This window comes from Colias eurytheme, chromosome 15, assembly GCF_061535395.1.
Source record: "Colias eurytheme isolate Ceu_HAF_F1 chromosome 15, ilColEury1 Martin Lab GWU primary, whole genome shotgun sequence".
Lineage (NCBI taxonomy): Eukaryota > Metazoa > Arthropoda > Insecta > Lepidoptera > Pieridae > Colias > Colias eurytheme.
Genome location: NC_142994.1, coordinates 5538073 through 5592925, shown reverse-complemented (window position 1 = coordinate 5592925; position 54853 = coordinate 5538073). Strand labels below are relative to the sequence as shown.

Here is a 54853-nt window from a genome sequence, read left to right as displayed (position 1 = left end):
TTTGCGGTAATTCGTTTTCGTCTTTGCACCAATATGCCTATGTATTTTTAGTGTATGACTCTTATAAAACAATAAACGTTTATATTTTCTGTATAAAGCTTACAGTTTCAAGTAGACAAACAATCAAGTCGGTTTGTAGTAATTTAAGATTATCGGTAGAGTTAATGGCGGCAGTTAGAGTGACTATCTGGCACAGGTTGGACAGGACATTTGTCCACGCGACAGCTCCAATTACCGGGAAATACCGGTCTCATTCGTTCAAATACCTAAGCGATTTACCTTCATAGCTACTCTGCCCTTATACGATAATACTTTTGTATTAGCGTAATAACCTTGTGTAATAAGCACTGCCATGAAATTGTTATAGAATAGATCAGTGTTTTTCAATCTGTGGGTCGCGACCCCTAGGGGGGTCGCGAAGCCTTAATCGGGGGGTCACGAGCTGAAAGAAACAGTCGAGGTTCTTACACAACTAAAACACAATTTTAGTGAGAAGGATGTGCTTGTTTATTTTTCAAAAGTTTATCAAATTGTGGTGCTATTTTTGAAACGTTAATAATCTAATCATTTTCTAATTGCAGCCTATTTCTCTTTTTAGTTTTAATGTCTACCATTGAAGAAAATGTTAGTTGACACAAGTATGAAGTGGCGAATGGCACTAATAATTTAAGAGCTTCCTTTGGGCTTTGACAGCTCTGGATATTCGTGTTTTTTTTCATGCAAAATACGTCGACACTTTGCGAATAAAATTCTATTTTAAGCATGCCATCAGCAGCTAATTCTAGAAGACATTCTTTCATTTTTGTGGTGATATCAGCCAGGTCTATTGATTTGTCCAAAAAAGGGTTTAAAATCCATCTACGCCCATTGTCAGCTTCAGAGTGCAAGTCTGGAAAGTATGTCAAAAGTTTCTTTTATAAATTATGCAAGCTCTGTATCATGCAAGGAATGTGAGCCGATACTGCAAAACTTTGGTCTTATTATTATCTTCAATAATCTTCTGAACACATGGAAAAGACTCAAACATTTTGTTTTGTAGAGAGGTTGACCACAAACGAAGTTTTGCGTGAAATGCTTTTACTTTATCTTTAGCTGTTAAAATATTTTCTTCCCTTCCTTGAAGTTGAAGGTTCTTGTTTAAATTGTTAATGTGGCTAAAAAGATCTGCCAAAAAAGCTAATTTCAAGAGCCAAATAGGGTCAGAAAAACGATAATGCATGTTCAGATTTTGCATCTTGTAAGAACATTAACAATTCAGCTCTTAGTTCCAGAACTCTTGTTGAACCTTTCCTTTGGATAGCCACCTGACCTCTGTGTGATAAAGGAGATTTTGATGAAGCGAGCCCATATCTTCACAAACGATTCTGAATAGCCGGGTTTGCAAAGCTTTACCTTTGATAGAATTCACAATTTTTATAGCCTCCTTGAGCACGTCATTTAAATCAGAAGGTACTACCTTAGCAGCTAGAGCCTATCGATGAAGAAAACAGTGTGTCCAGGATATGTTTGGCATTATCGTTTTTAATTTTGCAATGAGTCCGCTATTTTTGCCAGTCATAGCTTTAGCGCCATCGCTACAAATAGCGATACATTTTTTCCAATCAATATCGTAGTGCTTTCTAAAAACATACCGTACAAACACTGACCAGTAGTGTTGGCAGGAAGTGCTTTGCAAAATAAGATTACGCTTACTGTCGCCGCAACGACAATGCGGTGGGGCAACATCGCCGTCGCCGACGCAGTTTGGCCCGCGAGAATAATAGATAAATGTACCAAATAGGAAAAAATCATTACCTAACTAACGTATGTAGTCTTTTAATTGAATTATTTCTTTGGCTTTCTTTGACACAAGGGGGTCGCCAGAATATTTCAACCTAAAAAGGGGTCGCGAAATCAAAAAGATTGAAAAACACTGGAATAGATTAATAGGATATTTTGTTTTTGTTGTGTTTTTAGTAAATAGTTTACGCGAATAGTTGAATGTTGAAAATTATTGCTCGTTATGAAGTGCATGTAGTTCACGAATTTGATTTATTGAATTGATTTTGTAACAGTATAGGCCTAACCAAAAGCAACGTAGGTTCTGAATTGGTTGCATATTTTATTTTAGGCTGATATTATGTAATTTAAATTGAAATTTTGAAAAGCGTCTGAGTATGTAGAGCATGACCTATTTCTTAAATAAATAAATTATATTATGTCATCTTTGCTTTATTATATATTTTATATCAAGTGCTGCGGGCAGAATTTCAATTTCAATTGTACAAAGCTACTCACAAGCAACATGAAATAATTAGAAGTGTCTCCAATTATTTTGTCGTGAAATCGACTTCGGGTCCCTTACAATTACTAAAATTTTACTAATTTGAATAATTTACCCAAATATGCATGGCAATTTATCTTTAAAGTTTAAAAGTAAATGGATGCTTACGCACAAACTCATGATTTCCCCGGGGCAACGCAGTCTCTAGTTAAATTATCCTAGCTAAACATTCATAATGAGGTATATTTTTCAATTTATACCTAAGGCAATTTTGTCGACATGTTGCGCATATTTTAAAATGTTAGTTTATCTTCTCTAAATTGTGCTATTTTTCATGTAAATCTTAATATATCTTATAAATGAATGAATAATACGTGCCTAAGTTATGTACATTTTTAAATAATAGTGAAGTTAAAACTGTTATTTAATGAAAAACTGAGAAAATAAAATCAATCTGATGAATATATGGTATGTGACCAGTAACCCCTCTGAAATATGGCCGAAACTTTATACTGCAAATGGAACACCAGGCGCCAGCTTTGAAGGATACCTACGGGATAAAGGAAAGCATTGGTAAGGGAAAAGTGGAATAAGGGAAATGACTAGAAGTGGTACAGGATAGCACATTACTGGTTCCGCTCCGTTACTATAACTCGTATTTAATAATATAATTAATATAAAGTTTAGTATTTTATTAAATTGTCTTAGATATTATCATAATCAAACTATTAATATTCCCACTGCAGAGATTCAGGCTTGTAGGGAAATTACTCGTTAATCTATGTCTCACCAAACGAATAGTACTAACTCCCACGAAATTATGCCTGAATTATTCTTGATTGGTTACAGAAATATTTGTGTTTGAAACTATTATCCATACTAATATATATAATATTATAAATGAGAAAGTAACTCTGTCTGTCTGTCTGTTACTCAATCACGCCTGAACTACTTAACAAATTTGCATGAAATTTAGTATAGAGATGTTTTTATACCCGAGAAAGGACATAGGATAGGTTTTATCCCGGAAATCCTACGGGAACGGGTTCTTCTCTGAAAACGCGGGCGAAGCCGCGGGCGGAAAGCTAGTAAACTATAATTCGAATATTCATATAACTATTATTGTTAGATTTCCATAGTCAAGTTCTTCCACCTATTAAATATTCTAATATTGTTCTTCTACCCATCTCAGTTTAAAAATCAAATGTGACAAAATTTCCGAATATATGCCATAAATCATACCCTTAACCCGCACTTGTGATCGGTCCTTTATGCATGTGTCAAAAGTGTGATTTAAGATTCATACAACTTTATTGAGGTAAAATCCTGTCTCACGATCCTTTTAAAATGGCTTTTTGTATCAGGTATATGCTTCCACTAGAAAGCTTTTTACTAAATGTATCCATATTTAATTAGGTCTATAATTCACTTACAAAGGTAAGACGTACTTCTCATGTGTAAATTACGAAAACTCCTTTATTCAGTGAAAACTGGCAATTTGCCAAAACTTAAGCAAACAAGACATGATCGTGGTTTCAGCCTTTTGAAAGCGGAGTGCACTATGAAAATGGCAAAATGTTCAATTTCATAATAAAATACATAATAGATTGCAATTATGTAATTAAACTGCAAGAGGTGCAAATTAGTGAATGAAAAGCGCAAGGGTTGCACATACAATATTATGTCGACTGGTTTATTATTTAAATAATGCCAAATCATTATCTATATTGAGGTATAGATGATTATAATCTATGAGATATGCTATTAAGAACATGTTATTCTGCAACCCATGAAATTGCAATATCACGTTTTCTTTAAAACCGCAAAAATTATATGGTCCATTCACAACTTCTGCGAATCTATGAGGAAGGTAAATTACATTAGGTACGTCATGTGCTTACTTCGCCTTCAAGGCTTGGCCGATATTCAAACACTGTAAAAAATATTGACAGTTTTCCAATAGCATAAGGGTTCTGTTGCATTTATGATTCTCTTGTTCATTCTAGGAAGGCTCAAGCATATCCGAGCTAAAGCACTTCACAATTGGCGCAACAGTTTTGTACGATAAAGAGGATTTAAGCATTTTATTTGAGATAAATAATTTTTTGTCAATAACAAATAGAATAACTTCGAAATATTTAACTTTTCCTATTTTATTTTAAATTCGCTTTTTCCTTGATCACAAATCACTAAGATATATTATGTCAAGTAGGTTTTGGAAAACTACAAGTTGATTTTAATTGGACAATTTACAAGTATCACAATTAAGGGAAAAATCTGTTTCAAAATTTAAAAACGTAATTCAGTTAGTACTTTCCAAGTACTTTCTTTTGTTTGACAATTAATTTATTTTTATGTCAACAAATACAGCCGAAGAACGGTAAAGAGATTCCTAACATATTTGAGATCCTATTCCGATCTATAAAAATTTATATGTCAGTATTTTCCTCTTGTACTCATATCAATGCCATACTTACGTAAATAAAATAAAATCAGAACAAAAGGTCGGACCACTTTCGGTAAACGTTTTACGTATTTACCAAATAGGATCTAGTGATGACAATTTATATCATTTACGCAAATAAACTGGCTTGTTAACGAGCCTTAATTTTGCGATACACATCGGATAATGCGAAAATTTACATATTTAACCTATATCCTTTTATAAAATTACTCGTTACCAAGTGATATCGTCACAGCGAAAATTGCTCGGAGTCCCAATTGAAACGTAACAATGGTTTCTGTTTGCAATGAAAATAAAAATCTTTCACATGGGAAAGATGTGGGTTACGCTCGCAATAGTAAAAATAAAAACGCTTTCGAGAAGTCATATATTCCAGTTAAATCTGATAAACATAATTGAACTATTTTCGCCTGTTAAAAATTAATATGTTCCAAACCTAACCATAATTTAACGTTAGGCAAAAGGTCTACAGAGTAGCATAATTATGATAAAATCAGTCTGTTAAAAATAGGACAATGTTTGTGTTTATTACGGGCATGATATTTCGTAATTAACAAGTAAAAGTACAAATTATACAAAGGGTTTATCAAAAAGACCTCATCTACATTTCATTGTCAGTCGCTCGTGAGATAAATGGCGGAGGATGGCGGTTTGATTACTATTCATAAAGTGTCGACTCGTGCACGTAAAAATGTTTCGACGCGAATGGTCAAATAAATACGTACTTTTTCGTTTCATTCTCATCGTACCCTACAACCCTGTCATGTTCAGGATTGATGTGGCAATATCAAATAAAACTCCGCACACATTTTGATTAGTAGCTTCGTTTATTTTTTTCCTAGATATTTTTTTTTTTGATAAATAAACAGTGTTTTTCTATTATAATAGATACTTTATGGGTTTTAGATTACTTTTTACTATCATGATAAATATTTGTTTTAACGTAAAGTAGGATTGCAATGGTAATTATTTCAAAGCGGAATTTCATGTTGCTTATTAGTTTTCCTAGAATGCACAAGAGGTATGTTTACTAAACAACTATATTTTATACTGAATCTAGATCCTAGATGACCCTCGCCCACCTAACGGGCTTCAAACAATATTTTATCGATTTACGCAATCATACTCCTCTTTTTTACCGCATATATCCTTTATTTGTATCATCTACACTATAAAAGACTGGTGCAAAATTATAACATTCCTTATCCAACTATTCTGGGTTGTGCGTTGAGATGTAATTCGAAGTTTGGTCTGTGAGTCAGTCAATCAAGACTGCCCAATCTACTTAAACTACTCAGCCCAAACTGGTTGATAAAATGTATCACTTGTCCCTCTTATATCTAGATAAAAAAATCAGTATAACAATAAACAACAAAGTATGTACTCCTATTCTCCTATTAATTTATATTGATTATCTTTGTAGGATTAAACTTGACAATACTAAAATAATAACCTTTGCTGATGATACGGTTTTGTTAGTGACAGGTAATAGTTGGGAAAATGTATATAATACAGCGGAGAAAAGCATGAATGAAATAACTAAACAACTTCAGATGAATTTACTTACACTTAATATCAACAAAACAAAATATTTACAGTTTTCAATAAGTAATAGTAGTGTACCTAATAGTAATTTTAATTTAAAAGTACATACGTGCAGCAATTACAATAAAAATTGCGAATGTTCTATTCTCTCTTCAACCGATCAAATAAAATACCTTGGCTTATTGATAGACAAAAATCTTAATTGGAAACCACATATTGACCAACTAAAAAATCGTATCCGTAAATTAATTCCGCTCTTTAAAAAAGTAAGGCTCCTTAAGGACAAAAAAACTAGTAGGCTTGTATATATATCTCTATGCCAGTCTTTATTGTGCTACGGTACTACTGCTTGGGGTGGCGCAAAAAAAACTTCGCTAATTAAGTTAGAAAGAACACAACGATGTATTCTTAAGGTACTCAATTTTAAGCCTATGCGCTATCCAACTAGTCAACTTTACTCGGAATGCTCATTACTTACCGTCCGCCAACTATACATTAAAAATATTATACTTAGACAACACAGCCAACCAAACAATAATCTAGATAAAAGAAAACTTACGTACCATGTACCGTTTTGCAAAACCATCTTTGCACAGGGATTTGCATATTATCTGGCACCCTTATTATACAATAAATTCAATAAGAAATTAAACATGAGGGACAAGACTAAGTTTGTGTGTGGAAGAATGTTGGAGGAATACCTACGCAATTTTGACTATGTTGGGACTGAAAACCTTATATTGGGTAATATTATTTAAATATTTTATGTTATTTATAAATACCTATCCTTATCTAATTGAATAATAATAAGACATATATATACTATATATTTAAATTTATATTATACCTATATACACATATTACTTCATCTTATTAACAATATATAATATACCTATATATATATATAATATATAATAATAACAATATATAATATATAACTTGTTTAATTTATTCACGTGTTATTGCTAGACCTTTATTTAAATAGGAAATTCGGATATTTTTGTTACATGGAAAATATCATACTCATAAAATAAGTTACTTTTATTTTTGTAAAGCGTTTAATCTTATTTTATTGCATATACTGTGCATTACAACGATTTGCTTTGAAAAAACTATCAGCCTAACAAGTGCAATTATGTGCTTTATTTGTGAGGCGAGAGCGTATATTCTGCCGTAACACAGTCTTAGACTAGCACGGAGTGTATAACTGCTATCGGCTACAGTAACGTACAAATAATAATTATTCTACCCACATTTACGTACACATTTTGTTTCGATCTGGTTAGTGCATGATTTGTAATAAGTTATTGTATGAAATGTTATAAGTCTTATTAAACTTGTATTAGTAAAGAATTTAATTTGGAACACAAAACGATTTAATCATAAATAAATCAATTTTTTTTTATAAGCATACTGAGATGAATTTGTTTTCAAATTGTATAGTTGTGTAGTAGTCGTCGCGAATATTTATTTTTTTATTTTTTTTTTTTGCTAGTTGTGGTTTCAAGACTCATAATAAATATTATGTAGATTACAAAAGCAATATCCACGAATGAAAATCATTAGTGTATGTTTTATTAATGTTATTAATAAAATAATTGGCTGTAACTAGTAAAAAATGTAACAATGTTTTAATATCATGTAATATAATTCAAGGTCATCAAATGTTATCTCAGTGATGTATTTGCTAGTATCATCATCATTAAAATGGATATGTCTAATATTTTCTAATTACATCTTTTGTTAATAATGTCATAGGTAGAAAATTGATAAAAAAAAAACTGTTTTAATGTAATCTCCAAAAAAGAAATTTTTCTGTATAAATCATTAAAAAAGAAGTTTTACAATATATATAACTATGTATAAGGCATTAAGAAAGACAAATTGCATTGTTATTTTGTAAGATTTTTACTGTATGTGTACAAAAAGTTTTAATAAATAAAGTTTTTTTTTTTTTTATCTCCGTGATACGATCACGAAGTACGAGGAAATTGATTTTCCTTTTACAACAGGGGCATGCGAGGCGCGCCGGGCGCGATAACGAGGTTTCCCCGTAAACAGAAACACGTGTACTAATGGAGTCTGTCCATATGACTTCCGCCGCCTTTTAATATGAAACGTTGGATGGGTCAATCGGTTTGCCGGCGCGGACTCTATGGCCGCGGCGCCCTCGTTAATATTTATCAAAACCTTTCGCCTCGGAGCACGGATCACTTCACGTAATTTTGCTCTATACTTTCATAATTTTTATAATTATTCCAGTGTGTCAAACGAGCTAATAAGTCAATGAGATTAGAGAGGGCTTAGAGAGAGGGATATTGATATTCTATACCTACTAGTGTAAAAGTCAAGTTTCTACTTAGCATGACTACAAACTAGCTCATGAATTTATCATGTTATTGAACATTCCAAAACTCAATTAAAATATCAAAATATTAATTCTTTCAAATCTAAAATTAAAATATCAAAGCAATATTTTATTTATCTAAAAATAAAAATTAAAGATCTGTTTTAAAAGTCCTGAAAATTATTCAGAATATTTAAAAAGTTTAATTATTTCACAAATATCTGTTTTTAAAAGTAGGTATCTACGCGAATAAAAAATTGTTAAAAGCTATTGAATTATGAAAAGCTTGTTGTTGTTGTTTTAAATGAAAATTACGGGATAACTTTTCTTTTAAACACTGTTAACAAAAGTATAAAACCAAGAATTACGATTACGAAATTATATACGACCTCTTCACGAATGATCTAATTCGTTGGGATCCTAATAGAATAAATAATACTTAAAATACTAGACAAATAAATCTCTTACACAAAATAATAATGATTTTATCATATCAAAACCTAAAGATATTATGCCTTTGTTTAAGACTTAATAAAATCGGATAACAAATTTCCATTATAACCAAAAAGAAATGAACCAAAGAGAATGTGAAAAGAACAAAGCTTACAGTAATGTTCTTGGAAACAAAGACTTTGATTTTATGTGAGCTAATATTATTTAGCATCGTGGATGATTAATGTGTTATGCTTTAGGTAGTTCACCTGACGGGGTACAACAGCAAGAAACCATTTATTATATGTTATTGGGTTTTCACATCACTGCAAAAGGTCAGAATATTCTTACGAGATTTTAATATGTAAGCGCTTAAACAACCCCTGTTATATTCACACATTCATTTCATAAATATTTTTTCTTTTAACACATGTTGCAATGGTATTACTGCTATCATATTTTCAGTTTGATGTCAGAATTGCCTTTGCTAGTGAAATCATTCGAATGAATATTTTAATGCAAGAGATATTTATTTCATGTCATATTTTATAAACTTCGTTTATTTAAGTTCTTTTTTATGTATCATCGAATTATGAGCTTCGAGTGCAAGTATCATAGTGACAGCTTTTATAAATAAAATTTTAATAACGTACGAATACCTTACACTGGTTTAAATATTTATAACTGTATTAAAACAAAATGTACCTAAGATACCTACTCTATAAAATAGGTCAAGATTTGAATTACAATTTTTACTTGAAAATCATAACAATTGAAGTAAATTCAATGAATTGTTTATTCAGCTAGTGAGTTAGCGCTTTCACAAGCGCCGTGGGAGTCGATCAAACGTTTGACGTATCCAAAATTGCAATCCACTTCATGAAACTGTTACGGAAAGAAAAAAGAAAATGATTAAAAAGCGCAACGTGCAAAATGAAATTTCACATGAGCTCAACGAGTTTAATACTTCAAGGATTGTAACTGATGTTTTACCGTTTTCCGCCTTTGGAAAAGCTCAATTTCCTGAGCTAAATACCCACTGAGGAATATCTACTTAATTACTGTGTTGAAAGTGTATTCGCCGCTTACTACCATTAGTTGGACGTGCGAACATACTTCATGTGGTTTGTTTTATTTGCACGGAAACTTTATAGTAAGTTTCATTATGATGTCCTGTAAATACTACAACAGATCTTAAGTTTTTCTCTAGCATTTGTAAAGTGATATATTAATAACTAAAGATAACTGATTCCTTCATGACAGGAATGTTATAATGTAATACTTATATAGAATATTTTGATATAATTAATTTAAAAAGTAACTTTCATTTAATTATTAGAATTAGGAAATGGCAATTTACCCAAGTTTAAAATCGTTTACCGTACCCTTCACCTGTGTGAGTTAACCTTTTAGTCTTGAGGCTACGTAGATAGCCATGTGGTTACGGCATTCGGTAATTCAAATATATGTTCGTGACACGCTTCTCCTTCTCTTAATTTTTCTACCTAAATTGCCAAATAACCTATGTTTTATGTGAAAAAAAAAATATTGTTTATGATTGATACATCCAGACATGAACAAGAAATGATACGCCAAATCTCAAAACTTAAAATTTTCATAGTTTCTGAGTAAAGTATACAATAAATTATTGCTTTTTATGGTAGTGTATGTATGTAAAATAACACAAATAAAGTACGTTAACATTGCAACTTTTCTTAATATACAGTATTGAGAGAAATTTCTATAAAACTTCCAAATTACACTATAAGATTTAAAATAAGTATACAGTATTAAGACAAATTGCATTTGTACAAACATTTCTCAACACAAATCACTGTATAAGATTTTAGTTCAGCTCCCGCAAACATGATATGTGGTATTTGACAGCTCGCTGCAAACATGTCTCCCAGAATGTCCACATCAACGCGTCGGGTCCGCCACTTAACATATCTTCGGCCTATCGCCTACATTTGTCATGTCCAACGCTGACTGCGTAGATTGCTAGTACAAAATATAGCAGTAATACTACATTCAGCTCGTAGTACCTATTGATATTTCTTTCAATTTTTTGTAAGTAACGAATCAGTTTTATTTGAATGCATTGCTCCGGTTGCAGCACTTTGTTGATTGCCGTATCGTAGAGGAAACTAAAATTTTTTAAACAAGATAAAATGCCTTAGATGTCGCCTCAATTTCGATTTATCCATTCATGAAATTTAAAAAAAAATAATAAAAATTCTCTACACAGCATAAAAAAACATCTTAGAACCAGAATCGCAATTTTTATTATCGTTTAGGCAATCCGTAACGCCTTCTGTTTAAAGCTGGACAGCCAATTAAAAAGTTAGACATGAAGCTGTTCTAGCGCTCCAACGTATACGTGAAAAAAAGAATTTTACACTTTAAAAACACTGGAAATAGCATTTTGCAGTCGGTTATCCCACTGTTTGCTCCGGGATATCTATAAACTAACAATTTTATGTTGACAATAAGCTTTTGATTCGAATAACTACCTTTGTATTTCGACTGTATCAGTTACATTTCAATTAATCTGTGTTCATTTAAATTTTGTGACGAGCCATCCATGTGAATTAATTTTCAATGTGTATGATTAAGTTTGGAAACTATTGCACGCCTCATAAGCGAAGCGTTGAGGTGGGTACTACTGTCACTTCGCGCAAAACATCTGATTTTTCAAACTTAAAATGTCTTTATGTATCATACATTGCATTTGTAAGATAATACATACACACACATATTAAGAAAAAACACTATTTTTAACGTTAATGATATTTTTGATGTCATTTTTGTTATTTAAACTAGTTAAAAAACAGTTTAAAAAAGTTCTGTCTTGGACGTCCGTGTGTCTGTATGTGCGGATCCTTTTTCTTGTTAACACGATAGCGACCGAAATACTTTACTAATCGAGTCTTTTTTTTTCTCTTACGCTTGAGTATGCTCAGGAATAGAACCCTTTCATTTTTCAGGGTCTGATTCGATGTGGTTTAATTGTTATTAAATAAACAAAAATAATAATTAATAAATATTTATTAAAAAAAAATTATGAGGCGTGCACTTTTGGATTTTCCAAATTATATTTAGAATATAATGCGTTATGCGTAGTTATTTTACAAAATATTCAAAAGCTTGATAAAGCCAAAATTAAGAAGTATAAAATTTAAAAATCTTTAATTATTATATATGTACATACTTGTTATAAACCTATGTACATATAATAATATACCTAAGCTGTAATAAACATGAAACATGAAAAGCCGACGACAGTCTCTAGCAGTTGGCGTACCATTGCATCCGATATGGAGATGATTAACAGCTATTCACCCAGAACTATGAACTATTTGAATATACTATTTCATAGTTCATACCCCTTACTCCATTGCAGTATCTATAATGTAGGACCTATATTATTCAAGTCTCGATTATCTTGCATTACGTCTCTGAAAATAATTATTATAACTAAAAATATATGAAAACTTACCTATATCCGCAACTACGTATGCGTAAAAATATTATTTAAAGTAATCAACCAAATGGAAGCGGCAGACAATGGAATTAACAGATTGGATGTGATGGACAAACTTCACATACAACTGCGATGTATTTCCAACTAGTACAATAGCAGAATAAGTTAATGAAATTAAAAGCTCGTTCGAAAACGGTGGCTGTTAATTTGATAGTGTCGCTGATGTTCCTACCTGACCCGAAACTTTGCCGGCTCTTCCGAACTACAAACTGAAACCTCGCATTATAGGAATTGTATAACTTGCCTCTACATTTAGAATATTACTTCGTTAAAATGCTAGACCAATTAAAAACTTAAATGTTAATAAAACTCATAATAGTTTAATTTCACAAGTATTTCTACTAAGAGCAAAATGGAGAATGTAAAGTACTGAAGAAGTTTTAATATAAGCTTACTAAGGAGTTCTTAGTGTTATTAATCAGTTATTTGTTTCAGCGTAAATCGAGATATCCAACACAAACAGAACAAAGTTTGATCGAAATCTGTTAAGAACTAAAACGGGAGTTTTAGTTTTACGAAGTCGGTATCGAATCCATCATTTATAATGTGAGGAAATTTTCTGAAAGTTATGACGCTATTTAATAGACACGCTTTAAACTTAAATTGCTTATTTATTTATACTGAGCATGAGCTGACTACCTTTAAACTTTCATTATATGAAGTGCCTATGAGCATTTAATTAGTTTTAAGAATATGTAGGTGAAAATAATTCAGTAAATATATTGATAAAGAGTCTATTTTTAAGCGAAGTTATGCTTTATGCATGTCTAGTTTTATGCGAATCACCTAGAAACGACAGGCGTTTATAATGTGTGCATTTTTTTATTAGTTTTTTCATTGATTTACAAATGATGTAGTTTTATTAGTAATATTAATTAGTCAGTATAATTTAAAGCACAAACTCAACGTTTAAAAGTATCTTATCAAATATATAAACTTGCAGTTGGTTGACGGCGAAACGGATGTAATGATTTTTGTTTTTTTTTTGACTTTCAAAAGTTCAACCAGGCAACCCGAACAGGGCCGGGGCAAGTATCTAGTATAATAATATAAAAAACAAATGTATTCTCTCGTTAGGCAAACTTGAGTATAAATGGGAATAATATTTTGTGAAACACTGGATATTTATGACAATAAATTATGTAAACTGCTCTGTCATTTCTATAATTCGGTAAAAACGGTAACGTTTACTAAAAACTAACCCCGGTTTTAAACATGACAGAGGATTTGAGCTGTAAAAAGTGGGGTAAGCCAGGGCATAAATCCCGTACTACACGGTCGACGTCGCTACAACTTCAATGAGTGTTTTGTAGTTTGTGGAGGGATCCTTCCTTCTCTTGTTGTTGTTTAATGACTAGATCCAGGAAACAACTTTGGTTGAATGTAAACATATAACCATGAAAGTGCGTTATTAGTAATTTCCCCGCTTTGATGTTAAAAGTGTGACTTTTAGTTGAACATTGCTGGATTATACGGGAATACAAGTGTAGTATCTTAATAAGGTTCTGAATTATCTTAAGTTTTAAGAGCTAAGGTACCGTACCGGTTAACACATAAATTAAGCACTTAGCAGTCGACGCCTTTTGCAGCCAATTTTCTTTCCACATTAAAGCGTAAGAAGTTTTGTTCACATGAAGCATTCCAAAAGAATTAAACTGTTCATTTTGAGTCTTAAATAGTTTACGTAACACAATGGCGGCGAACAAACGTCATTTTACTGTTTTGCATAATGGAGTTGTTTGGTAAACAAATATTGGTTACGTAATTTAAAGCTAATCCTACAAGTCAAAATCGACAACATCACAATATCTGCAGCATTTTTAGTCTGTATATTTTTTAGTTATCAACGCATTTTAATGAAAAACTACGCATGCGGAACAAAATATAAAATTTAGATGTAATACCTGCCGGGTTTGTAAATTTGCATTCATATACGAGTATACTATTCACTTACAATTAATTTGAATAAACAATAATGGACTACTCGTATTAAACCCTCTATTTTCACGATGAAAATAAATGTTGAGGGAAAGTTCACATATTTTTGTACATTTTTACAAGCTTTTATTTCGGGATCTCTGTTTAAACTGCCTACAAACTGGTCGTAAATAAATACGTGTCTTTGTCAGGGAAACCGCTACAAAGCGTAGTTAGCCGCGAACCGTTTTGTTCCTGTAACATGTTTTAATAATTGTTTAAATTGTATTGCGTTAATTTAATGAAGCCCTAGTGTGCTAATACTAAGTACCTAGTCAGTAATAGACTACAGGCCCATGTTGAAAAAATTATGGGTCATTTGACCCACCACCTGACCTATCTAGAATGATATAAGAGCATAAAATAATAAGATTCAGCACTATGACGTCACTTGTAAGCTGTCCACCTGAGTGCAGATGAGAATTCGAAGGTTCAGGTAGAGATTTTCTCCCCTTGTCTCCATGATTTTTGTACGGCGTTGCGGAATAATGGCTTAAAAGCAGTATAGAAATAGTATGACACAGATGCCGTACAAAAATGGTGGTCCACAAAGTCGGAATTTATTTTTATTTTTCGACAGTTGCCGGGGTAAATTTGGTCATTTGATTTTGTACGGCATCTGTGTCATACTATTTCTATACTACTTTTAATCAATTATTCCGTAACGCCGTACAAAAATCATGGAGACAAGGGGAGAAAATCTCTACCTGAACCTTCGAATTCTCATCTGCACTCAGGTGGACAGCTTACAAGTGACGTCATAGTGCTGAATCTTATTATTTTATGCTCTTATATAATTCTAGATAGGTCAGGTGGTGGGTCAAATGACCCATAATTTTTTCAACACGGGCCTGTAGTCTATAAGGCGATAGGCGTCTAGCGATATAACAAGGGCTGTCCAAAGATCTATAAATTAATGTCAGCTCAATCACGCGACTCTTTTCACACGTTATATCCGGCCTACTATTAATCTTTCTTGTAATTTTTTATCCATCTTGCATTTATTTGAGTCATACACATGCAGGTGCCTGAATAACCGGGAATAAAAATAATAATCCATTATGCAGTGTAATTGATTATGTAATGGTTAAAGTATGTATTTAATAATTAGTTAATAAGCAGAGGCGGCCTTAGGGGGTGGCGAACGGGGCAATCGCCCGGGGCCTCGCTCTTGCAGGGGCCTCGCGCAACAAGCAACCACCCAAGCAAATTTAAAAAAATGAAAATGTGTGCGTGTACTGAGTATGTTCATGCGTGTGTATGAAGGAAACGACGATATTATCTCGGTGCTGAAATATATAATAGAAAACAAATTAACTGAAGTTTACCCCACTATCGAAATAGCCCTGAGAATTATTGCCACCACACCTGTGACAGTTGCGTCTGCTGAAAGGAGTTTTTCGAGGCTTAAAATTATTAAAACATATTTGAGGAATTCGATGACACAAGATCGGCTTTCAGCCCTTGCTATGCTTTCAATCGAAAGTGACGTAGCTCATTCGTTGGATTATTGTGCTTTAATTAAAGATTTTAGCCTTAGGAAAAGCCGCAAACATCAATTTTAAAATTTATCATCTCTGTATTTGTTAATTTGGTAAATCTTTCTATGTATAAATATACAGGGTGTCCCAAAAAGTAGTGATATACTGAAGCTAGGAGGTAGAGGACCTAGAGGGCTATCCGAATCACCCCCATGTATGTTATGCGATTTTTCGTTATTTTCAGAGTTATGACATTTTTTTCAATTTTTCATCTATCGCTGAGTACGATGAGATTTTTATTTATGGTGACGTCAATTATTGCGAAAGATGCTTGATTTTTTTTGTGTGCTAAGCTGAAAGATAGGCCAATTCAGTATGGCAACATTTACTATCGTTAGATCTTTGAATGGAATAAAAAAAGAATTAAATTCCAAGAAAGATAAAATTACCCAGTATGTTCACCACTTCAAGGGCCCGTAAAAAATAAAATCACATAAAAAAAGTTTTCCGTTTGGCTTTTAAAAACTTGCTCTATCAGGTAGCTACCCTGAAAATTTAATTTTTTTATTCAGAAGGCTTCAATCGAAAAATTGAAATCTAAATTTGGTAAGTGCAAAAATTGAATTAACATGATGATTAATAAAAACAAATTAAAACCAATAAAAAGGTGTTTAATTACCAGAAATTTTTAAAATGACGCCGCTGTTGCTCAGTGCAAGTGCGACATCACCGTAAAAAGTTGTCTTTTAAATGTCTGAATGCCCTTTTATCGTTTCTAATGGTTTCTTCTGCTACTATGAATTTCCGGGTTATTTCGTCCAAATTGTGGCAGTCTCTCGTCTTTGTAGTATCCCCACGGAAAAAAATCAATAGGGTTTATGTCCGGGGACCGTGGAGGCCAGGCTAAAGGGCAAAGATATCTTGAAAGATGGATTGGTCGTTGCAGCCTGCGCATGCGCCGGTGACGCCTGCCTTAAAGCCTGGCCTCCACGGTCCCTCAACCTAAACCCCATTGATTTGTATCAATGGGGATACCAAAAAGACCTCGGCTACTTGAGAGAATGCCACAATTTGGAAGAAATAACCCGGAAATAATAAAAATGATAAAAGGGCATTCAGACATTTAAAAGACAACTTTTTACGGTGATGTCGCACTTGCATTGAGCAACAGCGGGATTATTTAAAAAAAATCTGGTAAGTAATTAAACACCTATTTATTGGTTTTAATGATCACCATGTTAATAAAATTTTTGCACTTACCATATTTAGATTTCAATTTTTCGATTGAAGCCTTCTGAATAATAAAATGAAATTTTTAGGGTTGCTACCTGATAGATAGAGCAAGTTTTTAAAAGCCAAATGGAAAACTTTTTTTATGTGACTTTATTTTTTATGGGCCCTTGAAGTTGTGAACATACTGGGTAATTTCATATTTCTTGGCATTTAATTCTTTTTTTATTCCATTCGAAGATCTAACGACAGTAAATGTTACCATACTGAATTGGCCTCTCTTTCAGCTTAGCACACATAAAAAATCAAGCATCTAGCGCAATAATTCACGTCACCATAAATAAAAATCTCATCGTACTCAGCGATAGATGAAAAATTGAAAAAAATGTCATAACTCCGAAAATACGAAAAATCGCATAACATACATGGGGGTGATTCGGATAGCCCTCTAGGTCCTCTACCTCCCAGCTTCCGTTGATCACTACTTTTTGGGACACCCTGTATAAATATTATAAAACTCAAATTTTATTCATTTGTATAACTTTATCATTTCTCCTCAAATATGAAAAATACCTAAACCAAACAACCAGACCTACTTTCGCATCACATACATTTCACAAAGAGCAAAGGGCCTCGCAAAGGGCCTGCCGCCCGGAGCCTCGCAATGGGTAAGGCCGCCGCTGTTAATAAGCTTGTGATAGTGTTATGTTTTACTCTAAGGTTTTACTAATAAAAGTCAATAAATCAATTAGCGACATCCGAATGGATTTGTATGCAAGATGACACCGATATAATTAATTAATTATAATCTGGAATAGCACAAAGGCTCTTTTATCTGGGGAACAATCGGTATATTATTATTTCTTACCTTCCGAAAAAATATAGATTATTACGATTAAGTACACAGCAGATTAATTAATACACAAGTACAGTAAGTATTATATTATCTGTGCTGTGTTGTTAATTGTTCGTATTTTTTTGTGAAAAATATTTACTTAAAAAAGGGCAAAAGTCTCTATCAGAATGTTATTGTGTTTAATAAAATATGGTCCGCACCTGCCGGCTTGTCCGGTACTCTATCTGAACCACCTCAGCAAGAGATAAATCAAGATATTTCAATTACAACCTTCGATATAAATAAAAAAGTTACCTGGGAGTTATTAGGTATTATCGAATTTATGCCCTAGGCATTAACTGGTAATCTGATAGCAGTGCAAATGTATACCTAACAAATACAATTTTTTGAAGGAGTACACATTAGCATAAAAACGTTTTAGTTCAAATTTAAAAACTCGTGTATAAAAGAATCTTTTGTTTTTTGATTTAACCTAATTGTAATCAAGGAAACTAACTTCACTAAACCAATAATTGACCGAACTATACGCGAATTATATCTCAATTCCGTCAAAATGTCCGCAATTTCAATCTAGGTCGCTTTCATAGTTAGAATGAATAATCCAATCAACGGTAACGAAATGTATTCAAAGAAAAATGTCGGATTGAAAATTGAAATTAAGTTAATAGCCGCAGACGTCGAGGGTCGTAACCGCAACAGTATAAGAATGGGCTCTTGCAGTCGCGTTTTATGATTTACCTTTTGTTTTTGTTAATTGTTCTGTTTATTGGACAAATTATAAATGATCGCTTTTATTATAATTGAAACCTTAAAAGACTAAAAAGTATACCTGAAAGTTATAAAGTGTAGTAGAAAAATTACAGAATCATATGAAAAGAAAACAAATAGGTACCTACAACATAAAATATTTCATCTAAGTTGTTTCATTTAAAATATATACAAGATACGTCAATAGCCCAAAAATCTTATGAATTTTAATATAAAGCCGTTATTTAAGTCCAAGAAGAATATCCTTCGTATTAACATTTGCATTGTGAATTTTGGCAAGCTTCCCGCGGCGACGCAATTTTGAAATTCAGTTGATATGCAAAAGATTACGTGCAGAGAGGCATCTACGATAGAACTCATTGCGAGTGTCTCTATCTTCACTATAAGTGTATTGAGTTCAGATCACGATCAAATACTAACTTATGTTTCGTGTGACTTATTTAGTTTTGCTTGTTTATGCATTTGCAAAACATTGCCTGTTTTGTTCTCATAATTTATACTAACTAATGGTTATCTACTAACATTACTTTCATGCTTATTTTACAATTATAATTTAAATCCTAGATTAACATTTTTTGTACATTTCATCCTCATTTACTTCTTTAAATCAAATACCTTTTTAACCCGTTAAATGGAGAATTCCTGGGGGGAGTAAGCGCTGTCATGGTTATAGCATCTGTACTCTTGGGAAGGAGCTACAATTCGTTTAATATATTTTGGACACAATTTTTTTTCAGATCAAAGGAATAAAAATTAAAAATGTTTTGTATTCGTTATGTTATGAATAGAGCAAACAATAGGTATAATTTTTATTCATTTTAGTTTAGTCATGAGTAAATTAAATTACGAAAGGTATGCACAGCAATGAATGTTCTTTTTGCTTTGCAAAATAAATTTGCCAAATAACAAATTTTTTTGACTTGTCCCCAAATCCTTTTTTTATATTAACCGGAGCCTTATACCAAAACTAATTGCACTCGATGGATGAAATAAATTTCTTATTGTTAGAATTAAGTGATAAGAATTATTAATTTAAACTTTCAAACATACACAAGTATTAAAGTTGATAAAATCGCATTTTTCGTGGTCGTAATAAAGAATAAATGTGTCGTCGTTGGATTCAGATTGCTGAGCCAGAGCCGCGGCCGGAACAGGTGCCGGCCCGGCCTATCTTACAATTCACTAATTTCACTTACTCTGCCTTCCCTTTGTACTATCTCACAAAATGTATGTTTAGCATTTAACGATATATTTTAAAGATGATACTGAATATATTGGTACTATTTTATGTAGTTTTTGAATAAAGGAACATTAATCATTTTAAATCAAATATAATAAATGTATTCAAAACTTGAACATTAGAAACTAAAATAACTCTCTCATTAAAAATTTATGACAGGCCCTTTAAGTCCAATATAAATTATGTTGAGTAAAATGAAGCGGTGAAATAACAAGTTAGTTATGGTTTTTGATTAAAACTTGTATTGATGAATGATACTAAAATAGCGTGGTCGGGTTCAGGGTGAAAATTGGCTTATTGTAAAAATAGATTATGTTCGCAAAATGATTTCCATTTTTATACAAACAGGTAGGAAAAATTATGGCAAATGCCTTAAAAATTAAAGTCTTTCAAATAGGTACTCAAATTAGTATCGTTTTATAGCACAGATAATGTGTAGCAAGTTCAATCAACTCCATGAATATGATGTGAATGTAAACGCATTCATTAATGGCGCACATAGAGACGGAGCCCATTCACGCGCTCTCGAGTATAATACTGATGATTACGATGGGGCTGTAGTGCCTATACATACGTCTGAGCAGCTATTGATTTTTTTATTTGGCTGAAGCTGTGGATAATGGACGCTTTTATGCAAATGCAGCATCCGCAGTGCATCATAACCCGGTGCGGTGAGCGAAGAACACAAATAGAATAAAACGTTCCTTTTAATGTTCTTAAAGTATCTTTAGCTGTTTATACCTGAGACTACCTTTTAGTCTTTACTGCGATAGTGAGTACGAAGTGAAATGCTTTAAATGGCTACAGCAATAGTTCTACAAAGGATAATTGAGTTAAGATTGGCGTTTCAAACAATCCTCTCGCTTGTCGCGTAATCAATACCGCTTGGCAATGGATTTAAAAATAAATGTCATAAATTGAAAATAAATTTTCCTGAAATCTTAAGCCTTTAAATGTAAAAAAAAGATATTTGACGTCGTAATTTATTCAGTGCTCGTTGCGTAATTAAGAAGGTGTGACTCATTTACAAATTAAAAAGAATTTAAGGGGAAAGCGACGACAGAACAATAAAACTTCTTAGCGCTGAAAAAAGCTCTTTATTTTATGTTAATAAAGAAAAAGGGATGAAATGAGCTGTTTTGTTCTCTTATTATTTTAATCTACTCGGCGAGTCTAATAGAATAAATGTAAAGCAAATGTTAGTGTAAAAATAAGAAATGTAAATTCTTATTCGCGCTAACCATTCCGATTTTATTTATTTAGGTAGAAGGAAAGCTTTTAAGAATATAATTATTTGTGTTTGCCGAGTCTATCTCGGTGGTGCGGCAGACAATAGATCAACTGCCAAAAGCAACGCCACGGCCGCGGATATTACCGTGAGACATTTAATTTTCTACGTGAAAGGATAAGGCAAGTAGAATTTCCCCGAGCTTCCTGGGGTTGCTGCTCAAATTGTGTTACGGTTTGCCTAAGTAGGCGAGGGGCCATATACTGACTGCGACCGCCGCCATCCGACGGGATTAAACTTACCGTACTGTTCATAACGATAATTTGCTTTTAGATTTTGCATTTCCAAAACAAATTTAATTATTTTTGACTTGGGTCGGACTTGGTTGAACGAGGGATTATAAAGTATCACAGTATTTTCGACGAAATGTTTTATTTGGTTTGAAGTACATTCTTATAAAAGGTAACATAGGTAATAATGTAAGTACCTAATTATAAATATTATTTTGGGCTTGCAGTAAATTAACCAACTCAGAGATTAACCAATCCGGAGATTTTCATTAATCTGCAGTGATATTACAGTCATACAGAATAAAACACAGGAAAACCCGAATGATAATTTTGAGATTTTTTTTTGGAGCGAGCGACATTTATTACCTTCTCTTTGTAAGTCTTATTATATATTTCAATGAGATTTTTAGAAAAAAAAATATTAAAAGCTGTGTATTTTATTTTGAAACGTACATCAAGGAGCTTATCAGATTGTATTTCTTTGCGTTCATCAATTATTATTAGCATCGTGACGTCAACATGTACCCACGAATTGATGATTCTCCGTATGTAAAAAGATTATTATGTTTATACTTTTTCCGTATAAATGTAAAAATCAAGCAATGATACTTACTTACTTCAAAATAAAAGGCTGGAAATGTAAATTTAAAATAATTATTAACTAGATATTATTTTATGTATAGGTACCATTACTTTTCTATTAAAGTTTTTATGATGTTTATGTTATATTTTATCTCAATACATAAAATCTACAAAATTGAAGAATTAGATAATATATATAGAAAATAAAATTCTTAAAATTATGGACTTTAAGTAAGCATATCTTTTTACATACTTGGGCATTAAATAAAATGAAGGTAATAAAAAATATATTTTTTGGTGCGCATCTTATAAGACGATAATCCGTTGCAAGCGGGCTGACTCGCACGGGGCTCGTCTCGCCGAATGCGGATGCGCTAACATTGTGGAATAATAGCTAAATCTAATACACGTCCAACCAGGTAAGATTTAAATCCAGTTTCAGTACATTGCTCGCTACATGAAAGACTTGTTAGTCCACTTTTCGCTCTACGCAGCAATGTAGTGCACTCAGTTCATGTTAACGCAAATTTGAAGTCTGTGAAAGAGGCGTAAGCCCGCGAAGCTTCCGCATTTAAATTGCGATGTTACATATATACCGCACCTGGAGTACCGAATACCGGATACAAACATGCTTAGGTGGTGAAAACTTGACACTTTTCCAAGTTTCACTCGTTTGAGATACCTGACATTTGAACTTGGGTTTTAACAATTTGTTCGCTTATTTCTTTAGCTCAAATTTAAAAAATGGATGCAAATACACTAATAACACTTTAAAATTAAATCAATATATTTAATGATGCATAAGTTCATACACTTGAATGAGTCTCAATAGAATGATCGGTGTTTTGTTGTTATTACAACTACATCTATCACTTACACAAAATAAAACGGTACCTTTAGTTATATCATCATCGTGGTTCATTGTGTACCTCATTAAAATTAGTGTAACCACTACGTTCAAGCACTTATGCTGCCATGGAGGTAACAACACCACTTAACATTAAATGGATATACGAGTATATGGTCAAAGGCTGGAAGAACATTAAAAAGCCCCTATTACATGCAAAAGAATATAAGTGACTATGCATAAACATTATAATATTTAGAAGCAAAAAGGTTTACGGCCCACGGTTGATTCACAAAGGCATCATGTCAAGTTTAAAAAGGTCAAAGGCTGCTTCAGCGTGTTTTATCCGACAATGTGAAGCCTTTTATGTATGAAAAAATTATTGACAATTCTTTCCGATTCATAGCACTGAACACTGAACAGATGTACTTTAGATAAGGACTTTTAAACGCAAATAATTTAGTCCATTTTAATATTACTTGTGGCCTTCTAATAATTAAGTGGGGTAGTTTCTACTTTCTATTCGTATTACAATGAAGCTTTTATGAAAATTGTAAAATAAAGTAAATCGCTGTATGAATATATTTAAATAAGACCTTTCCTTTGTAGTGACGCGATTTTTTGTATAGATAAAATTACCAATCTACAATTTCGCTCCTTTCTCTATCTTCGATAATTTAAAATCATATTATACATCGTCAAATAATCGTATAGAATAAATTTACCAGCCACTTAAGTGACTTACTTCCATTTCATAAGTACAATATTGTTAACAAGGAAATTCAGTAAACCTAGGTACCTATTGATAATATGCAATATGCATTTCTATAGTTTTAAAACAATATTTTAAAATAATTTATTAATAACATTCATGAAATTAATACATTTGCTTGTGCTTCAACGACGTTTAATTAATATGTAACACAGTTCATTATAATATGCGTAATCATTTATCATGTATTGTTACATACATTATTACCTACAGTTGTAGTGTCCGCAGCACTCGTTAGTTAAAAGCTTCAAAGATATAGCATTGTTATTGTACTTATTTATTTTAGCTGAATTATACCACTTAAGTAATTAAAAAAACTACATAATTTTTCAGAAAAGCTTGTAAAACATTTTTTTTCACGCTCAATCTCTTCACGTAAGAAGGTTCTTTCGAAATATCCAAAACAAAGACGTTGACATTTCTTTTGTGGAATACAAGGGCAATATCACTCAAAATTGGACACGTTTATTTCCGATTGCGCACAACAAAATGTTGAAGTAAACATTCTATTTTACTCCGCAAACTCAAGAACACATTATTAACTCATTGACCAAACAATGAATATTCATAATTTCTGTAAAAAGGAACCGACGCTATCGCCTCTGAAAATAAATTAGCATCTCATTACGAAAGAAAAGACAACACACCTTTTGGTTTGTTTCAGACGTCAATCGTACAATGCTATCGTAACGGCTATCAAAAAGACTATATATAAGAAAAATGAGCTGGCAAAATATGTTAACAGTTGTGAATCGTTAAAAGAATGTCACGCTTTAGTTTGCTCTTGGTGGTATTCGCGATGTTTGTGGTTGCATCCTGGTGTGCTGACACCACGGCAGCCCCGTCAACTACAGCGGCTTCTACCAATCCAAGCACACCATCGCCAACAACGACTGCAGCTCCCAATAAACCAGATGTGCGTACATTTTAGTTTCGTTCCTTCAGTTCTTCAAGTTAGTCTTAAATATTCATAATTATGTACCACCTTATCTTCATCTCACTATTTTATTAGCCTGCTAAAATCCATACAGTTGTTTAATAATAATTAATAATCTATTTGCATAGGTCGCTTTCAATTCAAATCGTTTTTATAAGTTTTTTGAAAAAACCAAAAAACGTATATCTTCTGTACCATGTGTATAAAATATAAACGAATATTAAGGTACCTCTATACCGTGCAAATACTTTTACAAATTAGTAATAATAATAGATTGTTAACGAAATAATGGTGGCAGTATTCAAGAGGATTTTAAATAAATTTCTCTCAAATATATGAGTCATTAGTATTCCAATATTCTAATGATGACCTGTTGATTCGGTCGGCGTCATTCTACAAACAGCGCCTCTCATAATGAATACCTATGAACATGTATTTATTAAGTATTTCAGGACTAATGACTAAACTTTTCATCGTTAATTACGTATGTTAATTAATAATTGTCCCTTAATGTTTCAGATTATAAAAGACATCTTTGAGCATATGCGAAAAGCTTGTGCAGATGTAAGTGTTACAATTTTCTTTTATTTTTTCATAACACTCCTCTTGCCAATTTTCCTCTAATATTATTATTTTGTTTTCAGATTACAAAAGGATTTATGGATTTATTCTGAATGGAGAAAATGACAAAAAACAGTGAATGTTGTAAAATGATGTTATATATAATAGATGTAGGTAGTATAAGTATTATGTATACAGGAGTAATCATTGTCATAAGTGTGTAATAAAGTTATATTTTATTGTTATTATAGTATTCTTATTTAATTTCCTATACACCATCGGTCACTACAGCTCTGTAGGGGCTAATAAAATGAAAGCTCATTTTTTTTAATAAAAATGATAATTATTCTTTTTTAAATTAAAAATAATTCAGTCATTGCATGTTCTGTTGCATAGGTTTCACAAATAATAATCATTAAAAATCTTCATTAGAATGATTACATATTTGATTAAAAAGAAAATTGAAACATTTAAAATGATAAGTATTTTTTTTGTCTTCACTACCTACATAGTATAAAACAAAGTCGTTTTCTCTATCCCTATGTTCCTTTGTATGCTTAAATCTTTAAAACTACGCAACGGATTTTGACGCGGTTTTTTTAATAGATATAGTGATTCAAGAGGAAGGTTTTAGTATATAATTTATTAGGTTTTAGACAAAGCCGGCGAAGCCGCGGGCGAAAAGCTAGTATAATACAAAATACATTCTAAATTATATGAAAAATAAAATTTCATTGAATGCCATAGGATTACCTTTTTAGTTAATTCAATTTTTATGCATGTACATTGTACAAACCTAATAATTTGGAAATCGTTATTATTTGTTTCTGCTAGGTATTTCCCAGAGATACACATTCATCATATTCATTTAAATCCTAGAATACACATGAAGCACACACTTCGCTGTAAGCATTTCAAGCAGTGTAAAGAAAAGTATACATTTACGTCGGCTATAATATGCAGTTTATTACTTAACCAAATCCCTACGAAGCCGCGGCGGACGGCGTGAAAACAGCAATTTCTTAGTAAAATATCAACAGTACTAATTTTTATATTAACACACAAAGATACTCCATAAAACAATATTTTTTCGATAATAATCAGTAATTACTGTTAAGATGTACGTGCCACAAAATTATACTATAGACCTTCTAAGGCAGCCACATTATTTACGGTAAAGGAGGTTATCCATTACAATGAACAAAACCAAGCATTGACTTAAAAAGAAGGCACGGTAACAGATTGCTTCATTGTTTGGTAGACATGGATTCGAGTATATTGATACTTTTAACTTTTTTAGTAGTCGTATGTTGTTCTGGAAATGAGAGCGCTGCACCAGACTCAGGAAACAAAGAGTATTATGGGCCTCATGGGGTAAATATCATTTGTTTTAATATTAATTAAAAAATATATAGACATTGTGTCAGTAACTACTAGAACTTTTAATTTTATTAGATACTTATATCTCTTTTAAGGCTGCAGTCTAGCAAAATTGCGTTTTCAACAAGTTATTTGACAATTTTTTCCCGGCTAATGAAATGATAAACTGATTTTTTTTTTCTTGTTTATCAATTAGTGTTATATACGCAATGCGCGTGAATTTTTTCACATTTATAAAGTTACTTTATGTTACCTTAATCAGGCCTTCAAGATAAGTCTCTTTCCCCCAAAGACATTTCGAGCTAAGTTTGTGCACTCACTACGTTGCAACCGATTACAATTTACACAATCTGATCAGCGCATTATTATCCTTATATAGTCGTTATTAAAAACTGCTGAATACAATTGCCGAAAAACTTATGATTTTCTTAATTAGAACGTTATAAATTCATTAAATTTCCCATTTTTTGCCTTACAAAATCTATTGATAAATACTGCTAAAAGTTATTTTTTCCATTAATTTATTCGAGTTGGTTGAAGACCAATGAGTATTAATCCTTTAAAAATTTTTTTTTTGAATTTTGATAATTCTTTAAATATTAAAAAAATATTTAAAATAATTAGGAAAAATCCTAGCGAATTTCTTTAGTCGCGCTCCTTGGGCCGGAGCGTTCTGACGTGTGCTCTACGCTCGATTTTCCTTCATACCGAAGTGAAAGTTGCTCTACTTCATTAAATTTAATATTTTTGTTAATTGATTATTTTTATCTTAGTTTTGAGCAAATATTCGTATTTTTAAACATTTGATTTCGATATGGAAAATAAACGAAAAAAATACGCGTGTAACTACTAGAAAAAAAATTATCTTCGAACATAAAGTTAATGAAACCAAATAGATTGCAAAGGTGATTGGCAACAATTTCTTTATTTTACGGGGTGTCAGTAAAGGGATGTATATTTCTTTAAAACTAAAGTAAGCTCATAAATTTTCTTATAATATAATTTTTTTGAAGTTCCAAAAATGTTTATTTTTCGTTTGAGAAATACGAAATATAATATAAACTTGTATTGAGAACTTGAACTTCCCAAGTTCATCCGGGGAAATCCCCATACGGGGAAAATGATTTGTTTACTCCAAAATTGATCCGAGGTGTTTTAATTTTTTGTTCTAGTCATTTTCAACGTAGCGGCATGTTGTTTGATTATTAATTTTGTAACTTAAATACAGGATGTTGGTTTTATATTCTGATCTTACAGACGCGCTGACAAATTTAGTCCGCCATTTCTAGTTTAGTCTACCAACTCTAAGTACCAATATTAAAACGAATGGATTATCATCACATCATCAAAACTCAGATGTAATGGAAGATCACAATAACATAGAAAATTCAGTGGGTGTTGAGAACTAAACAAACAGAAGTAACAGAGACGCGAAGAATAAAAAAAGAGGACGAAAACGATAATTCGTTGATGCTTTCCCTTTTCGACGTATTGTTAGGGTACATCACCAATCTGCAAAAAACAAAACTGATGATTCCCAATTGCTGATTAAAAATGAAAAACAAATAATCGACAACAGTGGTGAAAATTTGCTGATCACAATGAAACATCCTTCAGTGGTAGCAGATTTACTCATTTCAAATGTATCGGTGAACAGCGTAAAGGAGAGGAAGACAGGAAAACATTATGAATGTGGATGGTGGATTGTATACAGGGTGTAATCGATAAGTATGTGCAGCCTGCAGGCAATTATGACGTTATTATTGCAGGTATCATAAACTTAAAACTGATATCGAAATTACTTTACCTAATGAGCAAAATGACAATAATAACTTTTTAAAAGTATAACGAGAAATATCTAAAAAATTTACTTTATACACTCCCATATCAAAAAGGGAAAATGGGACTAGTAGAAGTTAAATGTCTAATTCCGGCAAAAGACATGAATGCGGAAGATGCGGTTTAAAAAAAAAATTAATATTTGAAATACAATGCAAAAAATAACACTTTTGTCATAGATAAGAATCATGACTATTTTTTCTAAATTCAGGGACAACTAAACGTTGCAGAAGCAGAAGTCTGCTTATTTGCTGTTTGGACTGGAGTGAATAATTCGTTAAAAATAGAATATATAAAAAAGTATGTAACGTTTAGGCAAAATAAAATGATGGACCATTATCAAGATTTTACATAAATTGCCTACTGTCAGAATTGATTGATTCGAGACTTCAGCATTCGATGCCCATCAAGGACCCATCCTATATCATTCAAGCGATTGAAAAAAAAGAGATAAATCCAGTGCAACCGATAAAGCATCAGAATGCTAGCAAAAGATTTATTAGGTTTATCAATATAAATCTATATATTAAACATAATATAATAAATCTATAGAAGACGCGAAGACTGACATCCGCGCGGACGGAGTCGCTTGCGGAAGCTAGTCAGAAATAATTATCTTTTGTTTTCATTTGCGTATTTTTCTATTTTTTAATTTTTTAACACAAACATTACATTTTTTTTATTATATACAAAATTTGTTTATCCGTTTTATTAGTTAAACTGAACAACTTTCACTAAGAAACTTAGGTCGAAAAAAATGTATAGAGTTATGCATTTTGTATGGAAAGCTTATTTTTTTTATATTTCGTCCAAATTTCTTTGTAAAAATTGATCAGTTATATAAACATGAAGTTGAAGATATCAATAGAAAGTATTCGCAAATTTTGTGTACTGATAAAAAAAAATCAACCGGTGTAATTTTCACGAAAATTGTTTCAAATTGTAATTTTTGGTACTTATTACGAATATTAAATTATGCATACGAATGATTTAATTTTTAAAAATTAAGTGGAGCAACTTTCCCTCAGTACATTTGTATTATTTACATATAGGATGACAGGATGCATTTGTTTGCACTACTAGACCAAGCCCTTAATGGTATTTAGGTACTTCAAAATAATTATCGTCCTATAACTAATAATCTTATGTTTATTTTAGGCTCTCTCAAGTCTAGGAAGGATGTTTATAGATATACCTCTGGGATTTGTCGAAGCTCTCAAAGACGTAAGTAGACTACTTATATTAAAAAAAATGTTAATATTTCAATATCCAATGCAGATAAATTAAATAGATTACAGAACTTTCTCTCCTTCTTCTTTGTCGTGTCGCTCCTGACATCAGAAGCATATCTAACCTGCTTAAAAATATTTCGCCATCTTTCTCTGTTCCCTGTCATTCTGCTATATTCGTGCAGCGCACGAACAACTTTTGATCTGGTCGGCCCACCGCAAGGATGACCGTCCGCATGATCTAGTGCCCTCTACCGTACCCTGCACTATAAGTTATTAGACTTACTATCAAAGATTTCTCTATAATTACTACGAGCTATAGATGTCACAGTCCTTTGCGAAACATGGCCGAACAATTTTAGTATACGATACTGTACTTAGCTGGTTAAACGTTATTTGACACCTAGCTCTTCGAGAATGAACTTCGTCAACGCCACAATTAATACTAGTTAACCACTTCATGAGGTGAACTATGCTTTATCTTCGAAAGGCAAAAGACTTTCGCCAAATTGTGGTTGTTATACTCTTGGCTTACCTATATAACCGTTATATAGATAATATAACAAAGAATTAATGTCAGTTAAAATAAAAATAAAAAACTTTTGAATTTAACTAGACACCAAGTAACTGTAAGTAACAATCTAACCATATCTTTTTAATCATTTTCAGGCTGCTGAAGCCATAGAAAGCGTCGCAGTAGCTGTGGTGAAAGGAGTATTTAGCTAGAATATTTTTTATTACATTATAGTCACTAGTCAATTATAAAAATGGGAATATTTTATCGAAGTTATTAGTTAGTTAAATGTATTACCAGTATTATTATTTATATCTATTGTTTTCAGCGCTAATAATTTCCTAACACAATAGCTTATGACAGAACAAATCTATTCTCTTTTTTATTCACAAATGGGGGATGATTTTATAATTTCAACAAAGACATTCAGGAAAAAAGAATAAAAAATTATTTCAAAACAATGCTTTATTTTTCCATTTAGAATTTGAACATTTATAAATACGTAATATATAAAGAATATTCTTATACTTACATAAAGTCTTACAAATAACATCAGAAACAGAAAACATGCATATTTTATGACATTCCATCAACTTAAATTAACTTTTATAATACATCTAACTTATCACGGCGCAAATAAAAACTTGAATATCAAGTTTATAAAACAATAATAGAAAATTTTGATAAATGCAAAAATGTTTTCACTAAAAAGTTTTAAAGATGAAGAAGCAAGGAATGATAATATATTAGGCAATCGTAAATATGGAAAAAAATATATGACTAATAAAAATAAAGTGGTGGGGTACATAAAAATACTGAAATTACCAGTATATAGCGAAATAAGCTGACTATTTTAAGTAATACTTTCATCTCCAGTTATATAATTATGTTTAAAACAAATCTTTGTACTTCTCAATAAATAGTATATTGTATTACTTACAACAACATATAATACTCGTTTATTTATTAACAATCTTTAGTATCATGTTACTAAGAATCATACATAAAAGGAAAACGGATCTTTCATTCCGTTATACGCAGTTTCGATAAAAAAAATAGCTTAAACATTAAAAGTAATGAGATTTTGTATTCAATGATAATATTATAAGGAGATCAAAACCAACGAATGAATTCTAATACTCATACATACATATTGTAAATGTGTACAAGAGTAGATACGCCATAAAAGATAATATATCTACTTGACTAGACCATTGGGCACGTTTATATTAATGTAATTATTGGAAATGTTTAGGGGCTTCTTATTATTCTCGTTAAAAGCAATGTAAGTCGGATTAGTTACTGCTCTGTTTTTCGCGTTTTTGTCTTTGACTTCGAAGACGTCATCTGATTCTTCTTCAATGCGAGGACACATGGGCATGTACGAGGATGAATTCCCGTCGTAGTCGGAGTCCGAACCGCTCCTCGCTGGAAGGTTGTTTAGGGATAACATCGGAGTCGATTCTGAACTGAGGCCATTTGCCTCGGTCATTCTAGGGTTCAATTTACGGGCGTCGAAATCAAATTTAGTGTCTTGAGCGCGTGGACTGAATATGCGTTGGTTCGCTGGGCTCATTTGTAAGTAGCCTTCGTCGTCTGTAAACACATCTCATATTACATTATCATATTATTATACGCGTGCAATATAAAACGAAAATCGTGCGTTGTCAACATACATTAACATATATTCTAGAAACGTTAGTAACGGTAGGTAAAAATGTGCAAAAGATAAAAAGAAACACAATTTGTTTAGGATTTATTTTGTAGAATTGTTAAATAATCACACGTCTCATACATTATTACTGTATTTGTTTGTATAAGAAGATAACCAGGTTGCTACAGTGTATATGTTACGGCTAAAGGTAGGTGAGAACATAAACTTAAGATTAGCCGGCTAAACTTAGGTTTATTTTCGACGAGGTGTTAATGTTAGTTTGTTCTATCTTTAGCCGGCTAAACTTAAGTGTAACCGCAGGCCCGTGGCTAAAAATGTCGGGGTGGGTAGATTTGGTTACTATAATACATGTAAGGAACAGGGCGAGTGTTTTCTGGCACTTCGCCGGCTGCTGCCGCAGCACGCTCGCTGCGCTCGCTCGGCTCGTGCGGGTCTTAAGAGTTCTAACCTAACCTAACCTAGCCACCAGCTTTCTGCCCTGAGTCGGGGTGGGTAGATTTGGTTACTATAATACATGTAAGGAACAGGGCGAGTGTTTTCTGGCACTGTGCGGGCCCCTCAAGCCCTCCACCGGCCCGGCGCTAACCAAATCTACCCACCCCGACATTTTTAGCCACGGGCCTGCGGTTACACTTAAGTTTAGCCGGCTAAAGATAGAACAAACTAACATTAACACCTCGTCGAAAATAAACCTAAGTTTAGCCGGCTAATCTTAAGTTTATGTTCTCACCTACCTTTAGCCGTGACATATACATTCATCATACACGTTTTGTTGTTAGTTACATCAACCATGCCTTATACCATTTTATTACCGTATGAAAGAATCTGTTTCGCGTGATCAGACTGGCGTATTTTCCGTTTCGTCTGACAAAAGGAAAAATGCGTTTATATGATGAAATTGTTACCGAGGAATTTTGTTCAATAACAAGAACATGAATTCTAATAAAATTAATACATCTACGACGAAACTCTGTTTAGTAAAAGATTATTTTCTTAATTCAATGAAAATGTTTTGTTCATTATTTAAGTAATAGTGATCATCTAATAACTTATGTAATGTAAGTATCTACTACTTGGAAACTGTTCATTTTTTTCTAAAATGTTTAATTAAATTACTAGAGAACAATTAACATATGTGACGACTGACGAACGAATTTATGAAACACAACTTCATAGATATTTTAAAGGTCTACTTTTGAATATCTACGAAAAAACTTATAAGAAAGTACTTATAAGTTTTTTCGGGACTAATTATAGCCACATATTTTGTTTACTTCCTACTACATAATATTATTATAATAAGCTTAATTTACTCGACTTATTATGGCAAAGGCCTTAAGCGATGCGAGGCCCCAAAGGCGGTTTGCATATGGCAAGGCCCACGATATTCATAGGAATATTTATCTATGGTAGATGAAGGGAAATTAATAAACATGATACATAATAAGAAACCTGAATACAAATTGAAATTAAATGAATATAGATAACTAGATAGCATCAAAATATGTTTTAAAATATTCTTTTGCAATATATGTAATGTACCTGTAACGACACATAAAATATAGGCAGTAAGCTTTCAATCTTGTTTGGATATAAAAAATCCAAATCTTTACTTGTATTATAAAAAAAATCATAACTTCTGTTATAATTTATAGTACAAAACATAGGATTTATTCAATAAATTACTATAATATGACTCTACAGCTCGCCAACCTTTAAGTCAGTGTTCAATCAATTGTAGAACATGTTCTCATAACACCAATGTATTACCACTTTTCTTGCGAATAAATTCATTTCATTTCATTGCTAATTCAAATACGTTTAACGAAAAATTATAAACCAGATTTAAAATTCTTTTAAATACATTTTATTAAAGAAAACTTACCATGCTGTAACTGCGTAGGCGTCGGTGGGAAGAACTGCGTAGTTTCGTTCACATAGTGATGAGGACTCGGCGTCACGAGGTTATTGAAATCAGGCGCCGAAACCATAGCTAAATAGTCCTCTTGGCCCTCACACTTTGCGTTTAACTCCATGTATGCGGAGTTCAAATCGACGTAATGCTGAAATTTTATAAAATCTTGTAACAGTGTATTTAGATCAAGCGAATGCTCATTCTAACCCTAACTTCTAACCCCACTATGTCAAATTATTTTAGTGGTAGCAGGCGTAGAGCATTCTTTCTTTGTTCTTGGTGCGTTCGAAAAGATTCTATGCAATGTTCTAATACTAAATAACACTGAATGTAAAAGATCACGAAAGAATGCTCTTGCTCTTGCTCTAGATCTATGTTCGTTTGATGTAAATACACCGTTATATGTCATGCATAAACAGTGTTTTTTTTTAATTTACATATTTAAGAATGTTTGTAATTATTAAGTACCTACAATATACATAAAAGGAAAATTTATTGGCGATGCAAGATGTAGACACTAGACAGTATTTAATAAGAGCCTGACAACTTTGTTATTTAACGAAAATCGTAAAGAATTTACAGAATAATAACAACGTTGCTTATTAAATACCTAAAAAGACTTTTCTAAAAAGCGAAATCGGCCCTTAGTTACGCTATTCACAATGATCAAATAATTATATATTACATTGAATATTGGAAACTGGTTTTCTTACAAGAACGATTAAGTAAAGTCACTAAATCTAAAACTGTTACTAAATAAATTTGTAAGTATTGTTTATTTAAAAGGTTTATCCCAAGAGCACATGTTAATCTTCCAATTTACTCCATGTTCGCTATACCCCAGGCCAATATAGTGTAGTATAGAGGAGCGTTTAATATTTAAATCACTTTAAGGCAAGTGCTGGTCTGAACACCCTATGATACTGTTATCTTGGTCGTTTGTTGAATACAAATACACATACACATACACGAGTTTAGATACCCAATCAATAGTTACAAAATAATATAAAAATAAAACTGTATTTATATTAGGATTAATTATATAGCTGATGAATATATAGGTACCTATTTCAAATTTATAAATTGTAAAAAAGGGAATACCTAGATTTTAATAATATTATCATGGACGAATACACCGATGATGATTTTTATTAGTCCATGATATTATGTAATCAATCCAAAGAGTAAATTCCCGCAAGCAGTCTATTAATGTTAATTTATGCAGAATAATATTATTGTATTAACAATATTATATTTAAAGCTGAACCTAATTCAGTATTACTTTTGGTATACCTACTCAGATTTAGTGGTTATATATTTAAGAATAATTATAAGAAGTTGTTTAATTCGTTATATTTTTCGGTATAAAAAGAGTGTTTATTTTACGAATAACTATAATTATAAGAGGCTATTTTCTTACATTTCGAACATTGTCTTCTAAGAAGGATCCGAGTATTTCTTGTAGTTGTGAGAAGGAGGGTCTGGCGGTGGGCTTCTGTTCCCAGCACTTCAGCATGACGTCATAGAGCCTGTCGTCCGCGTAGGTCGGCTTCTCCAAACGATGCCTAGATTAAATTATCATTAAATATTGTATTGTTTTTGTTATACATGGAAAATAATTCTGGTGTTGTACTCGTTCTATATCTTTAGGCTATTAATTAGTCTACGAATAGTCAAAGTTTATTGAAACTCCTTTAATTTTAATTGAGAGAAAAAATATTTAATGTAGGGTACGTAAAAAAACTTGTAATAAGACTCTCCACAAAAAGAACTACAAACAATTAATTTAATTCGATAATACGTTTACCTGTATTTAAATTACATATGTAATGAAACCAAACTGAAAGATTTTTTAAACAATTTTATGTCGATGAAAATATTTACCCCTCTAAAAGCCATTTCAGCAAGTTAGTCGGACTGATGTTGGGATACGGCGTTTTAGCCAACGAAAAAAGCTCCCACAGCACGATACCAAAAGACCAAATGTCCGATTGAGTAGAAAATATTCGGTCGGTCATACATTCTACTGCTAACCACTTCACTGGCAAAGGACTCTGAAAAATAAAATCAACATTTAATTATGTAGCTATGTATTAAAAAAATTGAAACGTTACAAAAATTTCTAGCAATTTTTCTTTATAATCTATCCAATAAAAGTAACAAAAGACTCAACAACACATCATTAAATTTTATTGAAAATTTATTCAGGCTGTGAAAAATATACGTTTGGCGGGAAAGCCACGGCATTCCAAATTTTGAGAGAGTAGCGACATCTAGCGGCAGTGTTAATAACTACTAGACCGTGAAAAGGTTACATAGGTTTACAACGTGTTCAACATGAACCTTTATTGTAAAATGTTACAATAAATACGTTTCATGTGAGGGCGCTGTTAACAAAAAGTCTGCTTTGTTACGCTCGTTAATTCCATGTGATTAAATATGTCTTTAACTTTACTTCCTATTTCATTCGTTAATGTGAAAGAAGTTCTATCAAATACTGTGGGTTCATCGACAAGTCGTTAATCATTCAATAATGTCTATTGTCTACGTTATGCAATAGAAATGAATAAATTACTTACGTTTTCCTTTTTTTGATATTCATCATTCTTATAAATACTTCTTGCTAATCCAAAATCGCAAATCTTTACGATATTGTCTTCAGCAAGCAATATATTTCTGGCTGCTAAATCTCCATGAAGCACCTGAAATTTTAAATATTTGCACATAAAAAAACCTGTAAAACCTTTTTAGCCAAACCTATATTTACTTTTTTAAAATATCGAAGTTCTGAGAAATTTTAATTCCCGATAAGTTGTTATCAATTAAAATTTCATACAAGAGAGCATATTATTACCTTTCTGCTTGCAAGATATTCCATTCCTCTTGCAATTTGAAATCCCCAAGCTAATAGATCTCTTGAGGTTAGAGGTCTTGGATTTCGCCCTTCATAAAGGTAGTCACATTCGTAATTTGATCTCCATTCTGGTTGTACGTAACCAGTGTCGGATACTGCAAAAAGTTTTTATTAATAGTTCATTCTATACTTTTGTAGATAATAATTGCTACAGTAAATTGAATGCAAGTTTAGTTATAGTGCTTAACATCGATGAACATAAGAGCTTCTTAGGTGTTTTGTTATATTGTAACATTAGGGGTATTAACTATTGAAGCAAGCTAAAACATGAACTGCTCTTGATTATTAGGAAACGTGAAATAAAAAACCGATATTGTATTGAATATTGTAAGGAGGAGGGAGGACTTGTCCTAATCGTTTTCTGTACATAGAAAGTGCATTATACATATTATTTTCATTTAAAAATGTTTAACAATTAGTGCATAATAACGTCGTGAAAAGCCAAGAAGAGTGCTTTAGCGACATCGACATCACATAAAAGTAAATATACCTTTTATAAACTCCACGTGTGGAATTTGATTTGCATTTGCATTATCTGATAAAATACAAAACAAATGTTTTACGATTATATAATTATATTATGCTTAATGCATGAGAAGTAATTATAATAAGTTACATAAAGAATTGAATCTACGTAAAGATATGAAAGATGTAGATAAACATCTACTAAGATTAAATAGGAACTACAAAGCCTTAAAACAGACTGTTTTTAAATAGTGTCGTCATCACTGGAATATACTATCACTACCATAGAAATCTAAATAACAAGACACATAGAAGTGCTGTAATGTCATAATTCGTATGAAAACCGCTGTCGCCAAAATCAACACATTCAAACCGAAAGCTAAACAGTACACACAAGTAAACTATGCCTTTTATTGGACAGCTTGATTTTAGTGAAAACTAACTTATCTATTAAATTAAGCTTTTGAATATGTATCCTAACGCACGAATTTACGGTTTATTTTAGAATAACATCCCTAAGTATATGAGACTTTTTGGTCCAATACGAACAAACGTGATAATAAGAATGGTCGACTGTGTCATTCATTGTTATTTCGATTACTATGGTGACACTCGTAATACTTGTAAATATTCTATAATTTTAAGGAAAAACGGCATTATTTCTAAAAAAAAAATATTTTCCGATGAAATATTATTCCTTTATAAGTATAATTACAACTTGTGGAAGAATATCCGCAATGGGAATTGCTGAAACACACCATGTATACACTCATACGTCTCCAGAGCAACTGAACAGTGACGAATGCACTGGTGATGTGCAAATCACCTGAGTGGCGACAAGGTCACGCACGCTTACGACTTCTAGTGTCTTGTTATTTAGATTTCTATGATCACTACATATTATCAATAACAGTCTGTTTGTTCGAGATAAACTTACAATCTAGTGAACCGATTTTCATCCCGTTTTCACAAATGAAAAGCGTAGTTCTTTGAATAGGTGTATATTATTGACAGATAATGTGTTAAAAACCGAAGCGCGAAAGCCGGCTTTAATTGTTTAATTTAACACATGATCTGTCTATAATACTAGAGGAAACCACGTGATAATAATTATTCAGTTTTAGAGCATTACTTTTATATGCTCTCCTAGTCTCGATTCACTTAAATCTACACTATAATGTTCACAGACGAAGTTGCGTGGGTTAGCTTATTCCAAGTAAGATAATCAATTGAAATGTAAATCGCTTTTATCTAGGCTTATCTTTCATAAATATTTTCTTTGCTTTTCAATGATTTACCTAGAAATATAATCTAATAACTAGAGGCATATAAAAAAGTTAATTTACCTTTTCTCTCAGATCTATTTGTATTTGCAGAATTGATAAACGTGTGATCTGTTACTTGAGTATTATTCGAGCTGAAATAATCTGAATGCATCCTGAAAAAAAACAATGTCTTTAAATTTATACTATTTTACATACACCAATAATTATGATAAATTAGCATTAATGCATCTGTCTATTTAATATTTTAAATACATATATTGGTTAGGTTGTATTATGTACTAAATTATTTTACATTTATCCTAAGTAAATATACCTACGCGTATTTAAAGTATACGTATTACGTATATAGTATTGACGACTTCTATTTATAGGATATTACGTGTTATTTTAATAATGCCAAAGCATGTGTGCCATATGGAGTCCGGTATTATAGACCCAATGCTCTATATCGCATATTGCGAAGACTTTAATTAAAACATAACGTACAAAAAGCTGTGCTAAAAATGCTAAAATAATTTCATCCTAATGGCGGCCGTACACGGACCGCAGTAGAGACGTGTACGGCAGTGAATGAATGTCCATAAATTGATATTTTTTGTTTTATGGCATTCAAAAGCTGTATAAATAATATATAACCAACACGGCCACTCGTGAACCTGGGTCACGAGTGACCGTGTTGGTCAGGCATCCGCCCCGGAATGGCGCGAAAGGATGCGGGTTCGAGTCCCGCCTCGTGATCGATTTTTTTCTATTCTTTATAAATTTATATAAATGTACAGTTCACCGCGCGGTCGCAGCTTCAAGCCGTCGGTCTCAACTGCTTGAAGCGGTCCGTGTTCGGCCGACCTTAAGAACATAATGTGGTGACCAGTGACCACTCATATAAAATAATTTATGTCACTTCTTAGTTATCTTCGCATAGGTACCTACTTATTTTTTGTAAATAAATCTAATTACTTATTTTTTGTAAATATAGCTAAATATGCGATTTTGTTAATCTTAATGGTTGCTTCTATCTTACCCGCTGCTTCCACTGCTACAGGAAAATGCTCTATTCACTTTTCCAAGGTTTTTCTCTTTATTATCTGTCAGCTGATCAATGAAAACCTCGCGATGCCGTAGCATGTAATTGTGAATATTGCCGAATTTGCAGTATTCAACAATTACAATCAACTCTCCTGTAATAGAATAGTTTGTGTTACTAATATTTAATATTGGACATTTTAAATTTACTATTTTAGTGACAAAACATAGATTAAAATATAATTTCAGAATAAATAAACTCATTCACAAATCGTGTAAGTTATTTTAAAATTAAACATGGTTTAGACTTTTTCCCCTTTTTCTCTATTTGCAATTTGTAATTTGTAAACCATATTACAAATTTGAAATTTAAACGAAATAATTTCTTACTTTTCCCCGCATTCTTCGTACACGCTCCCAATAAGTTGACAATATTGACGTGTTTCCCCAAATGCACCATAATCTTCAATTCAGAAGCCAGTGCTTTGATGTACATATTATCAGCTGTTTTCTTTACCATTTTCACAGCAACTGTGGTTGTTTCTTCGGCGTTAACAATACCTCTTGCTTCGGCTTTGTATACAACACCGAATGCTCCTGCTCCTAATTGCTTACCTATTTGAGAAGAAATGAATAATTGTACAAGACACTTAAAATAAATACATTGTGTAACATGAATCATTTATATAGTATTTGAGATTTCAATGAAAGATTTTATATTGCAAGGCCAACGAGACGAGATAAAAAGTGTAAACACGTCTGACCGTTCACTGAGTTTTTGTATCATAACATTGCACTGTCATGTAATTTTGTGTTATTATCAATTAATTACTGAATAACATCATTTGAAATCCGTTAAAAATTCAAATAGATTATACATGTTAATGAAAACTTAAAAATTCCCATTATCTTTAACAATACAATTATCACTGCTGATAAAAAAAAAATAAACAAATATTACCTAAAACAAGTTTATCTGGCGGAAATTCGAATCTGTCATCGTATGGTAATAGTTCGGCTTGCTCGTCGATACCTAAATCCGGATTTAGCGACTTCGGAACACCCTCTTTAAAGTATAGAAGTCCAGCGTCCGCTAATTCCTTCCTGAATTGTTTCTCTTTTTGTATTCTCCACGTGAGATATACAATTAACAGGACTAGTATAAATACAATAGCGCAGGTAACACTTAGAATGGTATACGTGGTTTTGTATGTCGCTTTATCTGAAAATAATAAAGAAAGATTATTATTAGAGAGTCGACGGATTGTACTATTTCTATTAAATATTTTTTAGTATATAATAATTATATTGGCGGTAGTTTTATAACACTAGCTGGTTGCTATGACTACCTACTAAATAAACCTACCCGCAAATAGTTGGCAGACATAATTAATACACCTACCCTCAATTATTTTTAAATATTCTTTATTATAGAACTATCCTTGGAATATTTAGACTTTCGTCTCATCTGAACTATCCTACACTGAAATGTTAAAATCGTTACAAAAGACAATTCTATTCTTCATGTATTCCTACTATTTAAAAGTTTGATGTCATATTTTGTAGTACACATAGATTCAATCACCTTTGAAATACACATTGTATGTTTTTCTCATGGTCCTTCCACTACTTTCTGCGATACATTCGTATTTCCCCTTGTTATCGTCCGCCCGTCCGTCTGTCTCCATAGTGGTCTCGATTTCGAGGGTCGAGTTAACCGTTGTATGGTTCAAATAATCAGTTTTTATAACAACATCAGTTGCGTTAATTAGAGGGACACCGTCCTGTAACAAATAGCTTTGTTTACTCTGCTAGTTATAGAGGGTGAAATAGAACGTATTTGTGCAATTCACACACTATTATTAGGCACGTGTGTGTATAACATATACACCAACACGAACAGACACAAACATACACACACTAATAATAATCACAAATGTTTGTATAAATTATGTAAAAATTACCTTTTCCCAGAGTATTGTAGGTGGAGGAACAGCATCTGCTTGGCAGACTAGATACACTGGGTGGTACGGAATTACTTCTACGTCTTCTTCATCCAGTTTCGGAATATTTATCTCAGGTAAACGTTGTGCTAATACCAATAGATATTATTAAAGTTTACTAATACCTAGTCTGTGCTAATACATATTATGAAAAGAGAAATATTTTTATGGAATCTTAACATTAACGTAAGTTTAATTTGAAAAAAATAGTTACCTGTGACACTTATAGAAATCGTAAATGTTTCGCTTGTTTCATTGTTTTTAAATCCAGCACATGTGTAGTTATCAGCTTGCTCTAACGATATGCTGTCAAATATCAACTGTGCAACGTATGAGTACGGAGTTTCTTTCAATTTAACTAAAACGATCATATTATTAAGGTTACTTAATAAAAATAAAATTAAGTCAAACCCATACTTTAAAATTAAACCAAAGATTACCATTATCAGCAATATCGTTTCCTTCACCGTCAAACCAAGTCACGTCTGAAAATTCGTACTTTGAAGCGTAACAACTTATGACCACTCTATCATTCTCCGAGAACCATGTATTGTTTTCATTGGCAACACCAAATCCATTGTTTATTTCGTAAACAAGGAACTTTCGGGAAACAGATGTGTGATTTATAGTATTTGTGGCATAGCATGTTATGTTTCCAGATGAACGAACGGGAATTTGTAGTATCGACGATGTTTTGATGATCGAAACTGCAGTACTCTTAGCCTAAAATAAATAATAAAAGATAAACCATTGAATAAGCTTTAACTAAAAGCCTGCTTGAGAAATAAACAGTACCTGTTTTTCTAAAATGTGTCTTTCTCCTTTGTCAGTCGTAAAATTCCAACTGATCGTTGGTCGAGGATATCCGATTGCATTGCATATTAAAGTAGCAATGGTGCCAGATAAAAACCTCTTACTGGAACTAAGATTAAACTCGATGCTAGGTGATGCTGAAATTACAAGTCATATTTTACTTTCAAAAAAGGATGAAAATGTCGTAAAAGTGAAGTCCCGTGTCCCCTAGTGGGGTAAGGGGCAGATGCATTATGCACACATCTGTTTAGGATTAACATAAATGATACATATTTGATAGACAAAGTAGAAACATATACCATTAATCACTCTTTTAGTCACCTATTTTACATTGAATACTAAGATAATAGTTTACCTTTTGGCCTTATATCGTAAGTAACATTACGTGTGTTGAACTGGTTCCTTGCGATTATCGTATAATTTCCAGTATCGTTTATATTTAACGAATTAATTTGGAACACGACACCAGATGTATAGAAAATTAAAGAGTATTTTTCACCAGAGGGTAACTCCATACTACCATCTCTCACTCTGAAATCAAAATTAGTTAGATTTGAATTTTCAACGAAACTTCCTAATTCCTAATTGTCAAACAGTTTATGAATTGATCCTCCTATAATGATTAGGTTGATATTGGGACAGAAGAAAAGGTAAAATTTATAAGTTCTTTATAAAGACTAATAGCTGTAAGTAAAGACGTTACACAACGTTACAACAGAAAAAATAAGTTTCTTGTTGTTAAGGAAGACCGCATAAACATATTTAGTGATTGAACAATTGAATAATACCTACGTCCCAGAATACGAATCTAGCTCATTGCAATGACTTGCACCTGAAACTGATTAGACTCACTTTCCTCATTACTCAGATGCACTATACCCGAAAAATCCATTGTTTCACCAAAGAATTAATACTGGTACATATTTTACCATATTACTGGAACCTTATCTTTGCGGTCATTTACTAGGATCATTTACGTATAGTCTACAACTCGAACTGATTAAGAGGTTAACTTTTTTAACCACAGTAACACGAAATTTATAACACTAAGTATCTGTATAAACTTGTGACTGAGAAAGATAACCTGAGAGAGGAACGTGTTTCTATAATTGCTGCTGTGAGCACACCAAACTGCAGAACCTTAAGGTAATTAAAGAAGTTGATTGAAAATACAATAATAGTCAAGTTTATACATTCACTTACACAGAAAATTGTGCTGGAGGATAGGCTTCAACAAGCGTAAAGAGCCTCAACGGTGTGATATTGGGATCCGTTGACACAATCTTTTTCATATTTAGCTTTTCTAGCTTTATGTAACCTTCCGTACCTAAAACATGAATTATATGTTTAAAATACAATATGTTTGTGTAAATATTCAAATTCCTAACTTTATTTTGCAGAAAAATTAATGTGTCAAAACAAAATATAACCACGAGTATGTAGTGTTACAAACCATTGTACGTTTTCCTCGTTCTACTCGTCTTATTCCCATTTCTATTCTTCGATATACATTTATAATATCCAGCGTCTGTTTCAGTTGCATTGTAAACTGTTATGTTATTGTACAAAATGCCCTGAGTTATTTCCCTTTCATTTGTTTCATGTAAAATATTCTGAAAAATATATTTTTATTTTTTATGTTAAAGCTTGCTGCTAATTCTTAAAGATCAATACAAATACAGTATTTAATAAATAAAACTGTTAAAAAAATATTGAAACTTACATTTGCATACGGATCCGGTGTTTGCCAAGTCAAGACAACAGCAGAATTTGCTTGATAATCAACTGTACAGTTTATAGAAAATGTTTCTCCTCTTAGGAATAATTCGGAATCGCTTTTTATATTAGGTATTGGAGGTTCTATATTGTCGTCTAAAAATAAATAGAACATTACAAATTAAATAACTAAAAAAACATTTAACACACACTGAAGTACTTCTTGATTTTATTGCAAAACAAAAATAAAATGTAAACTAAACTTCTGTAACTGCAAATTAATAAATCTCAACTCTTAGTTTTTTTGAGAGCACCTTTATTAATATTGCTATTTAAGCTTATCACGTAATTTAATATATTAAACGAACTGCCTTATGTTTATGATTTATTTAAACCTTTACGCATTTAATTTTGCAGGCAAATCTAAGCGTCCGATATTATCAATGAATTGAATGATTTGGTAAAATATGAATTATTTAATAAGTTTTTTGACTAGCGGTAAACTTTCCATGTTAAAATAAACTACGTTCAATATCAAACACAAATAATAATATAAACTGAAATAGATACATAATGTTAGTATGTTAGTTGTTAACACAAAGTGATAAGAGTTGCACATAAATGGCGCTAAGCCACACACCATAATAAGAAGAAAACAGGAGATAGATAACAAGCAGCAAACTTTACAAAACAAAAAGAACGATGCCAAAACAATCCCGAATGAAACCATCACACTGGGCTACCTTATGACATCAACATTTCAGCACTATCTACTTACTAGTAATATATTTCCTTAATGTTCGATTTCCGCGCTGTCCATCGCATATATAACCGGTTTCTTTCGCTTTCAATAAAAATCCAATTTTTGGGGAATACTTATAGAAATCGGCCGCCTTGTTATTCTGCTATTTTTATATTACCATTTAAACTTGTTTGTTAGTAAAATACATGGTTATGTTAATTGTTATGTTTTTCAATCGGATACCATTTTTTATTTCATGTGAATTAGATGTTTTTGTAAAACGTTTCTTATCTAACAATTAATAAATTCCCTTTTTGTTCTGTTATCGTATTGAAAAACATAACCCAACGCATTCACCCCAATTTTATGACCTCTATTCATGAAACTGTATTTTATCTATACCACTTTTGATTTTAATTCATCGATATAATATGTATTATATTTATACACTCAAGTGAATTTTCATTTTTGCTATAAAACGGGGGTGCACACCAAAGATAATAATTAAAGGAAGTAAGCATGTTGTCTAAACACCTACGTTTATTTACAAAAACATCTTTTGTTGCCTGTATATTTCGTCGCTTAAAGCCACAAGTGAAAATTGTAATCAGGTCTTCCAAAAATGTTAACAGATAACTATCGAGGGTGCACCCGATTTTCGGGTTACAACTATATTCCCCTTCTGCAAAGTCCTGAATATCAAGAAGGTTGTTATGAGTTGTCCAAGCAATATAGTCCGGGATACATCGCCCATTTTTGCAAGTGATTACTATCAAGCTAATTTTTCGTGAGTAGCTTTATTTTGATGAGATGCCCAATAATTTCATGAACGAAACTCTCGATTGTGGTAGCTTACAGAGGTAACAAGGATAAAATTTTTTGATTTGACGGTTCTCAAATATTTATTACGCAATTTGTAGGACAATATGTCTGTTGAATTATATAAGTATTAAATAAGTGGAAATAAAAAAATCTGCTGGTTACTAATCATTTATGATGACTTCGTTATCGATACACATTGGAAAGGGGGACTCTTTGATCAAACCATAGATTTTGTAGGACAAATATTTTTTCGAATAATTTAGATAATTATCTTGAGATTGAACAAAAAAAAAAAACATTCAGTTAGTAATTAATATTTGAGAACCATTAAATCAAAATATTTTATCCTTGTTTCCTCTGGTAGCTACCACAATCGAGAGTTTCATACATGAAATTATTGGGCATCTCATCAAAATAAAGCTACTCACGAAAAATTAGCTTGATAGTAATCACTTGCAAAAATGGGCGATGTATCCCGGACTAATAGTATTATTAAAACCACAGGTGGTAAGTAACATGCTTTATTAGAAGAAACATTTGCAGCTCAAAGCATTGATTTATTATTAAATGAGACAATGCAGTTTCCTTAAATATTCATGCTTTATTAAGATATATGTAAAACATAGAAAACATTATCTCATTCATTGTCATTTCTTGGTTATTTTTATTTAATGCTGTTTAACATGCAAAGTTTGAAGCAATTTTACGCATTCCATTTTCATGTCTCTATTTCTTAAGTTATAGATACATGTAGCAAATCCTCTAACTAATGAGAGTATGTTTACAATGTATTATTTATTTAGGCATATTATATCATCGCATTCCTATATACGTACCCCTATCAATGTAACGTTAACATCTGGTGTTGTAGGTCTACATTCAATAACAACTTTTGAGTTGCCTTTAGGAATGACCACTTCTCTCATTGGCGCAAATATATTATCCGTACCTAAAATATATTCGAAGTTATTTCATATCAAGTGTCTACTGTTTAATCACCAAATAATTTAAATAGGATTTTTAATAAAACCTCACCATCCACGTATACATAAATGTAAGAGACTTGTTCCGTGTTAGTAGGTTCTTCTCTCAAATCAGTTAAAACTGTATTAGGATCTAGATCTTTTTCGAAACAAGCATAGTAGCCGACTGCATACTGATCGACATTTATAAGATCGAGTATAGTCTGGTACACTTTATTATCCCCCTCAATTATAGTCTTATTTCTTTGTACCATATAAAATGATTCAATCACTTCTTCGGGGATTTCTTGTTGTTTAATTTCGACGGGTTTGTCAGATTTACACGAAATAGTAAAGTTTTGTCCCTTTTGTAATATTATTTCTTTCTTTAAGGGAGTTATCACAGGACCATTAATTTGCTGAGCATCTGGAAAGCAGAACGGAATTCTTATCGTTTATTGACTTTTGATTTACTTCCATAGGTTTTCATAAACAGTAGTAATTTATTTAGTACTATAGTTTTCTACACAGGGTAACAAAAATGTAATATGAATTAAAAATCGACAGAGTATCGAATCATTATTTTTACTCATAGGTATTAGGTACATATTATGATGACCTCATATTGAAAGATGTTTATACTATAGCACATAATGCTACCACGCCTCAGAATAATATAATGAAAGAAAATTAGCCTTTCATGGAAACTTCCTGTGGCTAATTTGTCAACGCTCACGTGCGTCACCTATCGAGTAGTTTATCATGTCGGGAAGACAAACAACAGTGGCCTTGGGAGGGAGAGCTCAGTGTTACACCGGAGCGAAGGGTGAATGTGATCATGTAGACTTAGCTTATCAGCCTAATGGTAACACGAGACTAGCACCGTACAATGCGTATACGTAACTATCGAAAACATTTTTAATTAATTTGCGTCTGGGGTGTGACACAGGCGTGGTCAACATTGGGGAAATTAATCCTACCGGTAGGATAGCAAATGATCCGTGCGTCTGTTCACAATTGATTCGATCAAACTGTTCAATTCGGCAATTAAACAATTAGGATCCCGTTGTTATTTTCATTTATCTAATTAAGCTTCCGATTGATTTGGATAACGTAGATACAAATGTTTTCTTTAATCACAGAAAAGAGATAAATTTTGATATATTTTATGTGTGAGTAAATTATGGGTTTAAGGTTTCCCAAGTAATCCCATAATGAGAAATCATGGGTTGAACATAGATTTAGGTACATGATAAAATAATAAACCTTTTAAACATAGCTACAAAACAAAAAAATCAAGAATGCTTTGATAACTTCCCGAGCAGGGTTTTAAAAAATGAAATTAATTTTAATAATTTTGTTTTTATGGACATTACAGGCCAACAGGATACCATACGCGTATGATAAATAGCGGTAGCATCCGGTAATACAACAAAGTTAATTATAACGATTTACATAATTTCTGAGAATTTCACAATTGTTTTCCTTTAACTTAGATTAAATTAGGCATTAAATACAGACGAAAAAATCTTTCTGTACCGAGAGAGTACAATTTACGTCATGCAATGTATAAAAACCGAACTGGGAATTTATTGGTCACCGGTGAACATTACGTGAGGAAAATTCTTATTAATTTTGTAAAAAAATTACTATTGTTTGTAGTTATGAGGTCAAACACTTTGTTCATAATGTGGTAAAGACTCGCTATTTTTCTTAAAAATAGATCTAGGTATTTTATGTAGGTACTAGAAATACATAATTAGGCAAAGAAGAGTCCTGAAATTTTTTAGTTATAGCTAAATGCTGCTAACTCATGGCCGAGCCAAATATACTTGGGGAAATAAAAGCGCATCGTCTGCGTTGGCTTGGTTATGTAGAGCGAATGGGTGAGGAGCGAGGTCTGAAGAGAGCATACTTGGGCCGTCCCTCGGGCCGTCGGCCGGTGGGTCGACCCAAGTATCGCTGGCGCGATCAAGTGGAGAGGGACCTGAGTGCGCTCCAAGCCAGTGACAATTATTGGCAAGAGACCGCTCAGGACCGGGGAAGATGGAGAGTTCTCGTCTCGAAGGCCAAGTTTCAGCGCCACAGGAGTAAGTAAGAGTAAGTAAGTATAGCTAAATGCTTCTATTTAAAGTTTAAACCTACATTATTGTAAATAGTTATCAAACGTTCAATTCGGTAACCTATTAAAAACTCGAATTTCTATTACCCGAATCTTAAAATCCCGAAAACGGTTGTTAGAACTTTTAAAAGACAGATGTAGTGAATGACAACTTTTTAAAATTCCTTTTTTAATTTCCCAGATGAATCAATTTCCAGATACACCAAAACCAGATTTTTAAAAAGTATTTTTTTGTTTCCCGTATTCTCATAATCCAGATATAGTTATACCAGATTCTTTGAATACTTTTTTTTGTTTCCCATCGTAACATTTTCCAAATAAACTATTACCAAATTTTCATAATCTTTTTATTTGGTTCCCATATAATCGTATAGCAGATAAACTATTGCCAGATTTTCATAATCTCTTTATTTGGTTCCCATGAAATCGTGATTATACCTTTACTATTGCCTGAAAATAAACATTACCAGTAAGTAAATTGTTTTACTTGCCCATTACAGAAAGGTTTAAGTGTCAAATTCGACTCAGTAGGTTAGGTTAGGTTTGAACTGTGACCCTCACGCACGAGCCGAGCGAGCGAAGCGAGCGTGCTGCGGCAGCGGCCGGCGAGTGCCAGAACCGACTCGCTATTGTTTTACTTACCTATTACAGAAAGGTTTAAGTGTCAAATTCGACTCAGTAGGTTAGGTTAGGTTTGAACTGCGACACTCACGCACGAGCCGAGCGAGCGAAGCGAGCGTGCCGCGGCAGCGGCCGGCGAGTGCCAGAACCGACTCGCTATTGTTTTACTTGCCTATTACAGAAAGGTTTAAGTGTCAAATTCGACTCAGTAGGTTAGGTTAGGTTCGTGCTGTGACCCCCTGAAATGATTTCGTTTCGTTTTTCTGGATATCGTTTATTTGAATTTAAAAAATCTGGACATTCTTTGTCTGGATATCAATTAACTGTATTTCAAAAATTTGTGTTTTAAAAATCTAGCTTTCGTGCATATGGATTACGGTCATCTGGATTTTGTGCATTTAGATTTCGTATGTCTGGAACTCATTCGTCTGGATTGTAAAACGTCGTACAAATGAAGAAATGGGCAAATGAAATTCGGAGTTGCGATTATATGGAAAACAAAACTTCGAAATTTTAAAATTCGGGGTTATGAAAAAATGTCCAAACGTTTTCGGGATTATGATATTCGGAATATTAAAATTCGAGATTAAGATAGGTAACCGTTCAATTCACATGAGGATTACTTCAACGCGCAGTTTTCTTTGCTTTGTCTCAGTGCAAAAATTTGCCTCTGTAAACCTACCATATTAGGTAAGTTGCAACATGAAGGAAAAGCCCAGGTATTAATTTTAATAAATGAGTCAAATTGGAAGAGTAATTATCAATTTTTATTTAATTATAAATATAGTTTATCATACAAAATCATCTAACTTCGATCATAAGAATGAGCAATGCGGACGAAAAAAATCGATTTCTTGCAAAACATATAATTTTATTTATAGTCGCCGTAGTTTTATAATTCTCGACAATACATCACACGTGGATGTAATAAAAACTGTAACTATGAAAAACATGCTATACTGTAATGATTGGAAGTGACCTTGTAGAGGTCGGTGCTTTGACGCTATTATATTGCTTTAGAAACAGTCAAAACAAACGCATATTTTATTTACAGTCATATTTCTTTAAAAGTTTTTTGTTTTTTCGCATTAACTAATAACACATTGCAATTTTTTAGATGAAAGGAATGTTTATCATAATTTGTTTTGAATGCATTTGTGCAGAATTAATGTGTTGTATATATGGATAATATAATATGTCTGAGTACCTATTATCTTTGTTTGTTAGACGTAAGTTTACTTTTGAAATAGTGTTTCTAATTTACCACATTTCCACCCGTATTTATTTGTTTGTTTGAACGCGCTAATCTCAGAAATTTCTTTCGGTGTTAGATAGCTCATTCATAAGACTATAAGTAATATATCATCACTCGACCAACAGGAGCCGAGCGGAGCCACGCGGGTGAAACCGTGGAGCGCAGCTAGTTTTTGATAAAAGCAATCGTTCATATCTATTAATTAATAAGTAGATATTAATATTTTTAATGATTGAATTGTGTTAGCCATTTCTTCAACGCTTGTTGTGGTAAAGAGAGAAGAACATTGTATCTATTCACCAATTTTTTATCAATTCAATTTTTATTAACTTAATAGCAATTTTATTTTGTACAATTCTGCCAGTATAACGTTGGGAAGAAGTTTTAATATTTTATTTCCAATCATATTTAAAACAATTTTACCGATTTCTGGCTCAATGAGAATTTTGGTCGAAGGTCAAGAAATCAAGCAAAACACCATAATCTTATGCCAATATGAGTATCGATAGCGGATTCTATTTCTTAGCGTTTCTGCCATTTGTCTAGAGGCCAAGGTTCACAAAATTTCATGAAAAGTTAATTGCAATCGTGGAAGATCAAAACCAGAAAGGCGATATTTTTCATCCAGGTACCTACATTAATTTTTGAGATTATGTGAACAAAATTGTAAAACATAAAAGTAGTTTTTGTATTGACTATCTACCTACAACACTACATAATATCTAATTAGGGACTGATAAAGATCTAACTTTCCACTCATATATTTTAAGGTCATGGTAAATCATCATTATAAAAAGCAGGCTAGGAAAACTAGAAATCTTGAGTTTCTAAATATGTCTACATAATATGTCCAGATTGGAACTTCCGGTATTTTCCCAGAAAGGAATTTGTTTTTATAAGTTAGCCTTTTCTCGATTCTCGTTAATGATGGATCTTGAAGTAACATGTAGCTGTCTCATTTCAACTACATACGTATTTAATAGCAGAACAATCATCCTTAATTTCCCAGTATAGGTTTCTGTTTTAAAATATGAATCGATGATAGTTTCACATTCCATGCACCTTAAACTACCTAATCAAAAGAACCCAGCATACACTTTAAATTCTGAATGAAAACTATAAATATTCTCAATGGATTTGGATATAGATTTAATTATTTATTCTATGAATCAGTGGCAAGACAGTAACAGTAAAGCGATGACGCATATCTTAGTCACGAGAAGACGGAGTCTGCAGAGTGTACAAAAATCCATATTCTTTATATTTTCTGACTCATTGTAGTATCACACGTGTACTATAATTTTATTGATTCGAGATCTTATTTTAGATATCATTTGTGTCTAAAAGTTTATTTGCAACGATTTTGGCTTAACTACGCTCGCTGCAATCATGCAGCTGCGCAGCTGATATATAGTTACTCGAACATTTAAAATATGATAAGCAGATATTCGAATAAATAATAAAACAAATCTGTGATGACTGATGACAATGATTTGATAACGATTTAATGAAGTGTTATCATAACATAATTATTAATTATGTTTAATAAAACAATACGAAAAGGGGAAAATTCTCAAAGATTTGTTAGACCTATTTACCTATCTATTTTCAAAAGTATTAGAAGACTTGGATTTTTATCTATTGTAAATTTTGTACCCATTACATGCTAACTTTTACGGGATAAAGAATAGTCTTGCAGAATTTATTTACCTTGTGTTAATAAAAATTAAATATAAAGTAAGGTTACGGTTGTTGGAACAATTTTTCAGATAGGTACCTATAGCATTTCTCATTTTTTGTTATCGGTCAAAACAAAAGGTATTATATTTGTTAGCACAATGGTACATACTTATTTATTATATAAATAAACCTAGTTAAATTTGCAACATTTTTATATTATTTAAATTAGCAAAGCGATTACCCATACAATTATAATATTCCTGGAAAGTGTACGCAGAGCAAGCATTAGCAAAAATATTAAGTGAGCAAACTGAAATATCCCAGACATGTTATTGCAATAAAATTTGGCGCCTCAAATGTGACATCAGTAATCAGTATAGATAGAAAGCCACACATTCGAAATCATATAAATATTGACGTAGTTAGGTACTATTTATTAGTCTGTGGTAATAATATGTAGATTGATTCTAAAGTCTAGCGAGTATCCGATAATTTAAATAAATTTATGTTAAACTGGTCATACGGTCATACCTACAGCTGCTGCTTAGTTGAATGTATATTCACTGTTTGAGTGAACCGGTTGAGACAAAGTTTAATCACGTACCTACTGAGTACTGTTACTAATTTATTCTGTGAATGCCAAACAAATAGCCAATAGGTGGTACCTAGGTGATAGGTAATAACTATACTAGGAACTACATATTTCTTAGGATCTATTAGAATAATATTATATTCCAATTTCTCATAATGTTTGGTTAAACTTGAAACCTAAGGCAAGTGTATAAAAATGATAATATTATCAGAACAAATAAATGATAAGTATTAAATTATTTGTTTTAGTTATTCTCATACGTACCTACGTGAGTTACTAACTACCTACATACCTGTACGGTTATTAAATATTTAAACAAACAACCTTAATTAAGAATATTTTATTAAACAAATGTTTGGAGTCAGAACTAGTAATTGATAAAAAAATACCCAAACCTAATAAAAACAAACAAAACTACCTACGCGGAATGCCTTCGTCGTGTGAATAATATTGTAAACAAAAACTAATACAAGGTGTTGTACCTATTCTCAATTACAGACTTGCCGACATGTTTAATGTAGGTATAGTGCGTCCATATTAATAGAACGTTTTGGATACTTGTTTTTAAGGGGAGGTGTCATAAAAAATAGGAATTATATTAAATGGTTTCCCGACTTACAAAACACTGGCTTAAAAATCTATACTGATTCATTGGAACAAGATGCCATTAGTTTCTATTTAGTTATAAAAAGAAGATTAAATTACAGAATCCGTGATTTTTAGGAAGTTAGTTCACAAGTGGAAGACAATAGTATGCAAACCTGAATACGCCAAAGTTGTCAAACATATTAATAGAATCCCACGCGCTGCTATTAGCCGCGAGCGAAACATTTTGGATTATATTTACTATTCACAATCAATTAAAAACTAATTCTCCAGAACACAATTCATTGTAGACTCCATACGCCGTGATTTAATCAAGCGTTCTATTTTAAACGTTCCATCCAATATAGCGCTGCTCAAGAGCAAATAGCTCAGTCTCAATCACAGTCGATGTAAACACTTCGAAACTTTGTACACTGAGTCACAAAATTAAATACGCGTTGCAACAATCGGAAATGTTCAGTCATTTTGTCTCATTTCACATCTTGGTGCTATATATGGTCACTGGTTTCACTAGTTTTGGGAGTAAGCATATGCTTTGACGTAGCAATTAGGTCACTGTTAAAGTTTACAACGGTACGACACGTGATGGTTTATAAGGCAATGACAATAACGCGTCCGATTCGCGGCATCCAGTGTGGCGGAATGTCGACGCAATCGCGCTTACACTCGTGGCACGCCCGCGACCTCGCCGCGACGGACGGTCAAACCAAGATAATGCCCATAGTAGAAGCACCATACAGAACATAATCACCAGCCATATTGTACTATCGAACAGCTGTAGATATGTGTGTATCAAATGCGTTCATTCGGTCAAATGACCGGTACATAGAAGTTTGTTACAAAAGTGTAATTAATGGTACGTTTTCCATACCCAAATAATGAATAGATATAATATTAACAGCTATGTACCTTCTCGCAGTTTAGCATAATTTGATCGATACATCATCAATTAACATCTAGTCAATTGATGAAACAACAGATCCTACCTATCCTACTATAAATTCTGTCCATCCTATCAAAAAATCTCTAGAAGATGAGCTGAAGCCAAACCAAGTATTAATGAATGATCTTAAGACTCCGTAAATTTATCCACTTTGTCCATATAGAGGTGTAGAGACGAATTTTGGACTGAACCGTTATTTCCATGTTTTTTAAATTCTTGTCAAATTCTAGGAAAAGAGCAAAGTGAGCTCTATATCCCACTATCTTTGCATTTTTACCGTGTAAGACCACAGCAAATCTACTAGTAATAGCTTAGTCATAATTATTATGATAGCAAACATTAACATTTAGGTGCACCGTAGAATGTTATCAA

At 32.2% G+C, this 54853-nt stretch overlaps 1 protein-coding gene and 2 long non-coding RNA genes across 8 annotated transcripts; 2 read left to right on the top strand and 1 right to left on the bottom strand.

The window, feature by feature from the left end:
• Positions 1–24616: 24616 nt before the first annotated feature.
• On the top strand, positions 24617–25609 carry LOC149902308 (uncharacterized). Its single transcript, XR_016457515.1, has 3 exons — positions 24617–24782; positions 25323–25367; positions 25448–25609. It is a non-coding gene; the product is annotated as an uncharacterized LOC149902308 (long non-coding RNA).
• A 1018-nt stretch (positions 25610–26627) lies between these two features.
• LOC149902307 (uncharacterized) lies at positions 26628–30569 on the top strand. The gene is made up of 3 exons (XR_016457530.1): positions 26628–26738; positions 29742–29807; positions 30482–30569. It is a non-coding gene; the product is annotated as an uncharacterized LOC149902307 (long non-coding RNA).
• Positions 30570–30773: 204 nt separating this feature from the next.
• Positions 30774–54207, bottom strand: Pvr (PDGF- and VEGF-receptor related). Of its 6 annotated transcripts, XM_090109836.1 has the most exons (25): positions 53694–54207; positions 46736–47089; positions 46537–46649; positions 45417–45570; positions 44144–44292; positions 43874–44033; positions 43624–43747; positions 42776–42951; positions 42403–42557; positions 42048–42330; positions 41822–41965; positions 41569–41696; positions 41190–41388; positions 40566–40826; positions 39995–40219; positions 39603–39759; positions 38642–38733; positions 37321–37365; positions 36771–36925; positions 36496–36618; positions 35801–35970; positions 35337–35481; positions 33887–34064; positions 32814–32865; positions 31796–31922 (listed from the first exon to the last, which is right to left on the bottom strand). In XM_090109836.1, the coding sequence occupies exons 1-24, from the start codon at positions 53761–53763 to the stop codon at positions 32840–32842; spliced, it is 3786 nt and encodes a 1261-aa protein (XP_089965962.1). In that variant the 5' UTR covers positions 53764–54207; the 3' UTR covers positions 31796–31922; positions 32814–32839. The 6 variants fall into 6 exon arrangements, with proteins under 6 accessions (XP_089965958.1, XP_089965959.1, XP_089965960.1 ...); XM_090109832.1 differs by lacking the exon at positions 32814–32865 and having other exon boundaries at positions 30774–31922; positions 53694–54204; XM_090109833.1 differs by lacking the exons at positions 32814–32865; positions 45417–45570 and adding an exon at positions 44915–45041 and having other exon boundaries at positions 30774–31922; positions 53694–54204.
• Between the last annotated feature and the right edge of the window lie 646 nt (positions 54208–54853).

Bases quoted from the DNA above. Each gene is read 5' to 3' on its own strand.
- Pvr (XM_090109832.1), bottom strand. From the start codon at position 53,763: ATGTTTCGCTCGCGGCTAATAGCAGCGCGTGGGATTCTATTAATATGT. The intron at 42,331-42,402 runs GTACTGTTTATT...TATTTATTTTAG, and splicing joins GACACATTTTAGAAAAACAG to GCTAAGAGTACTGCAGTTTC. The intron at 39,760-39,994 runs GTAAGAAATTAT...ATTCTATTACAG, and splicing joins TACGAAGAATGCGGGGAAAA to GAGAGTTGATTGTAATTGTT.